Source organism: Mauremys mutica, chromosome 1 (genome assembly GCF_020497125.1).
Source record: "Mauremys mutica isolate MM-2020 ecotype Southern chromosome 1, ASM2049712v1, whole genome shotgun sequence".
Taxonomy (NCBI): Eukaryota; Metazoa; Chordata; order Testudines; family Geoemydidae; genus Mauremys; species Mauremys mutica.
Window position 1 is genome coordinate 81,416,559 of NC_059072.1, and position 72,089 is coordinate 81,488,647.

Below are 72,089 nucleotides of genomic sequence, written 5' to 3' on the forward strand. Positions count from 1 at the left end.
TTTTCTGAGACATGAAGAGGAAATAACTACGGAAAAATAGCTTTCAGCTGTTCATTATTTTCAGTTATTTTTCCTTTTTAAGTTTTAAAAATGTATGCTACTATTAAGGTGACAGAGTTAAAATAGGCTTAGTCCTTTTGTATATGACTAAAAAGAACCAATTTTGTTCTGTTTTTCCTATGTGTAATTAAGTAGATGAACACTTAAAATATCTTGAATACAGCCATGATTTATTTATTTATTATTATTATTATTATTATTATTTTATTACCAGGACCCCTAGTTACAGACCAGGACACTATTGTGCTAGGTATAAACATAGAACAAAAAGATGAACCCTGCCCAAGGAGTTTACAATCTAAGTATAAGACAAGAGAGAACAGATGGAGACAGACAGACAGGGAAATACAAGGAGATGAGACAATATTGGTTAGCATGATAGGCATGGGGGGCTTTCACCTTCCTCTGCACCGTGGAGCACGGGTCACTTGCAGGTTCAAACTAGTGTAAATGGTGGATTCTCTGTAACTTGAAGTCTTTAAATCAGGATTTGAGGACTTCAGTAACTCAGCCATAGGTCAGGGGTCTATTACAGGAGTGGGTGGGCAAGGTTCTGTGGCCTGCAATGTGCAGGAGGTCAGACTAGATCAGGGGTTGGCAACCTGCAGCACGCGTGCCAAAGATGGCACGCGAGCCGATTTTTAATGGCACGCTGGTATCTGCCGCCTGCCATGGTCCCAGCCCCACTCAGCCCCTCCACCCACTGCTCTCTCCTGCGGGGGCAGGAGGCAGAAGCTTGGTCCTGCCAGCAGCCAAGCTCCCCCCCTCCCCCGCTTCTTTCCCCAGGGTAGTGCTTTCCTGCCCCTCCTCCTCTCCTTCCCTGTGCCAATCAGCTGATGACCCTTGCGAGGGGGAGGGGGAGCAAAGCCACAGCATGCTCACTGCTCCGGGGAGGAGGCAGAAAAGAGGTGGGGACAGACTGGGCCCTGGGGACAGGAGGGGAATAGGGGCATATCCCCTCCAGCCCCCTGCCGTGAGCCGCTCATGGCAGGGTGCTGGTAGCACCCCCAAGAGCCGAGCACCCCAGTCCTCTGCCCTGATCCCTGAAACCCACCCACCCATACACAGCCCTCTGTCCTGTTGCACCGCCCCCACATGCCCAGCCCTCTGACCTGACCTCTGCATCCCCCCCCACACCCAGCCTTCTGCCTTACCCCTGCACCCCCCACAACCCCAGCCCTGACTTCTGCACCCCCCACACATACCCACCCATCCCACACCCTGACTCCTGCACCCTCCCACACACCTCCAGACCCCATTCTGACTCCTGCACCTCCCACATATACTCAGCCCCCCACACCTGATGCCCTGACTCTTGCACCCCACATATCCCCACCCCCACCCTCAGCACCAAACGGGAGCTCCTGCACACACCCATTCCCACCTGCACCCCCGGTCTGGGGTCCCGGACACTGGCCCCGCTCAGCCCACTGCCCGTCTGGGGTCCCGTCTGCTGGCCCCTAACCAGCCGTGGTCCCGCAGGCCCCGCTCAGCCTGCTGCCAAACTAGATGAACGGAACCCCAGGCTAGCAGCGGGCTGAGTGGGCCGGTGGCATATGATCAGCATTTTAATTTAATTTTAAATGAAGCTTCTTAAACATTTTGAAAACCTTGTTTACTTTAGATATGACAATATTTTACTTATATAATATAGACTTATAGAGAGAGACCTTCTAAAAAATGTTAAAAATGTATTACCAGCACGCAAAACCTTAAGTTAAAGTGAATAAGTGAAGACTCGGCACAGCACTTCTGAAAGGTTGCCGACCCCTGGACTAGATGATCACAATGGTCCCTTCTGGTCTTATGAATCTATGGTATAAAAGTCAGTTTGTATACTTGTGTGGAGTGGTGTATCTTAACATGGCTCAGATGTCCCAACCAAACATAACTACAGTGCTAGGTTATATGGAAAATAGGTGGTATTAAGGAGAGAAAATTGATTAATTCACTTTAATATGATGGGTGCCTCTGCTTGGTTATGTCCCCACATTGTGTATGTATCCTCTTAAATTTCCTCTTATTACTCAATCCTTCCCTCATTTTGTGCCTCCCGTACTGCCCTAATCTAGCCATATCACATCAGTTAATTGGTTGGGTTTTTCTCCGTGTGACTGCTACTGCTCTGATTTTGTTGTTGTCATAAACAGATAGTTAAGGGTTAATGTCTCTTTTACCTGTAAAAGGTTAAGAAGCTCAGTAAACCTGACCAGAGGACCAATGAAGGGACAAGATACTTTCAAATCTTGTTGGAGGGAAGTTTTTGTTTGTGTTCTTTGTTTGGGGGTTGTTCGCTCTCGGGACATGAGAGGGACCAGACGTCCATCCAGGCTCTCCAAATCTTTCTGAATCAGTCTCATGTTTTAATTTTGTAAGTACCCAGCCAGGAAAGCGTTTAGTCTTATGTTTGTTTTCTCAACCTGTAAATGTTTCTTTTGCTGGAAGGATTTTTTACCTCTGTTTGCTGTAACTTTGAAACTTAGAAGGGGGGAGGGAGTCCCTCTAGGTTATAAGAACTGAATACCCTGTAAACATTTTTCCATCCTGATTTTACAGAGATAAATTTTACTTTTTTCTTTTTCTTTAATTAAAAGCTTTCTTTTTAAGAACCTGATTGATTTTTCTTAGTTTTAAGATCCAGGAAATTGGGTCTGGACTCACCAGGAATTGGTGGGGGGAGGGAGGAAAAATGAGGGGGGATAGTGAATTCCTCTTGGTTTTTTTAAGATCCAAGGAGTTGGGATCAGTGTAGCCTCTCAGGGTAATCAAGGGAGGGAAAGTCTGGGAGGGGAAAGGTGGGGGAATGGTTTATTTCCCCTTGTGTTAAGACCCAAGGGGTTTGGGTCTTGGGTTCCCCAGGGAAGGTTTGGGGGGAATGGAAAGTGTACCAAACACTGTATTTTTGGTTGGTGGCAGCGCTATCAGATCTAAGCTAGGAGTTAAGCTTAGAAGGGTACATGCAGGTCCCCATCTTTTGGATGCTAAAGTTCAGAGTGGGGAACAAACCTATGACAGTTGTGGTCCACAGATTTAATCACAATCAAATGTGCATCAAACATCTGACAAAGAAAGACAGGGAGCATCTGTCCAGGGACCCAGATTCTCTTCCTTTGTTCGTGCCAAGTTGTACTGCTTAGGCAATGCAAAGCGTCAGACTCTGGTCCTAACTGACATCTGAGAATTATCCTACTTCAGGGGAGTTTTCAACTGACATAAGGTGGCATAGCTGGCTCCTTTACTAACTGCCTCCCACATGGTAGCATAGAGGGTGGGAGAGGGCATAGAGAGGAGATAACGCAGAGTGCATTGGTGAACTCCAATGCACAATTGTCATATGATCTCTGAGACCACACACAGTTGTTGTAAATTAGAGCAGCCCCTAATCTGTTCTAATTTATGATGAAGGCTGAAGTCACCGCAATTGCACCATAAGAATGAGGGAGGTTTAAACTGCTTCCTAGAACCCCTCCACTCCTCTGCACTCAGTATGTCTCAGTGCAGAAGAGGAACTGAGCCAGAGTGTTCAAGGAGGTCAGTGTGCATCCTTAGTAAAATTCAAGCTAAGCTTCTAGGGTGACTTTGCCTGAAAGTTTCATCCTCTTCTCTTTCATGGTCTGCCTAATTGTTTCCTCTTTTCTGCACCACTGAAGAATGGAAATGGGAGAGCTAACACTTATAAATCAATTGACTTATCTTGGTGTAAGCTAACTTTTGTTCTGATAAGTAAGATGTTTTGCTTTGGGAATATGGATTTTTAGAAGTCCTTCCTCTAGACCATGTATCAAGATCCTATGTGTGTGAATGCCGATATTTATATTTATTGTCACAGTTACATTATGGGAGCTTTCATTGAGTAAGGTACAATTCCACAACAGGGAGGAATATCAGACTCTGGCCCACCGTGTGATAATCATAGTGCTGCAATGTGATATTCTGAAAGTTAAATAGAGTATTTTAAATCTGGCTAAAGGAGAGTGCACACAGTTTGAACAATGGAGGCAATACTGATGTCAATATTCAGGAACAAAAATGGACAAAGAACATGCACAAGTTTTACTGAAATTATATTGACCTGTCTGTCTTGGCCAGCTCCAGATACTTTTATTCGCATTGAAATACCTTTCTCCTCAAGTAATCCCAGTGGGGCTACTCAAGGTATGAATCTCTCTAATGTTCTCAGTATTATTTTTCTTATACTTCTCTACCATCTAACAGCTAATTCATACATCAGACCTTACTCTTCGGGTATGTCTACACTTGGAAATGGAGGTGCAATTCCCAGCTTGAGGAGGCATATTCTTGCTAGTTCTCGTTGAGCTAGCATGCGAAAAATGGAGTATAGCCGCAGCAGTATGAGTACTGGGGTGGGTTAGTCTCTCAGAGTATGATTCCATCCAAGACCCTGGGCCCATACTTGAGGTGGCTAACCCATCCTTCTGGTTGCGCTGCTGAGACCACGCTCCATTTTCGGCATACTAGGTTGGTGAGACCTCTAGTGCGGTGAGACCTCTAGGTTGGTGAGACCTCTAGCCCTCAAAATACTATACACCCCCAGCTTCAAGTGCAGTTGTAACCTTTAGTAAATTCAAAACCAGCTTTTATCGTAGGTACCTGAATAAATCTGCAGAAGATATATAATAGGTCTCCCGACACTACTCCTGTTGAATAGACATATCCAGTGTTCATGGAAAAGGCAGAAAAATCTTTCTAAAGCTGTCTGCTCTGAAACTATAGGCAGTTTTATATTTCTAACTAGGTCAAGTACCGAATAAGACTTCAACCCCTCCTAAATAGTTGCTTTTTATAAAAATAAACACATAAATAACACTTCAGACAATTAAAGATATTTTATGTTTGCTTTAATGGCTAGAAAATGAAGGTTCATTTGTAATTCAAGCTTTTATTCTTGCTCAAGCCACAATTCTTTTATTCTCATCCAACTGGGAGTATTTGGAATGTTGCTTTGTACTTTCAATAATAACAGTCACATACGTTTGCTGTCCATATTCACATTGGATTCTTAGCAGTGAAATGTGTAACAATACAAGTTTGCATAGCCGAATGCTCTCTGAGCATTTTTGTGGTTTCTTGGATAAATATCAGTAATCCAGTTTTTGATGCTCTCGAATTTGTGGAATGTGACATTTGGAATGGTATAAAGCTGAAGGTAATTCTACTCAGAAAAAACAAATGCCTTCTCTCTCTTACCAATGGATGAATGATCTCCCCTCCCCACCAAATGCACTGAAAGAATAATGTGGTCACCTTGAAAATTCCACCTAATAGTATTTGCTGAAAACGAACTATCTCATAATGAAGTAGGGCCATATTTTGCCACTTTAGGTATTCAGCTTACATTTAAATCAACAGGAAGTCTGTGTTCATATTGAAGTACAGCATTTAGCCCTCTAAATGAGACAAGCTCAGCAGAGCTCCTATTTGCTCAGCTCAAAGGTATGCTGGTGTTAGTCATGCAGAACTGACTATCCAGTTCTCCTAGATATCCTCAAGTCCTGTTGCAATATTCCAGGCATAAAAGGAATCTCTGGTCTCCTGGCCTATCATCCTAATAATGGCTAAGTGCTTTGCGCATTGGCCTGCCAGATCCAGGATTGTGAGTTCAATCCCTGAGGGGGCCATTTAGGGAACTGGGGTAAAAAAAACTTGTCTGGGGATTGGTCCTGCTTTGAGCAGGGGATTGGACTAGATGACCTCCTGCAGTCCCTTCTAACCCTGGTATTCTATGAAACTAAGACATGACTACAATACTTATTATAGATCTAAAGTATTAAGGGAAAGATCAATAAAAAGATCTGGAACAAGCCTTAATTACTTTAGATTCGGTTATTGTATCTGATGTCACATGGCGTGTGTTCAGGAATGAACCACAACTGATGAAAACAACATCTGGGATCAGTACATACAGTAACTGAGAGATTCTGGAAGCAGAGTTTCTTCTGTCAGATGATGATTGTCATATAAGACCCGGGAACAGTTGTCAGTTGAAAAGCTTTCATATTGCTATAAAATATGGAGAGTCACTTGCAATTTGGTACTTTTTAAAGTCTCCTGTATCCTCCAGTTCATCTAAACCTCAGAAGTTATTCTTTTGGTATCTTGTCCACTCAGGTGCTATAAATCCATGTAACTACTGATATGGTTGTTCATAAGCTTTTAGTTTGTCCTAAAGAGCCTAGATCTGGCCTACCTGAGGGATTACTGCTTTCCCCATGCCATGCTGCCACAGCTGTAGTCAGCAGGGCACTTGAGCTGGATGCACCTTGTTACAAAAGTGAGGGGGCAGGTAGCAGGGTGTTCTTTGTGAGGGCTCCAGGACTCTGGAACTTATTCTCCTTTGATGACTATCCTGACACACTACAAAAGGCATCTATTTGATAGGGTTTTCGGAGACAGCTGAGGGTTTGCTTTCCACAATAAAGGGGTAGGAAGAAGTGTCTGGAGGTGACTGGCTGAGTCACTGATGTAATGATTAATGCTGCTGGGATTTTATTTATTGTCTTATTAATGATGTGAGGGCACTTAGAGCCTTGGATAGGTGTCTTATTTTTAAAAAATCTAAATAAACACATAATTTTGTTGAGGTGATTGTCCCTCCCTTTACAGCTCCCTCTGCTAATTTTAGTTACTGTCATGTGTCTTCAGTGTACTGTATTGAGGTTATAATGAGGGATATGCAAAACAGCTAGTCAATTGAAGCTCACTTGAACTGTGGCAAACTTAAGTAGAAAGGCTGATTTACAGGGGTTGAGAATTCCTTTTTTTTTCTCAAGTTTCATTAGCAAGTTAAAATTCAAGCCAAAACTGTAACACTCTGTTAACCAGTCGCGTTCCATTGGTTGCATGATGCAAATGGCCAGATGCATCCAGATCCTCCTACTCAAAAGACCCCTCTCCCCTTGAACGGACATTGAGCTGTTGCATTATCTTAAATATCTTCCAGGGGAAAGCAGAAGGTTGGTGGACTTCCACTCCTTTTTGCCAGGCTCTTAGTGAGGTGATTGATGCCCCTACTTACTCACCCTACCCGTCCAAGTTAATCCTACTTCGTGTCCAAGTCCCAAATAAGGAGGCACTTCATCAGAAGGGAATTCCCTTAGCCCTAGTACACTCTGAAACTGTCAGCTGTATAGCTAATGGGCAGTTGCTTGCAGCAGCAGGAGAGGGAGCATTGCCGGTCTTGCTGTTGCAAAATTGGGTGGTGGATAGTCCACCCTTCATATGCAAAACATTCCTTATTTTGGATGTAAGCAGTGGGCCTCACATGGCCATGCTGCCCCCTTGAAGAAGTAGAATGGGGGGAAATGGCCATTCATCCAATCCCATAAATGGCTAGTGGGTGTGGGAGGGTGATGATCCATTTGAAAGCTGCTGAGCCTCCCTTTCCAGAAAATATATCAAGTAAAGTTGATGTGATTTGAGGAAGGTGGGCATCTAGGCCTGTTGGGAGGAGGCTGGGATTAAGTGGATGTAAAAACAAAACCCATAATGGTTCTAATGAAATTCTGAGGTGACTGAGTAAACTTTGATGTGTTCAAGAACCTTTTAGCAATTAACATTTATATCGTAGCAAGCTCTAGATGTCAATCCTCTTTTTGCTTCAATAAACAATGAAAAATATAATTGCTGCAGGAGGTTGAAGTGGCATCTTGGTGCAGAGTTTAAGCAAATTACATTAGTTTACATTAATGTATTGATGCCCAGTAGTTAGATTACCTGAATGACGTGTGGAAGAAAAAGTTGTGTTTTCTAGTTCCTGGAGTTATAGAATCCTAGAAATGTACAGTTGGAAGGACTCCCATGTTGAGGCAGGACCAAGTAAACGTGCACCATCCCTGACAGGTGATTGTCTAAGCTGTTCATAAAAACCTCCAATGAATGGGATTCCACAACCTCTCCTGATAACTTTAGCTTTCTAATTATAAACACAATTTTTCTGAATATCTAACCTAAATCTCCCTTGTTGCACATTAAATGGATTACTTCTTGTCCAACCTTCAGTGGACATGGAGAACAACTGATCACCGTCCTCATTATAACTGCCCTTAACATATTTGAAGACTGTTATCAAGTCCCTCCTTAGCTTTCTTTTCTGACAACTAAACAGAGCCAGGGTGTCAAACATATGGCCCACTGGCTGGATCCAGCCCATCTGAAGTATTTATGGGTTCCAAATGACATATTCAGATTGGGCAGAATCTTACCATTTATTTTGGTGGGGAGGGGGCAGTAAATGTAAGTTTTAGCCCTCGTGGTTGCAAAAGAAAGCTTCCAAATGCAAACTGTGTGTAAACTGATGTGGTGTTGCCTTCCTGTGTCTACAGACAGCCTGCAGCAATGTCTCTGAAAGGCATAAGGAAGGAAGAGAAACAAAAGGAAGAAAGAGCAGTGGCCTGAAATTGGGCCTGTAGGTTTCTACTGAATGATTCTGAATGTGACAATAACATTCTGAATAAATAATAGTTGCTAAGAGTTCAGTCATTTTTTTTAAAGCTGGATTCTACCCTTAATCTTTGTGCAATGCCCTCATTACATCACTGGGTGCTCTAATATAGACCAGCGGGGGGCAGAGGAGCTATGGAGTATTAAATGTATGTCTTAGATCAGGGATGATAACTGTTGGCTCGCTCCTCAAAATAACTGAATGGGTTTCAAACCCTGGGATTTGAGGGTTGATCAGACTGTAGGGTGGCCAGGTGAGAGATGGAAGAAAAATGAAGAAAGAGAGAAAAAAAGAAAGAGTCAACCAACCTTCTATTAACCCATAAAATAAGGTTCAAGTGTGGTAGACAATTAGAGATGCTTCTCATTTTATCTTGCATCATTTCCTTTATTCCCAGTTTACATTCTGCTAAGCAGCTGGCAATGCTACAAAGTGTAAATGCAAACAAATAAAAAGCCAACATATTCCTTTCCCTTCATTTTGTGTAAAAGAGATTTTAATTGTCTGCAAATGGAGGGTCCTATTGTATGAACTGCTGAGTGTCTTCAACTCTCACCAACTTCAGTTAGAGTTGTGGGTGCCCAGCACCTTGCAATGGCTAAGTTAATTGCTTTTCACTAAAACAGCTAACATATATCCTTGCCACTTCTGCCTGCTAGAGGCTACTGGCAAACTAGCTAGCTACAGAGTAATATATTCATAAACCAGCGGTGAGTTATTACAAAACCTAACAGTCAGTTAGTACTTATAAATAGTTCAAAACAACCTGAAACAATGGAGGCTCTTTGTATGTGGTAGAGCTCAAGGATTTATGGTGGGAATTTTTTTCAGGAAACAAAAAGAAAACCTGAGCCCACCTAGTTGCATGGATCATTGTAATTATAATCTTGAAACAATTTTATATGCAAAACCCCATTCACAAACATCAAAGATTAAAAATATGTATCTGGCAGATGGTAAAACCTGGCATATGGTCAATTTATAGCTGTAAAAAGCGTGAGGAGACAGAATTATGAGCAGAGGAGAGATGCGGGGAAGGATTTTTGTTTGTTTGTTTGTTTTTTGAATTTTGAACAAAGTTTGGTTTCAGGTGTAGAGGAACTTCTGCATGGAGGAGATTTTATCTGCACTGAACTACTAAGCACTCACCAAAGGAAAAAGGGAAGCTTTTAGAAATTCATCATTTAGAGTCAACATTGGAACCAAAGTTTTCCTCTTTATTTTATTTGCTCTCCTCTTGTCGTGCTCATTATTTTTCCCAGTTTTCTTTCTTTCTTCCTTTCTTTCTTAGAGTGATACACAGGAAGACAGCCAGGAGAGTAACTGAAATTCAACAAGCCTGAAATTGTAATTATTTTTTTTTTAAAAAGAAGCATTTGTCTGGTATATAGCCATGTACACTCCTGGGGCTAGCTAAATAATAAAGAATAGAATAGAAGCAATGGGGGGGGCAGTGACTGACAAGTACAATTAATTTCCATGTTCTACCTTCCATTTGCTACACTCTCATATTATGTTAGCACAGTTATGCTAAATAAAAGAAAAATCCCAAATTCAAACTTTGACCTCTCTACCAAAAGTCACCAGTGTACTTTTCATATGAGAGTTCAACCATTCGTGTGCTTTAACCCTATGGCGGTCAGACTGTGGCAGACACTATACAGTCGGTTTCAGATATAGTCTTAAAATTTAGTACAGTCATTCATTGTAGCTCTGATTTCTAGGGAGGGGAAGTAAATATGAAGTTATTCTCATAGGTTACACAAAGGCATCAGTCTAGCAGCTAGCAAAAATTGTGTGTTATTTGCATGAGGCAGGTATACTGGGTGGTCTCCAATTTGGAGAATTTAAGGTCATCTGGTGTCATCGGTTCTATGTGAAGGGTTTTAGCTACAAAAAGGTGAGTGGGTAACCACTGGAGGGTTGACTGTGATCAGCTGGAAACCACATCTACCTGTGAGTTGTACATTCCTTCATTGAAAGCCTGATCCTAATTGGAGTCTCTGGATGCTACTGCAGTACAAATAGTGAGCCTAATTTTTCCATTTCACTGCACTAATTTTAAACCACAGTAACTTCACTAAGGTCAATAGAGTTATGGTCAGTGTAAGTGTAGAGAATCAGTCTCCAAAGCAGAAATAATGATAATATACAGGGGGAGGGGGTGGTGGTTAAAATGTATGCATCAGAACTATGACTGCACTGAATAAATATAGCTTGTGACTATATTTTACTATTCAAACCTGACTCTCTTTTATATTGACATATCTCTTATTTGAATAGTAGTCCTAGTCTGAAAAGTATCATACTTTATCAGTTCAATTTTGTGTGTATGTGTGCTTGTAAGAGAGCAGAGGAGAGTTTTGTTCTGAAGTGGACACCTGGGGAATATCTGTTTTGTGCCATCTCACTGTGTCACTGCATCGAAGAATAGTGGAGCAAACAGTGTCTCTTCCAACTAGAAATAAGTGAATATCGCTCTAAATTTTCAGTAGGATTGCAGATGTGAATCATTAGGCCACACTGTGCTATTATGTTGCATCGCTTTTTAGGGACATGTCTAAATGAGGATAAGCTAACTCCTAACTGGAAATGTATCTGATGCTTTTCAGACAGGACAGTGAGTAACTCTTAAAGGGCCTAATCCCACCAGCTACTGAGAATTTTCCAAGAGGTACTCCATGCGCTCAATTCCCATTATATTAAGAAGGTTTCTCAGGACCAGGGCCGGTGCAAGGATGTTTCGCGCCCTAGGTGAAACTTCCACCCTGCGCCCACCACGCCCCCGCTCTGAGGCACCCCCCCACGGCAGCTCCCCCCCTCTGCCCTGAGGCGCCCCCCTTGCAGCAGCTCCCCACCCCCCACCCTCTGCCCCGAGGCACCCTCCTGCCCTCACCCCTGCTCCACGCATGAGCACCCTGAGCACGCCATGGCTGCTTCACTTCTCCCACCTCCCAGGCCTAAGCTGATTGGCGCCGCAAGCCTGGGAGGCGGGAGAAGTGAAGCAGCTCACTCCTGCCCCGCCTCCTCCCTAAGCACGCCGGTGAGGGGGAGGAGGCGGAGGTGAGCTGGGGCGGGGAGTTCCCCTGTGTGCCACCCCCCCTCCCTTACTTGCTGCCGGTGGCCCTCCCCGTGCTCCCCTGCCCCAGCTCCCTCTGCCTAAATGCCGGCGGTGACCGGGGTGGCCGAATATCTGGCCGCCGCAGTTGCTGCAGAAGAAAATGGCACCCCCCAAATCCCAGCACCCTAGGCGACCGCCTAGGTCGCCTAAATGGTTGCACTGGCCCTGCTCAGGACATGCTCAGTTCTGTAGTGGAATTCCAGCTAAAAGAAATATTTCAGGAAACAGGCATGCTATAAAGATTAGTGTCTATGAAATGTTTAGGCCTTCATCACGAAGTATATTACAACAAACCAAATGATCCATGTTTCACTTCCACAATAGATCGCACAATCACTGGTATCTCATTTACAACATGGAATCGTATTTTGCACTTTAAGGTGCATCACAAATACAAACAAAAGAACACACCACTAATGACCTTTGTGAGTTTTGTGGTTTTTGGAATGGCGGGGGGGGGACTTTATTCTATATGTATAAAGAGGCGTGTGATTCATTTCCCAGTCCTCACAAATGAAAAGTATCCTTGGAGAACGACTTGCACTTTTGTTCTGTTCTTTAAAATATCTCCTGTAAAAAATCTGTCACCAGAGGACATGGAACAGACAGTAAAATAAATACACATTGATCTGATTGTTATCAAAGATGACCAGGCTATCATGTAAAAGTGAAAACTCTTGTTTTTTCCCCCCTGCCTTTCAAAGATTAGGGGCATGATTCTATGTTCCTCAATAACACAAAACTCCTTTGAAATGAATGAGCACTTTGCCTTAGTCAGAAGCTTAGGATCAGGCCCTAAGGAAAGCAAAGTGATTGATCTCTAAAAGGGCTAATGAATCCTGCAAAGGAGATAGAAGACATTCAGGGTCCCTGGTGAATCCAGTGCCTTTCAAAAATGGTACATACTGTTTCAGTGATAAACTGCACTCTGGTGCACTCGTTTCTGAAATCTTGTTCTAGCTCTGAAGGGGGATAAGGGGGAAAGCAATTGGGCCCTTCCTGAAAGACAGTGTGTGGCCAGCCTATTGTCGAGGTGATCAAGGCAAGCATGAATGTTTCTCTGTCATGAGGAGTCACTGCTGACTTATTTCTTCCTCTCTTATTGATGTTAGACATAAATCCAACTGTGCAGGGATGAGGTCTGGGGGGTGGGGAGAGAACATTCCTGCTGAACGACTTACAGAACAGTGTAATACTATCCAGCCCTGCTACAGGAAAGAAAAAGGGCCTTGGAAGTCATTACAATGCGGGAAGGGGGCATGAGGTTAGAGGCGCAGCATGTGGAAACTAGCAGTAACTCGTACTCAAAAGCATGACAGTCACACTGTAGTTGGCAGGGGCTAGGGTAAGCAAATAGTCTCTCCCCAGCAATATGTTCTGATGTACTGGATGCAGGGGTGATAGTGTTATTATTTATGGTTTGTGCTGCCCTAGACGTGGCTCAGGGTCCCATTGTGCTACGCACCATACACACACGTCACACACACAGAGTCCCTGCCCTCAGCGTTTACAATCCCAGTTCAGTAGATGGTTGCGACAAACACATGTGGGGAGCACAAGTTATGGTTAGATTAATAGGCAGTGGTCTCAGAGCACCAGTGGACTGTCCATTGTTGAGTATTTTATAGGGAGAGATGAGAAGAGAGGGTGACATGTTTGGAGCGGTGAGCCAGGAAGATAATCTTCGCAGCAGTATTTTGGATAGATATAATGGATACAATGTTTTACTCAAGCTATGTTTATGAGACCAGGAACCATGAAATAATGAAATGTCCATGGAGAGTAGTTTTTGTCCAATGCAAGAGCCCTTTTGCCCCTCGGTCGCTCCTCTAACCCATTGGCTACAGAGCTATATCATTCCCTTCTGCACATTTCATCTCATATATACTTCTGAAGTTCAGAAATGGATCATAACTCAATTTTATTAACTATATTGAAAGCAGCTCTTTAAAGAGTTAACATAAGAGACCACATTTCTCTGTGCTCCCCGCCCCGCATGTCTGGTGGTACTGTGTGCCATTGGCAGCTACACATTGGAGGTGTAGCTATGCGTGCCTGGGTTGATTTACTACGTTATCCAATGTCATAAATAGTATTTGATCCTCCTTTTGATGCTAGCCAGCCTTCTTGGGTTGGATGAACACAGTTTTGGTAAATCCAAGTGAATGAAGTTTTCAGTGTACCAGAGAAGATCCCACCTTCTCCTACTACAACTGGTACCCAGCTTATTTTCCTCCATGGTTATTTCTCTGACCATTCTTTTAAAACATGAAGTGCAAATTTTGCAAGTGACTAGTTACTCAAAGGGCATAGAGTACCTGTAGCTTCCTGATGGCCAGGGAACTCCTGAGTATTTTTCTTTGCAGATCTTTCCCTGGTCATTATTGTTTCTACCTCTGTCAGCTTGTAGTGAGAGCAGGGGATTTCTTTCATATATAGCAACTCTTTGTCTCCAGATCCATCCCACCACATCCCATTAACAGACCACACAGTATTATAACCATAATCATAGAATCATAGAATCTCAGGGTTGGAAGGGACCTCAAGAGGTCATCTAGTCCAACACCCTGCTCAAAGCAGGACCAAACCCAACTAAATCAACCCAGCCAGGGCTTTGTCAAGCCTGACCTTAAAAACCTCTAAGGAAGGAGATTCCACCACCTCCCTAGGTAACCCATTCCAGTGCTTCACCACCCTACTAGTGAAAAAGTTTTTCCTAATGTCCAACCTAAACCTCCCCCTCTGCAACTTGAGACCATTACTCCTTGTTCTGTCATCTTCTACCACTGAGAACAGTCTAGATCCATCCTCTTTGGAACCCCCTTTCAGGTAGTTGAAAGCAGCTATCAAATCCCCCCTCATTCTTCTCTTCTGCAGGCTAAACAATCTCAGTTCCCTCATCCTCTCCTCATAAGTCATGTGCTCCAGCCCCCTAATCATTTTTGTTGCACTCCGCTGGACTCTCTCCAATTTATCCACAACCTTCTTGTAGTATGGGGCCCAAAACTGGACACAGTACTCCAAATGAGGCCTCACCAGTGCTGAGTAGAGGGGAATGATCACATCCCTCGATCTGCTGGAAATGCCCCTACTTATACAACCCAAAATGCCATTAGCCTTCTTGGCAACAAGGGCACACTGTTGACTCATATTCAGCTTTTCATCCACCATAACCCCTAGGTCCTTTTCTGCAGAACTGCTGCCCAGCCATTCGGTCCCTAGTCTGTAGCAGTGCATGGGATTCTTCCGTCCTAAGTGCAGGACTCTGCACTTGTCCTTGTTGAACCTCATCATATTTCTTTTGGCCCAATCCTCTAATTTGTCTAGGTCCCTCTGTATCCTATCCCTACCCCCCAGCGTATCAACCACTCCTCCCAGTTTAGTGTCATCTGCAAACTTGCTAAGGGTGCAGTCCACACAGGGCCGGCTCCAGACCCCAGCGCGCCAAGCAGGCGCGTGGGGCGGCATTGTCCTGGCAGGGCTGCATTTGGCTTCGGCGGACCTTCCGCAGTCATGCCTGCGGGAGGTCCACCGGAGCCCTGGGAAGAGCGGACCTGCCGCAGGCATGACTGCAGAGGGTCCCCTATTCCCGCGGCTCCGCTTGAGCTCCCGCAGGCATGACTGCGGCGGGTGCGCTGGTCCCGCGGCTCGGACGGAGCTCCCGCAGGCATGCCTGCAGATGCTCCACCGGAGCCACGGGACCACGGGACCGTCCGCAGGCACTTCTGCCCTGGCCGCGGGACCGGGGAAGGGCGGCGCAAGCGGCGCGGTGCGCCGCCCTGCTTGGGGCGGTGGAATTTCTAGAGCCGCCCCTGAGTCCACACCATCCTCCAGATCGTTAATGAAGATATTGAACAAAACCGGCCCCAGCACCGACCCTTGGGGCACTCCACTTGATACCGGCTGCCAACTAGACATGGAACCATTGATCACTACCTGTTGAGCCCGACCATCTAGCCAGTTTTCTAATATATGTTTCTATGTCCTCTGGATGAGCATCAGTGTCCAGATGTGATATTGGCAAATTATTTTCTGCATTTGTTCTCTTGAGCTGTGGGTGTGGGAGAGGAAAGCAAGATAGAGCACATCTGACCTTTGTCATCAAGTGATGTCTCTGGATATCATAGTTTGCAACGAGAGGTACCTTCTCAAAATCCTGAAGACTGAGTACTTAGGTGGAGACAATGCACTAAGGGACCAATCCAAAACCCACTGAGGTCAATGGGTGGCTTTCCACGGATTTTAATGGGCTTTGGATGGCCCCAATACAGCCTGAGCACCTAGAGTGTCAGAACTCTGTCCCTACCTATTCTGATCTTTGATCATTGCAAACAAACATCTGAAAGCTGGCCAATAAAAAGCCGTCATCTTCCCTATTACATGCTCAGCATACCCCTTGCTGCTCAGCCATCACCAGTCTGGTCCTTTTTGTCTATGAGATCCTGTTCTCTGTAACTTCCCAGATGCCCTCATGTTTAATTGTGCAGAGTTCCATGACATTTGTTACCATAGCCACTCATTCACATGCAGAACTCCCCAAACTGGATATTCTTTTTTAAAATGTGCATCCAAAACTTCTGAGTTGTGACAAAAGTCCATCTGAAGGTGAAACACGACTGCCCCTTGGCTTCCAACTACAGCTGGTAAAAATATAGCATAATTCCCTTGGCAAGCTAAGTGATCGATACTATATTTCCACTCCTCTCCCAGGGGGAAATAAACCAGTGGTGAATGTTAAGTGGTGGATGTGCCAAAATGACCCTTTCATTCACTGCCATCTTTGTATTTCATTTCAGCCACAGTAATGAAAAAGCGGCAGTGTATAAAACTCAAAAGCTAAATGCACAGCGCATTTCAAAATTACTGTATATAGAAAAGCATAATGTATATATCACAAAGTTACATGACAGGCAATGGTTATCAGAAACCTTTCCCTGTCATTTCACAGGGAATCATTTAAGACTTTTCTATGTGGTATTGCAGGGGTTCTCAAACTTCATCGCACCGCGACCCCCTTCTGACAACAAAAATTACTACATGACTCTAGGAGGGGGAACTGAAGCCTGAGCCTGCCCGGGCCCAGCTGCCTTGGGTGTAGGGGCCAAAGCCTGAGCTCCGCCACTCCTGGACGGAGGGCCAAAGCCAAAGCCCCTGTAACCTGATCCCCGCCACAAAGGGATGAAGTTCTTAGCTTCGTCCCCATACGGTGGGGCTCAGGCTTCAGCTTTGGCCCTAGGCAATGGGGATCAGGCTTGGACCCCTGGCCCCAGCAAGTCTAACGCCAGCCCTGGTGACCTCATTGAAACAGGATTGCAACACACTTTGGGGTCCTGACCCACAGTTTGAGAACCGTTGTGGTATAGTAAAATGTCTTCTAGATCCAGTCTGGGCTATGTAAAGACTTGTTACAAGACACATTGCACATTTGTAGACCTATCTGAGTAACCTTTCACAGGGTTTCTTCTATATGACTGCCCAGATTCAGCTGATGAAAATACATCCCTGTGACTCTATTTTTATATCCTATAAATAGTAATTAATGTTTCTGTACCATGACAGTTAAAATGCTAGAAAATTGTTTTTTTTCTACATGGTGAATTTAGTGCTGGTGAAAGGTAGCAGATTTATCCAAAGACCTCTGTGTAACCATGGAAAAGAAAGGCTATATCGCAAGTAGCAGCAGTGTAAGCTTTCCTCCATTATCCTAGTGGAGCCACCTCTAGGAGTAAGAGAGTAGTTCGGTTTCTGTATCTCTGCTGAGACCGCCAACATGGGTACCAAGTCGTTTCAGAGGATTTTAAGATGTTAGACACATATCTAGTTGGAAACTATTTAGGAAACCACAACTCATTTCATGACCACTGGATAGTCATTGTATGGTTATTGCTTTCAGATGCTTGTGGGATAGTGGCATTTGAACCATTGACCTAGACACTCTGTATCCCATCACCACTCCCTTGGATGATCTTGGCTCCTTCCCATTGAGCATCTGATCCAGAGAGATGTCGCAATTAGTTGGAAAATGTGTGCGTTCTAAAGCACAGACATAAGGAACCGAGCAGTTTTGTCCCATTTGCTTTTATACCCCAACTTTGTCTTTGGGTTTTGATCTGTGCAGGTTTTATCCCTTCCTGCTCCAAGTTTCACTTTGGGATCTGGATTTGTTCAAACCTGAAATTCAAAGAGAGAGCAGCCAAGGTGAAAGAATTTCATCCACTTTCACAATAGCAAATATGTGCATGATTTGTATTAAAAAAACATACACTGGCCCAGGTTTGCTCAAAACTGGGTCGAAGCTCTTTTAAAAGATGTGTGAAACCTGTCAGTGAAGCTGAGGGGTGTGTCTACATTCCACAAAAAATTGCAGTACAGTCAGTGCAGGAATATATGTGTGGGGTGAGGGGCAAAGGCTTCAGTCCACCTTTGCACATCCTTGTATCCTTGACGCAGACTTGCTATATATTAGAGCAGCTTCAGCATTCTAATCTGTGTTGCAGCAGCCAAGAATAACTTTGAGTTATTGCAGCATTCCCCAGCCATGCCCTTCCCACCCTGACCATGCAGCTGACCCATTTCTACACCAGAGGCTGCTAGTGGGTGTGGCATAGAGCATTGTGACCCACTCACTGCTACCTAGAGAACTCCCTTACACCAGGTAGGACTCCCCAGAGGCAGGTTCCACTAGCTATATAGTCCTTTTACACCATCGGAGTGGCATAAGAATTCAGGCTTTTGGTCCGAGATTCAAGGGTGTAATGAAATGTGAAACAGTTTGGCAGAAGCCACATAACCAGATGTGGGCTGAATTCTAAAATATTTATACATTCAAAACTCCCTTTGATTGCAGTAGGAGTTGCATGAGTAATATCTTAGCAAGGGCATCAGGATTTGGGCCCGTGTATCTAGGCAGGAACCTTCCTTACCCCCATGTTCAGACATGCATAAAATATTGTGATTATATTTGATGACATTTCTGCTTTCTGTAATAGGCCTCCCACTGTCATATTTTATTATTTCATAAGTGTTCTGCCTTTTCCTGCTGAATTCTGATGAGAAAAAGATGATGGGTTTTTTACCCTAGCAAGTCAGCAAAGATTGCACATTGACACAAAACAGACGTGCCCTGCATCCTTTGAAGACTGGGACGAAAGATGGAAGCAAAAGATTGCAGTGAAGCACAGCTGGCTGATAAGCATGTTGAATTTTTGCAATGATTAGTTGTGTGAGAGGGAAGAAGCCTTTTTAATTTTCATGATGAAAAACACGTCCATTCAGATGTATCAAGGAAATTAAAAGAAAACAAGACATGTCAAGTACACAGAGAGAATTTTGTCTTATTAAAACATGAAAGCTCAGTTCCAGGCAAGAAGTAAACAGCACTTTCCATTTTCCAGAGCCATGTACAGTCATACAGGGTTTGACAGTTACTAGCTGTCCCAGCTGATATTTGCTGCTGAACTCTGGGCTGTGTAAATCTACATAGTCTGACTATGGGTCCGTCTGGCTCCCCTGGCTCTGAGACAGAGCGAGATAGACACAGACTACACAAGCGCCACCTCACTTACAAATGAGTAACAGCAGCATATAAGAGACTTTCATTTCTATCATGAGTTGGATCACTATTATTATTTATTAGTAACATTACAAAATATCATATAAATGCAAATCACTAGGGACCCAATCCCCCACTGACTGAAATCAATTAAAATTTATTATTGATTTCTTTAGAAGTAGGACCAGACCCTGGAAGAGCAAAGTATTATTAAAAGAAAAACAAAAATCTCCCAAAGGTACCTTACTGTTCCTGCTCCCACAGCAGTGAATGGGAATTTTGCCACTGCAATTCTGTGAGATGAGAATCAGGCCTTAGGTAGGATCTAAATTATATTTTATAACAAAAATGGTGAGTTATATTGTCCTTTATTGGGTTATGGCATCCTAAAGGCATGTCCTTAAACCTGAAGCTATCCTTCAGTCTGCTAAGAGTGCACAGAGGGCCTAATATGCAACTTTTTGGGTGCAAACTGCTAGGTTTGAGTGGATCCCCACTGATGTGAAAGAAGTTGCAGAATCAGGGCTACAGTGTTTCATTTTTCCTCTCCTTTTTGACCTACAAGACAGATGGGATATCTTGTTTTGTTGTGGATTGTGAAATTCATTCAAAATCCTTTAAGGAGAAACCCCTTCTTAGCTCTCCCCTTCCCTTCCAGCCTTGACTTCCATAAGAATAATGATAATGAAGAGACTAGGGGCAGATTCACAAGCATGCATAAGAACGGCCATACTGGGTCAGAACAAAGGTCCATCTAGCCCATTATCCTGTTGTCCGACGGTGGCCAATGCCAGGTGTCCCAGAGGGAATGAACAGAGCAGGTAATCATCAATGATCCATTCCTTGTCCCCCCCATTCCCAGCTTCTGGCAAACAGAAGCTAGGGACACCATCCCTTCACTGACTCCTGTGCACTACTCTGGCATTACAAAGCAGCCATAAACTCATTATGCTGGGTTTACATCAGCTTTGTATGACTGGAGCAGTGGAAAGCAAACAGCAAATGTGGCCCTTCATTTTCAACAACAGTTCAGGCATTCAGAGTATTTTTATTAGAAGTCCCTGGTTCAGGTCTTTTGGACTTGGGTCATCACATGTCAGTCAGGGCTGAAGGCTAGTTTACAAAGCCAAAAGTGAATTTCTTTATATCAAACATGAAAAAAAATTTCCCTTTATTGAGTGCAACCAGTTTAACATCAAAACCAAAATGGAGTTATTGAGTTCAGATGTGCCCATTCGCAGCTGCTACTCAGAAAAGACTATTTAAACTGACATTTAAGAGGCACTTAGTCTAATACATAGGCAAAAAGAATCTAACAAATATAAACAATGGGATTATTGTGTTTCTAAACAGTGCAGATTGCTCAGATGCACTCTTTTTCTCTTGGGTTACTTCATAAAACTTGTTTGCACAAGGTCTCAGTGCAAGTGTACAGCAGCCAGCTGTTAAGGTTTCTAAGTATTCCTTCACAAGAGAGACTGCAGCGAGTTCTGCGTGGTCATTACGACATTTCCTGTCTTTCTGCCTGCTCTGCACTGGCAGACCCTTTGGCCCATGCAGAGCCACAGTGAGTTTGAAAGGACTCTGCACTAGCATAGGAGTCCACATATGAGGATCTGACTGCAGAATCAGGGTTAGTACTATTATTGTTGTTCATTTGTATTGGTGTAGCACCTGAAGGCATCAGTCAGGACTGTGGCCCCACTATAGCAGGCACTTTACAAACCCATAGTAAAATATAGTTCCTGCCCTTAAATGCTTACAGTGTAATTATACAAAATAGGTCAGAATTCAGCTTCTTAAACAGTTTTTCAATGTAGATGAACATCTACACTGAAGACAATTATGTCAATGAAATATATTTTAATAAGTGTTTTACTTTAAATATGTTTTGGGGATTCAAAATGCCTTGTGTGCATGTACATGCAAGACATTATATATGTGTGGGTCTTCAGTCAGATCATGCTCAGATAAGCTCTGGAAGTACAAATAAATAGACAGTATAAATATTGTTGGAAGATTTGCTTATTTCTTAGACATTTTTCCTGTTTGGATTTGTAAACAAAAAATATTTGAAAGCTACATTAACTTTACAGGGGAAAAAAGTGTTCAAATGACAAGACTCTCAGATCAGCCAATAAGCCATTCAGAAGCAAGGCAGTAACTCCATTCTTACCTCACCACATTTTGTAAATTGCGCAGCTGTTCTGATCATCTTCCAGGGTGCCTTAAACTAGAGATTGATGGAGTATCTCATTCACAGGGACTGTCATATCTGGCAAAGAGAGTGAATTAATGATAGGTACTCTCCTAAAGTGAAAATAGCTCCAAGAGGCTCTCATTTTGCCCCCTCTTATGCAGGTTGATCTGAGTAGGACATTTGTGGAATGAACTACTACTGAACTCAAGTAAGGGTTGCAGTATCAGGCCCTAAAGTATTATCTGCATGCATTATATACATATATACACTAATTTGTGTGACATGATCTATTTTTCTTAGTGCAGTGTGAAAATAAAAGATTTTGTGGTCCACGTTGAATTCAGGACCCCCTACAGCAGAGCCTCTGTGGAAAAGAGCGACATCACTGACCAAAGGGGTGCTGATTATAGGTAGCTGCTGAGGGGTAAAATGTGTGTATTTATATAGAAGAATAAGTCTTGATAGTATCATTTTATAATGGCTGACATGGAAATTGATTTATGCTTAACTATTAAAATAGCTAGTCCCCAAAACAGGTTTAAATAGTAATAGCAACACAGAAATTCACCACCACAATGTAATCAGTTATAGATAAATAATTGGCCCAGAAAGCTAGTCAGACACAGCGCACCTAATAACTGCATTTTTCTCCTCTCTTTTTAAACAGGTCACAGCTTTCCTTTCTCTGACTGAATCAGATTTTCCACTGTGCTGAAGGCTAGGAATGTGAGTCTTACACTGTAGCTGTCTTGTACTTGTAAAAGAGAGAGCAGCAGCAGACCCTTGGGGTATGTAGATATTACAGCAGCCACACAGGACACTTTCTGCATTTCAGAAAGCTCCTTAATATTGGGTTAGGCAACAGTCACAGGGGCATCTGATTTTGTTTTTTCCAGATTGTCAGAAGAAAATGTGGAACTGATAAGAAACACCTGTGGAAATGGAAATCCTTTGGAAACCAGGTTTTGTTTAGATGATGAAGAGATAACATCTAAAGGCGTGTGTGGTCGGGCCAGATGCTCTTGAACAGAGTGTCTGTTTTATAAAAAAAAAAGTAGTAGTAAGTTTCAGGTAATCAGCTCTCTGTGCAAGGAAGGGCCCGAGAGGATCATAAGGCTACATTGGTGCAGTATGTAAAACTGCACGGAACTGTATAGACTTAGTTTGTTCATCACTTATTATTTGGTTCCTAGAAAACATGATTCCATTCACATTTATATTGCATCTTGTAAATATTTTCTTGGAACTATTGCAGGACATTGCAAAACACCAAAGCACATATTACCAGTTGAACATATGTAGCCAAAATTTTCTCTCTCTGCTTGCAGCTCAGCATATCCCTTGTGTTCTGTATAGATAAACTGTACTGCACTTTATATGTTGGGATTTTATTGTTTTGTTTTAACTTTTACAAGTAAAACAAAATATTTCAAGCAATTCTGTCATACCATTTTTGTCTTATTTACTTAATCCGTTTTTTTTTTATTTCTTTGTCCTGCACTAAGTATAAAAAACAAAAAGTAAATTATGCTTAAGTATTCCTTTGTGCAGCCTGGAATGGGAACAGTAATTAAATGATAAGTACTGGAAAATGTATAGTATTATGTGGATTCAGTGGAAAAACATTATAATAACTCTGTACCATAACGTTCTGGCAGGAAATCAGCTGGAAAGCTGTGGAAGACAGTGTGTGTTTGTTGGGGGGGGGAAGGAAATGGTGCGGGGGGAGGAATAAGGGGTTCCTCTAATAATTTTGCCTGATTTTAAGCATGAGTAGTGACATTGACTTCAGTGGGACCATTCATATGCTTAAAGATAAGCAGGTGCTTAAATTATTTTGCTGAATCATGTCTTTAATTAATACTGAGGGATTGTCACAAAATAAATACTGTCATGTACACACATTATAATGCTGTTTAATATTAAAAGATGTATTATCTAGGTGAAACATTTGATGAGCCCTACTTTAACCTAATTTATAAAGTAAGATACTGAGAGAGAGTTGTGTGAAAATTTGTTTGTGCCAAGGTTTCCTTTGGTTTCAATCCGTGTTGATTTGCACCTCCCTGTTTAACTTTGAGATTGATTCTCAACTAAAAGACCTTGCAGTCAAAACGACTGAATCATGCTCATTTGATAATCAAAATAATGGGAACTTGAAAATCTCCACTGTTTTTGACACAAAAATATAATCAGTCCCAGGTGTGCACAAAGGTTTCATGAATCTTTGTAATCTTTTTAAAATCCAAGTCTGAGTTCCAAGTTCACAATTTATCCTTCTGTCTATCTAGATATTTATATGGTTCCAATCACTGTGCTGAGTGCTGCACAGACTTTAATGAATTAATCCTTTTCAACTTGGGAAGTTGAGAAGAATTACTAGCCACATTTTACAGATAGAGAATTAAGACCTAAAGAACTTCAGCTGGGAAAACCACTGTAGCTCAGTTGACTTCAGTGGAGCTACATCAATTGATACCATCTGACCATATGGACCAAAGAGATTAAGTAGCGTGCTTGAGAAGTCTGTGGTACACCTGGGGAAAGAACCAAGAGATCCTAACATATAATCCAGTGTCTTAATTACAAGATCATCCTTCCTCTCCCAAACATTTGTGAGTACTGTCAGATTGGGCTAATGCTATTTTACTAACCTCTTATCAAAGCAATCAGGTAGTTATTTGGAATGAGTGAACTCAAAGAAGTTTGAGATTGATTTGTACTGTTGACAAAATGGTCTCTCTACAATTATATTGTACTTCATCTTAAATTAAGCAGGTAGGCCGAAAATGTTATAAAATGCAACAAAACTACTGTATTTGTAATCATGTTCTAAACAGAGACAAGATAAGAGGACGCAGTGGTTAATATGATACAAGAGAAATAAAAAAGTTGCCAAGAGGGTGAATTAGGGACAAATTTTCAAAGGCTTCTCAATTCAACTTCTAAGTCCCCTAAAATGAGCTATGTCTGGAGAGCTCTGTGCTCCGGTAAACAGCCAATTAAGTCATTAAAGTGGTGTACATTTTACTCAAATATGTCTTCATAAATGTACATATATGTGCTTCAGTGGCCAGTTTGGGAAGGAAAAAAGGTGAATCTGAGCATGCTCAGTGTTGCTGGATCTGTTAGCTATTTTGTGATATTCCAGACAACAGTGCAGAATTACAATGGTAATATGACACAATGGTATCAGTCAGAAGCAGAATTGCAGCAATCAGTAGGAAAAACTGGAAATATATTTAAAACTCATTTTAGCAGTTGTTTTGTTTCAATATCACATTACCTTTGCTTAACAAAAGACCTCATTTTGGTGGGATCTGAATTAACACCAACGGCGAAACACTCACTGATGAGTAAGAGACACTGCACAATTACTGCTACCAAAGTGGAAAATATACACTTCAAACTGATTATGCTAAGAAAATTAAGGATCTGATTCTCTGTAACTTGAAGTCTTTCCATCAAGATTTGAGGACTTCAGTAACTCAGCCAGAGATGTCTATTACAGGAGTGGGTGGGTGAGGTTCTGTGACTGCAATGTGCAGGAGGGCAGCCTAGATGATCATCATGGTCCCGTCTGGCCTTAAAGTCTATGAGTCTTTGAGAACAGGAGGGGGAAAAAAATGCTCCATTTTGATATTTCAAATTATTTGAATGATGAATGAAAAATGCCATTCAAAAAATAAAGTTGCAAAGGATAAATTCATGAATGTTTATAAAGTTATATCAACTATCTATTCTATTTCTACAAAAATAAGTCGGTGTGTGTCACGTAAGATATTTGTAGGGGTTTGATGTTATTGTGCTGTGCAGTGATTGCCATTTATTTATTTTCCCAGTATTTCTTTTCAAAACTCACTTTCAAACATGTCTTAATCTTTATTCTACATAGTAAAGGGGAACATTAAATGGCTCTCCAACAGGAAAAAGTGTAGGGAGTGCCCATTTCCAATCTGTTGTTGTACAATGAAGCAACAGCTGCAAGCAGTTTCTTAAATTATCTGCATAACTCAGCACCACCACCTGGTGTTTGTAAAAGAAGGTTCAGTTTCCCATATAAAGCATGTTCAGTCGCTACTGGCACAAATGCAAGGGACAAATACTTCTGTTAATGGATTAAAGCAAACAAACCAAAACAATAAAGGCAAAATCTCACAGAGGAAGCTCTGCCAGTTTCAATTTGCTAATGAATTCTAATGAATTCTGCCTTTGATTTGGGGGAAGAAATTGTTCTGGTTTCCCCTGACAAAGGAAGCTAGGAGTTGGCTCTCTTAGCCCATAGTTCCCATGAGATCTGTATAGATCAGTGGTTCTCAAACTTTTGTATTGGTGACCCCTTTCACATAGCAAACCTCTGAGTGCGACACTTCCCCCCCCCCTTTATAAATTAAAAACATTTAATATATTTAACACCATGATAAATACTAGAGGCAAAGCAGGGTTTGGGGTGGAGGCTGACAGCTCACGACCCCCCATGTAATAACCTCATGACCCCTTGAGAGGTCCTGATCCCCAGTTTGAGAACCCCTGGGGTAGATCTTGGAGAGCCACAGGTAGCAAAGGTCATCTGTGCATACGCTCCTTGCCTCCAATGTGCCACCTGGCCCCATCATCTCCTGCTGGCTCCTGGAAGAATGACTTTCCCCTGAACTGCCTTAGAAGGGAAAGAAGCACAAGTGAAAGCTGCCTCCACAAGGTTAAAAAGTGGGAATATGAAGGCACCCAGAAGGTCTCCCCAAACCTGCCCACTGCCTAAAATCCATAGAGCACCCCTGAAGGGGATCCCACTGCATTAGGAGAAGGGGGAGGATGGCACCAGAGAACATCCCCAGTCCACGGTCTCCCTTCCCCATGCGGATGGAAAAGGGAACATGGGGCCCATTATCTTTAATTAATAAGAGGCCCTGTGCCTTTCAGCACCTTTGCACTCACTGAATCCAAAGAGCTGCCAGAAGCTGGTTCATCTCCCCTTGTAAGTTTGCTCAGCTTCAGGGCTGTGCACTGCGCTAAGTTACAGCCATGGGTAGCTAGCAGTTTCCGGGGAGTCACCTCCTACTCCAGGAGATGTGAACAGTGGTGGTGCAGAAGCTTGCTCTTTTCCACCAAAGTATTCCCCTCTGACAGAGGATGCCCCAGCTGACCATTTGGGTCAGCTTTGTGCCTTTGAAGCCATATGTAGCAACCTTTATGGAGCTAGGGACCTAGTCTGTACAGGACAGAATAACAATTTTAAAATGGGTTACTCTTCAATAAGGGGTAAAACCAGCCTCCACAGAGGTTGCCACAGCAAGAGAAATGATGCAGTTGCATTGCACATGGTGGGAGAGAGTAGACACGAGGAGAGGACCTACAAGAGGGACATATCCCCTGTACAGCACTGAAGACAATTCTATAGAGGTGTCTATGTGACAGTGGGCAGTAGGGCCTGGGCAGGGTGACATACATTTCTATTCAAGGAACACCATCAGTTACAGACCTAAAAGTTGCAATTCTTCAGCAACAAAAAAACTTCAAAACCAGAGTCCAGTGAGAAACTGCAGAACTGGAATTAATTTGCAAACTGGACATCATTAAATTAGGCTTGAATAAAGATTGGGAATGGATGGGTCATTACACAAAGTAAAAACTATTTCCCCATGCTAATTTTTCCCTACTGTTACTCACACCTTCTTGTCAACTGTTTGAAATGGGCCATCCTGATTATCACTGCAAAAGGTTTTTTTTAATCCTGCTGCTTCTAGGGTGATGTACATTTCTATTCAAGGAACACCATCATAGGACCTAGTCACGTCAGCCACACCATCAGAGGCTCGTTCACCTGCACATCTACCAATGTGATATATACCATCATCTGCCAGCAATGCCCCTCTGCCATGTACAGTGGCCAAGCCGGACAGTCTCTACACAAAAGAATAAATGGACACAAATCAAACATCAAGAATTCTAACATTCAAAAACCAGCCTGAAAACATGTATATTTTAATCTGGTTATTTTTCTGTCCAGGATTTTTAAAAAAAATACATTCTTTAATCTGCAAATACATATTACCAACCAGGGTAAATGTGAATGGGATTATTAGTTGGATGGATAATATTTAAAAAAAAATCCAAAATATTATTATTTTTAATTTTAGAAGCCTTACAGACAATATGAACTTGGAAACTATTTTAAAATGTTTTGGCTAAATACTTTTAAATCATTTGGCTGGCTTCTTATGTCCCTGCCTCTGTTATTGCTGTCTTGATTGAATAGGCCAGAAGTCAAAGGTTAATCTCCACTCTGACATTCCTTCTAAAAGAATTCCACTGTCTTCTTCTCACACACATGTAATGTATGTATTTAATAAGAGTGAACCACCCTTCCCAGCACCTGAGTGTGTGCACATCACTATTACTGGGACAGATCTGGTTGGTCTCTAAACAGACAAGACAAAGATGGCTCTCAATGCTGTGACTGCCACAGAAAGAGTCTATCAGTATAGAGTGAATATGATTATGGAAGAGGAAGAGACTATAATGTGATAAGTAGCTGGCAAGGAACCTCTGATAGCCCATTGTGAGTTAAAGCTAAGTGGTGAAGACTGATAGGCCTTTTACTGCTCCAGCAGCTATGTGGATTATTTTATTATTTGAAAGATCAATTCAAATGAGATTTGCTAGTTTTAAAAAATGCCTCTTTCTTCACTAAAGACATGCTGGTTGTGTCAAGCATTAACTCTTTCAGAAATTTGGATAAGCAGCAAAGAATCCTGTGGCACCTTATAGACTAACAGACATTTTGCAGCATGAGCTTTCGTGGGTGAATACCCACTTCTTCAGATGCAAGCAGTGGATAAATCTTTAGATACTGCAGTGAGCAAATTCTTTGCCAGTTTCAGCTTTCCAGTTTAATAATGCCTTTGGACCTAACAGAATGCTGCATTATGAAATCCATTGCCCAACAAAAGAGTGCAGGGGCCAGAATGCAACCCTGCCTAATGTCAGATACCGATTTAAAAGGCGCTGACATCCGGTTTCCCAGATGAACATGGGCAGTGGTTCCATTTTATGCAGCTCTCTAATCACGTCCAGCAGAGTGGTAGGGATACCTATGCCTTTAAGGCCTTCCATAACGTGACATGGTCTACTGAATCAAATGCAGCCTTAAGACCAACATACGCTATGTGCAGGGGCTTCCTGAACTCACGATGTATCTCCCGACAACTGGTGGAGGGCCAAAATGGCATCTAATGTGGACCTGTTCCCAGGAGCGGCACCAGAGTTCCTGGGAACAGGCCCACATTAGACGGGGGGCGGCATTTTGTGCGCTCCCCACGGGGCACACGGGAGCTTCCGGTTCCGCTCCCGTCGCGCTGCCAAAGAAGGACCTTCCGCTGAAATGCCGCAGGCGACAGCGGCAGTCATTGAGCTGTTCAATTGCCTGCCGCTGTTTTCCGCAGCACGTCGGCAAAAAGTCCTTCTTCGGCGGTGCGACGGGAGCGGAACTGGAAGCTCCCGTGTGCCCCATGGGGAGCACACAAAATGCCGCCCCCCCGAATCCTGGTGCCCTAGGCGACTGCCTAGGGTCGCCTAATGGAAGCGCCGGCCCTGCCTGTTCCTCATAAAGCCTGACTGTGGGGGACAACACTTCTGATGTAGCAAAGGCTCCGGGCGTGCCAGAAAAATATGTGCAAACACCTTCTCTGGAACAGAGAGCAAGGTGATCGGCCTGTAGATCTTAGCTCTTTGCTTGACAAAGCTGGAGGCTTTCCACACAAAATGTCAATGTCATATATTGGGCATAAAGTGGAATGACTTCATCTGTAATGCAGATGTTTATGGTCGCTCGGGTCTAAACACTACTGGGGCCATTGTCCGAAGGCAGTGCCTTATGCTTTTCGGTCATGTCGCAAGGATGCCACAAGGCGTTCCAGCGAATGCTGTTCTCTGGGTGGCTTGTAACATCTAGGATAAAATTCCACCAACCAAGGGGTGGAGGCGGCCCAGAGACAGGCTCCCTATTATATGGGTTCATCAAGTCTGTTCTGATGTTGGACTCTCAGGCCATCAAACCTTTTCAGTTGTGCAGGAATGGACCAAATGGCAAACGATTGCTATGGCCAACTGTCTGGCTAAGCGTTGAAGAAGAAGAAGAAAAGTTTAATCATGTTACAAAAAGTCTTTTTCTTAATGCCCTTATTAGTAATCTGATTGTGGCTGAAATCAAGCTTTTCCAGCTCCAATAGTTCAGTGAAGACATCATAGGAATCACTGATATTTTATTGGCTTCCAAGTATCATTCCTTAAGGGTGTGATGAGATTTGCAGAAACATTGCTCACTTGATTGAAGCTCATCTCGATTATGCACAAAGGTTTTGAAGAGTGTAATGCCCCGGGAATGGATTTGCTGATTAGTTTGTTACTATCTAGGATAAGTATCTTCAAGTTGTTGCACCTAGCCAAAGTTTGCTCTGACATTTGTCTGATTCTGCTGTTGTTTACCCTTAGTTTTACAAGGATAATTGGCAGATCGGTAGTGATGCTGCAAAGATTATTCTAATCAGTGTAAAGACGTGAGCTTTTTGCATACTTTCAAAGGTTCCTTCTATTGTTCCATGATTGAGCTTGTTGTTATTCAGTACCAAGAACTCCAGTGACAAATATTCACTCAGTTAGTCCAAATGGATAAAATCTGTCATGTTATTTATGAAATATATCTCATTAAAGGAGAGTCCATATAGGATTTTAGAGAATCCTTTCTCTGAGCATGGGGCCACTCTGAAAAAGTAATACAGCCAAATGAGAGAGTATGTCAAAAGTTGTAGTGAAGAAAGTCTTTCAAAAAATATCAGTGGCCACATTGTAAACCTCTCATTCTCATTGGCGAACAGCTGCTCGCTTTGGCTTGAATTGTTTCTATTTATTAAAGTAATTGCTTACCATTGGGAGTACGGAGGTCACAATCTAGCCCTCATTTGCTATATTATAATGTTAGTTTAGATTTAATATACAAATTATTTTCAAAAGCAAATGTTCTACTTTTTACACAGCCTCTCTTCTATGTAGTTCATAATTTCTTTTTATTTTTAAGTTTCTTCTCTCTGTGTGAATCTATGTAATATATGCTGATACCTAACAGTGTAGTATTTGATCATCTGTACATCACAAATGAAAAATTATTATTACATCCTTTTGTGTATGTTGAAAAAATCATTATTCATTATTTGTTTTTGGTAACCCCATGAGGGTATCACATAATTACATAGGAATTCTATTATAACATGGCATTAATTTATGTTCACTTGTTATCAAGTACCCATTAGTTGCTCATAAATTTCCATTGTACTGAAGTAATAGGTATCCTTACATAATATATGAAAATTATTTTTAAACTGTTTATTTAAGGGATGTACTAGATGTATCTGACTGCTTTATCTGCTGTATGCTGTTTCAGAACTGTTGTTTTCTCCTGCAAACTGGTGTCTTCCCTTGTGTAGCAAGCACATTCCAGGGGGCAATAATGATCTTCAAAAAATAGGTTAATAAGCTGATTAGGAGTCTTTGTTTCCATTTGGTGATTCCTAGAGCTGTCCTCACTGCTGAGCAAGTCAAGAGGTTAAGCCTTAGACCTTGTGTGGGAAAAGTGAAAGGCAGCACAGAAGCTGCAGTAGTAGTGAGGTTTCCCATACCTGCTGAAATCACTGAGAGTTAGGTTAAGTGGTAGAACCTCATAGCAGAGGGACGGCGGTACCAGAGAGCAGTGATGGAGAGACAGTGGTAGCAGAGAGTGGCAGCAGCAGAATGGTGGACAGTGATGGCGGAAAGACAGCGGCAGCTGTCAGCCAGTTGCAGAGGCAGCAGCAGCAGAGACATTGCTCAGTGCTCTGCCCAATGGGTAGAAGGTGAACGCTGAGAAAGCCCCTCTGAACTCTGCACTAACCAAGAACAGTCAATGGTGAGTGCGGTGCAGCAGATGATGTGTTAAAGGGACATTCATTTGTCAGACTTTCCCACCGCTATTTGGGAAACTGAGGCAAAGGACACTGCCCAGTGTGCTGTGGAGTTGGGTTTACTTATGTTTGCATGCTTTTGAATGTGGTTGTGGTGTTTTCCCAAACTAATACTTGGTTCCCTTTTCCTTTTAGTGAAAGTTCTTATTTGTTATAAATAGCCTCCGTGCTTATGAGAGGGGAAATATTGCCTCTTAGAGGCACCTGGGGTGGTGTTAAATTTTCCCAGATTACGGTGGAGGGGCTCAATCCAGTTTTGTTTTGTATTGTTAAGAGGAACCACTAGATATTGAACCTAGTCCTTGTTGCTGCCAACTCCACCAGGCAGAAGGGTTACATTTAAAAAGAAAATGTTAGAAACCCAAGATATTGAAAGGTTAAACTTACAAGGGACAAACTTTTTGGAAGTATAGAAATTCATATCCTCCTTATCCATACATAAAAATGAGCTTCATTTTATTAGTGACCATAATGGCTCAGCCCCCTCCCCCGCCACGCACACACACTCTGTATGCCAACACCCTGATCCTGCAAGTCAAGGAGAGCTTTGCTCGGGCTCCTATTAGCAGGATTTTGTTTTTCATCTCCACTGCAGGAATGAATGCAGGGGATGATCAGGCCCAAGTATGCATCGCAAAGCAAGTCTTCACTGAAGATATGAAAAACAGACCTGCCTTTTTAAAAAAAACTAAACAAAAAGCAGAGTTAATTTACACTAACGATGAAGAAGTAGACAGGCATACCCTTATTATGTCTGGAGGACTTTGGGTTGCCTTTTATGTGCAATTTTATGTCAGGGAGTTTCCCACTGATATTCAACAGAATCTAGATGTTTATGTTAAGAGGGGGAGGATGGTGTTGTGGCTAAAGCACAGGAGTAGGAGTCAGATGGTCTGCATTCTGTTCCCAGCTCTGACAGGGGCTGTCTGTGTGACCTTGTACTAATTGCCCAAGCTGCAGTCCTGCAGCTGGATCCACACAAGTGGATCCTGATGCCAGCCCAGTCACACTAATATCATTGGGACTGCACAGGTGCAAGAGTCACTAGTGTTCCAGCTGGATCCAACTGCTGGATCAAACCCCATGTCAGTTGGTGACTTGGTTTCCCTGTCTGTAAAACTGAGATAGGATAACAACTTGCCTAATTCACAGGGTGTGTGGAGAATTAATTAATATTGATAAAACTGTTTTGAGATACTGGAATGGAAGGTGTTATTGAAGTGCAAAGTATTATGATTATTATCTGCAGGTATGTTGCAATTTCATAACCATCTTTAGACAAATTGTCATTGCCATGTCTCTGCAAAAATAAAGATTTTGACTGATTGAGTGAATGAAATAATTGAAAAATAATTATATGTTCTGCTTAAATTGTTTTGATTTCAGTCAGTTAAACTTAAAATTATCTTACTGAATGCTTAAAATACAAAGGATTGCCTCTAGGGTTTATATTATTATTATTTTGCTGTGTATTACTTTTATAGTCATTCCTACACTGGCTGCTGCTGTTTACACATTATAAGTTTCAGCATGTTCCTCAGCTTTGACTCCATTATACACTGCAGGCTAAATTTTTGTGTTATTACTGCTATTATTTTTTGGATGTCTGCCAAAAATGTCCACCTGGAAAAGATAATCGCTCTGGGATATCATTAAATACTTTGTGAGGATTAAAATGGAATTAACAGAGATCAGTAAAGAGGCACCTCTCAGTCAGTTTGAATAGTTTAACACTACACCGCAATTATTCTGTATGCCTCAACAGCCATCTGTCCCCCACAAAATATTCCTAATAATATACACAAAGGTTAGCAGAAATAAATACTTAGCTATTATAAGCTAACTAAATAATTTAAAAATAAGTCTCATATCAGTCTTGTATTTTATCAGCACAGTATAGTGAAACAACTGAGTAAAGTAGTCTCAGACCTCAGATATGGACTATGGTAATAAACTGGTAATTGAAAAGAGTATCTATAGACATTGGTTACCATTAAAAAGTCCATATTTACCATGCGATTTCTCCATATACAACAGAGGTGAGTTAGCAGCAGTTCTTAAGCAGTGATCTGCAAACTATTGTTGAACTGTGCAGCATGTTCTGGTCAGATGATGCTGATTCCACTTCTTTCCTCACAGATGTTGCTGCAAGGACCCACTCCCTTGTTTCAGTAAAGAGCCTGTAACTTTGCAGAAGCTGGTGTTGAAGAGGAGTATGCTTGGAAACCATAAGGGTCCCCTGCAAACGTAAGAACAGACCATAGCCACAAGTGAGACCTCGTGACTCTAGTTCTTCTGGATGCTGTAGTGTTTCAACAAGATACTTCAGCAGAGAGTGGTGGAGAAAAGAAGTGCAGTGGAGAGAAAGAAGAGTCAATGGGAAGAAAAGGAATTCTGCAGATGTAGAATTAAAGGCCATTTCCCTCTTGTGAAGTTCCTAGTGGGCCACATGTGCATGGGATCTTGAGATGAAGAAATCAAAGGAAACTGGTGAAAAGAAAACTAATTAAATTTAAACTTAATATTATCAACTATACCTATATTAAATTCATTCAGGATGTTGTAGTTGTCACAAACATAGTTAGGGGTTGTGTTGGGGACACTGCAATGGGAAGTGGTCGACAACATCTTCCCCCCTCATTAGAAGTGTGGCCCACACTGAAAGTATGAACCACTGATACAATGGCTTTTCTCAGGGCTGGTTGATATTTTTCTGACCAAACTGTTTTTCAGCAAAAAATTGGATTTTTGACAGAGCACTTTTTTTTTTTTTTTTTTTGGTTCATGGAAAAAAATTTTTCTTTTGTTCAAAAATCAAATGCCTAAAAGCCTAGATATTCTGAATGAAAAATTTCCTAACTTTTGAGTGCTTGACTTTGCATCCTTAATAATCTTTTAATGTAGTTTTTTGAATGTACTTATGTAGTATGGTAGGACAGTTGCTGCACGTTCTGAGGAAGATCTGTGGCCCCTGCAGTGGCACCAAGGGGATTTAAAGATGCCTCAAGGAAGCAGCTGATGATTGCCTTAAGGTAGATCTACTCTGGTCCTGTAGGTGTAATTTCCAGTTCGGGTAGATGTACCTACACGAGCTCTGAGCCAGTTAGCCTGCTAAAAATAGACGTGTAGCTGCAGCAGCTCGAGTGTGATCCTATCTGAAATGCTAGATAGGTACCTGAGTGGCTAGCCCCTCCAGACCCTTGCACAGCCGCAGCCACACTTCTATTTTTAGAACACTATTTGATCAGAGCTAGCACAGCTGTGTTTACCTGAGCTGGAAATTACAACTCCAGCTCCAGTGTAGAAATACCCTAAAAGTAGGGGTGTAGCCAGCCCTACAGCTCCCTCTTCTGGCTCCATTTCCCTAGCGTAGGGGGCATTACAGGACAGGCTTTGGGTATGACAGGGAGCAATGCGTTCCATCAGTATTGCCAGTTATATTATTTCTGTATTTGGCAATGGTGTGATTATTGCTGGACTTCTGTTGGTGAGAGAGACAAGCTTTCAAGCATACTCAGAGCTCTTCTTCAGGTCTGTGAAACTTACTTATGGAAGTAAGTTGGGCTGTCATGTCTTGGGTGATTGGAAGGCAGCAGTATGGGTAGAAGTAGAACTTAAGTAAGTTTTCCCAGACCTGAAGAAGAGCTCGGTGTAAGCTCAAAAGCTTATCTCTCTCACCAACAGAAGCTGGTCCAGTAACAGATATTACCTCACTTCCCTTGTCTCTCTGTTATTTGGATCTGGCACTAGGACTCCCAAGGAACTTAAAGCTAGAGCAAATATTTGAGGGACATTGGTTAGATGAATAGGTTGGATACGGCTTATACTAAGGCAGAGTTCTCAAACTGGGGGGCAGAACACGGGATGTATTGGGGGGGGGGTGAGCTACTTTAGGAAAAAAAAAATCTTACTGTGCACATTTTATCCACAGCAATGGGTAGCTACCAAACAAGCAAGGCTGATTCCTCCAGACATACCAGGTCTTCAGAGGGCGCGGTGCATTTTGACAGATTTCTGTTAAGCTTGCATAGCATTATACAAAGTGATTGCCATCTGTATGCTAATCCATGTGCTCCGTCGCAGTGTGCACGTTTAATTGTAAGCATTGACCACAATTCCAATTCTGCTTTTGCTCTTATTACAATGGACGATTGGCTCATTCGTGCAACAGGGAAAAAAAAAACTCAAGTGAAAAACAAAGAAGCCAAAACTGATTCAAGTGAAGCACATGCCACATATATCAGTACAACTACTTCTGTGATGGGGCAGGGAGGGGGCATAAATTACTACAGACACAAAGAAGGGGGTCATGAGATCAAATAAGTTTGAGAACCACTGTACGAAGGTGTATGGAGTTCCCAGTGCCCATGGTAAAACATCAGCCTATGAAAAATATTTATTGTGGTTATAAACCTATTCTGTAGTGCCAATTGCATGTTAAATCTTAGGACTCAGAGTAACTTATCATTAATATTTAGTGTGTGTACTGTAACAGTTACTGTGCAGGCTGGCTCTGTGTGGCACATCCACAGACAAGCCCTATTGGGGGAGGAGAGGGTCTCCCAGAAAGAAAGGATCCTACTCTCAAGAAGTTGTGGGTGCAGTGGGTGTGCTTCCTGCCTGGAAAGAAATCAAAACTGTTCTAGTCAGCCATAGCAGCAGCAAGTGGGCAGCTGCCTTTATACCCTCTTCCAATAATAAATTATAATAAACACATGTTGTATTGTTGACTGAACTCGTACCTATGTCATCATTCTAGGAACTCTGCCTGGTGTGCTCACCCACCAGTAAAAAGACTGTGAGATCACACAACACTATCATTGCCTTCCACTAAAATGTCAGAACAACTCAGGTGTGTGGGATGATGTCACTGTGCAGCGGGTGGCCTACCACAACTGAGAGAGAGTCCCCGGTAGGTCAAATGGTAGAGCAGGCAGGGTTATGTTTTCAGGATAGAAGATTATTATTTCTGTCCCGTGCTAATATCTGTGAAGTCCGTGCAGCCACAGAATTGTTACAAGAGGAACATGCTTACCTTCAGAATCCAAATCTCAGTGTATTCAAAACAACCCAGTTCTCCACCTCTCTCATGATCCCTCCCTCTTGCCACCCAACAGCAGTCTCTAGCAACTCTCCCAGGGGTAACCAGACTAGCCCTACATTCCCCAAAGATGGGCCATGTGTCAACTGGTAGTGTATGTCTGGGGGATCAAGGAAGGATTCAGTTAGTTGGGGAACAGAGACTGATCCCAAGCCCCAGACTGCCTGTCCTTATAAAACCCATTTTCCAAACCCTTAGTATACAACTTCTAGTATTGTCATTTAATGAAAAGTTCTCTATGTTCTAAGGGTTAATACAAATGCAATGGCACAGTAACACTGAAAAGAAATGCTTTTCTTTTTAAAAGTGGATTCAAAATTTCCATCCTGCCTGCCAACAAGACAGAATTGTATTGTAATTTGTAATTGCTGTAAGATTCCCTAAACTATGAACAAATTCAAGTTTCCAAAAAGGACATGCTGTTTCCATATATGGGGTGAGTTTTCAAACATGGGGCTATACCTTCTTGAGGTTATATCTGAAGTCCCAGAAAAATAAAGTCTCAGCAAATATCTATCTTCCCGGTGGGGGGGAGGGTTCTCTTCATATGTCTTGTTACCAGTTTTTACTATATACACAGTAAAGACTTCTGTTTTCCTCAACATATTTTTACAGTTTCAAGGTCTTCACTCCCATCCCAAAGGATGTGCACAATAATGAGTCTCATGATCTCCACCCAAGCCTGCATACCATTACAAAACTGTCTTTCCAACATATCATTTTTGGATAGCCTGTTGCCAGCTGAAGTTCATCTTGGGGTACATCTACACTACGGGATTATTCCAAATTTACATAAACCGGTTTAGCAAAACAGATTGTATAAAATCGAGTGCGCGCGGCCACACTAAACACATTAAATCGGTGGTGTGCGTCCATGGTCCAAGGCTAGCGTCGATTTCTGGAGCGTTGCACTGTGGGTAGCTATCCTGTAGCTATCCCATAGTTCCCGCAGCCTCCCCCGCCCCTTGGAATTTCCGGGTTGAGATCCCAGTGCCTGATGGGGCAAAAATCATTGTCGCGGGTGGTTCTGGGTACAGCCTCACCCCTCCCTCCCTGAAAGCAGCAGACAAGCGTTTCGCGCCTTTTTTGCTTGGTGAACTGTGCAGACGCCATAGCACAGCAAGCATGGACCCTGCTCAGCTCAATACCGCAATCGTGGATGTTTTAAACACCTCGCGCACTCTCGTGCAGTATATGGTGAACCAGGACCTTCACACCGAGGCGAGGAGGAGGCGGATACGGCAGCGCGGCGATGACAGTGATGAGGACGTAGACACAGAATTCTCTCAAACCGCGGGCCCCTGCGCTTTGGAGATCCTGATGGTAATGGGGCAGATTCTATCCATTGAACGGCGATTTTGGGCCCGTGAAACAAGCACTGACTGGTGGGACCGCATTGTGTTGCAGGTGTGGGACGATTCCCAGTGGCTGCGAAACTTTCGCATGCGTAAGGGCACTTTCATGGAACTTTGTGACTTGCTTGCCCCTGCCCTGAAACGCCATAATACCAAGATGAGAGCAGCCCTCACAGTAGAGAAGTGAGTGGCGATAGCCCTGTGGAAGCTTGCAACGCCAAACAGCTACCGGTCAGTCGGGAATCAATTTGGAGTTGGAAAATCTACTGTGGGGGCTGCTGTGATGCAAGTAGCCAAAGCAATCACTAAGCTGCTGCTACGAAAGGTTGTGACTCTGGGAAACGTGCAGGCCATAGTGGATGGCTTTGCTGCACTGGGATTCCCTAACTGTGGTGGGGCGATAGATGGAACCCATATCCCTATCTTGGCATCGCAGCACCAGGGCACCCAGTACATAAACCGGAAGGGGTACTTTTCAATGGTGCTGCAAGCACTGGTGGATCACAAGGGACGTTTCACAAACATCCATGTGGGATGGCCAGGGAGGGTTCATGACGCTCGCATATTCAGAAGCACTACGGCTGCAGCAAGGGAATTACTTCCCAGACCAGAAAATAACAGTTGGGGATATTGAAATGCCTGTCGTTATCCTGGGGGACCGAGCATACCCCTTGATGCCATGGCTCATGAAGCCATACACAGGCAGCCTGGACAGTGGTCAGGATCTGTTCAATTACAGGCTGAGCAAGTGCAGAATGGTGGTGGAATGTGCATTTGGCCGTTTAAAGGCGCGCTGGCGCACATTACTGATTCGCTCAGACCTCAGCCAAACCAATGTCCCCTATGTTATTGCTGCTTGCTGTATTCTCCACAATCTCTGTGAGAGTAAGGAGGAGACCTTTATGGCGGGGTGGGAGGCTGAGGCAAATCACCTGGCCGCTGATTACGCGCAGCCAGACACCAGGGAGATTAGAAGAGCACACCAGGAAGCGGTGCGCATCTGAGAAGCTTTGAAAACGAGCTTCATCAATGGCCAGGGTACAGTGTGACTGCTGTGTTTGTTGATGAACTCCCACCCCCCCTTGATTGACTCATTCCCTGTAAGCAACTCACCCTCCCCCTTCGAGTACAGCTTACTTATGCAAATAAAGTCACTCTCGTTTAAAAATCATATATTCTTTATTAATTCATTATAAAAAGAGGGAGAGAAGTAAGGGTGTGGTTTGTGAGGAGGATAGGAGGGATGGAGAAGGCCATTAAAAAAATTTCACAGTAATGACAGCCTTCTGGTTGGGCTGTCCACGGGGGTGGAGTGGGCGGGTGCACGGAGCCTCCCCCCACGTGTTCTTACACGTCTGGGTGAGGAGGATGTGGAACATGGTGAGGGTTGAGGGTGGTTATACAGGGGCTGCAGCGGCACTCTGTGATCCTGCTGCCATTCCTGAAGCTCCACCAGACGCCGGAGCATGTCAGTTTGATCACGCAGCAGCCCCAGAGTTGCATCCCGCCACCGCTGATTTTCCTGCCGGTCTTCCTGCCGCCACCTCTTATCTCGGGTGTCCCTCCTGTCCTCATGTTCACTGGCCTCTTTCCTGTAATTTGATACCACGTCCTTCCACTCATTCAGATGAGCTCTTTCATTGCATGTAACTTCTATAATATCTGAGAACATTTCATCTCGCGTCTTCTTTTTCCTCCGCCTTATCTGTGCTAGCCTTTGGGATGGAGGAGGGACGCTTGAAAAATGTGCAGCTGCATGAGGGAGAGAAATATTTAAAAAGATACATTTTACAGAACAATGGTTATACTCTTTCACAGTGAACAGCACTATTCACCTTACATAGCACATGTGATTTCCCTACAAGGTCGCATTTTTCATCTTAATACTGAGTGCCTGCAGCTCTGGAGTTACAGATCTCACAGACACAGGTCCGGGCATCAGAATTCAGCTTGCATGTGGCCATAGTAAGCCACTGTCTTTCGGCTTCTGTAGTGATTTACCCCTCCCCCCAACGCATGGCTAATACCACGCTAGCTCCCTGCTAATCAACACCCTTCCCACCCCCCCACCCACTGCGTGGCTGGTAGCTTGGGGAAGCCCCGCTGACCAAACACAAAAAAGATCATCGGCATTTCACTCCTCCCCTCCCCCCGCTTGGCTACGTGCAGGAAAGGATTTTTTTTTAAGCTGCTGCAGTCCATGAACCCAGTAGGAAAATGGCCATCCCTCTTACTTAAATTCCTGATTTTTAACCAGGTTATCCTGAACGATATCACTTTGCTGAGGATAACACAGCGAGATAAAGAACGGATGCTTCTTGAATGCCAGCAATCACCGGGACCAAACGCTGCTATGCTTTGCCATGCAATGATACCTGATTACTTGCTACATGCATGGCGTGGTAAAGTGTCCTACCATGGTGGGCGGAACAAGGCTGCCTTGCCCAGAAACCTTCTGAAAAGGCTTCTGGAGTACCTACAGGAGCGCTTCATCGAGATGTCCCTGGAGGATTTCCTCTCAATCCCCGGACATGTTAACAAACTTTTCTAAGTGACTATACTATCTGCGAATGCATCCCAAGTCCTCAGGGCAAATCAATCATTAAAAAACTCTTGCTTAAAAAAAAAGTTTGCTATTTGCAAAGGTACACTCACCAGAGGTCCCTTCCATGGCGTCATTGTCTGGGATAGTTGCTTGGGAGGGCTGGGAGGAGGGTAATTCCGTCAGGGTGATAAAAAGTTCCTGGCTGCTGGGGCTCACGGAGTGCTGTGTGCTCTCTGCTAGGTCGTCCTCCTCTTCTTCATCTTCCCCATCTGCATAATCCTCAGCCATGGCAGAGATTACAACCCCCACCTCGGAATCCACGGTCAGGGGTGGGGTACTTGTGGCGCAGCCCCCTAAAATTGCATGCAGCTCAGCATAGAAGCGGCATGTTTTTCGACCTGCCCCGGACCTTCCGTTTGCTTCTTTGGTTTTCTGGTAGGCTTGTCTGAGTTCCTTAACTTTCACTCTGCACTGCACTGAGTCCCTGCTGTGGCCTTTATCCGTCATAGCCTTAGAAATTCTTTCAAATACTTTTTCATTTCGTCTTTTGGAACGCAGTTCTGTTAGCACTGAATCCTCTCCCCATATAGTGATCAGATCCAGTACCTCCCATGCAGTCCATGCTGGGGCTCTTTTTCGATTCTCAGGAGACTGCATTGTTACCTGTGCAGATGAGCTGTGCGTGGTCACCTGTGCTGATGAGCTCTCCACGCTGGGGAAGCAGGAAATGAATTTCAAAAGTTCGCGGGGCTTTTCCTGTCTACCTGGCCAGTGCATCAGAGTTCAGAATGCTGTCCAGAGCGGTCACAGTGGTGCACTGTGGGATACCGCCCGGAGGCCAATACCGTCGATTTGCGGCCACACTAACCCTATTCTGATATGTTAATCCCGATATTAGCGCTACTCCTCTCGTCGGGGAGGAGTACAGAAACCGATTTAAAGAGCCATTAAAATCGATATAAGGTGCCTCCTAGTGTGGACAGGTGTGGCGTTAAATCGGTTTTACGCTCCTAAAACCGATTTAAACGCCTAGTGTAGACCAGGCAGACACACTGAGTGCCTTATTTTCCTTTTAAATCATAGAATCACTGAAATGTAGGGCTGGAGGGGAGCTCGAGAGGTCAGCTAGTCCAGCCTCCTGCTCTGAGGCAGGATCAACTATAACTAGATCTATCCTTGCGTGCCCTCTTCTTATTCTTTGCCACTGCTGCTGACAGCCACACCCTCTTTCCCATCTCTGACTCTCATGCTGAGTATAATCTTTGACTCCACTTCTCCCATGCATCCAGTGGGTCGACAAATATTATTGCTTCTCTCTCTCTCTCCAGTTCAAAGATCTGACTCTTACTCTAAGTCTTAGCAGGCAGAATACTCATCCACATTCTGACATCTCTGACGTTACCAATTGTAACTTCCTTTCTGGTTTCCATGGTACCTAGAGCTGAGTGGGAAATGTTTTGGGTTTTTTTTTCCAATCCTGTGAGAAATTTTGAGATTTATAAACTTGTTCCTATCCCAAATCAGGACTAAAAACAAAATCTAGGATTTTTTCACAAAATAATAATGATAAAAAACTTTGGATTTGCCAGTGTGAATGTTCTGATGATTTTGAACAGTTTCCTTTCAATTTTTTATTTTTTCTAACTTTTTATAACCATAAATTAACTTACATTTCTAGAAAGTCATTCTGAATTGAAAAATATCGCAATGGGATATTTTGACAATTTCAGTTTTTTCCCCCTCAAACGTGTTCACATGGCAAATTAGTCAAAAACAACTTGCATAGTTTCAGCTCTGACAAATTGGCAATTTCTGGCAAAAATGGTTCACTGAAAAATTCCTGATCAGTTCCACTTTTAGCATAGTGTTGCCTTCCAATCACCCAAACACTAAAGCCCAAATCATTATCTTTGCCTGCTAAACAGCCCATGTCACCGCACCACTGCTACTACTACCACCACCACCATTCTGTCATTCTATTGGCTTCACCTTGCTCACTCGCTGTACTAAGCTAAACTTCTTGTCCTCACATTCAAGGCCTGCATGCCTCAGCCCTGGCCCACATCTCAGATCTTGTTCCATCAGTCACCTTTGCTCCATTATTGATGCTAGCCTCAAAGTCGAGTCAAGTGAATGATTGGGTTGGGGTTTTTGTTTTTGGTTTGGTTTTGTTTTGTTTTTTTTGGTTCAGTGGATGATCCAACCCTGCCAGTCCTCAAGAATCAAAACTGAATTCTCAATGAAACAAAAAAGTGAACAAAATTTCATTTAGGCCAAAAAAAAAAGTGATCATTTAAAAATGACATTTTCTAAACAATATGTTCTGAACTAACAATGTTGTCAAAAATGTAAGTTCAAAATGACATTGCTTTTTTAAAATGTTGTTGAGAAATGTTAAGGAAGTTTGGACATCCCCCTCTCCTCCCGTGCACCGTTTCCCCCGCCCCCCTACAAATAGTTGTGATGCCCTGAAAAATGTGAATTTACTATTTTCCAAAAAAAGCTCCTTTCAGTTTCTTCTCCCACTCCCCTTTCATGCCCTTTTCCATTCTTCCCTTATACATGGAGCAACAGCTCAATAAAAGCACATAGCACAGAAATTAAAAATGTCTGCTTTGGAGAAGGGACTGTGTGTGACATATGCTAGTTTCATGGTTTAACACATTGTTAATAGATGTTCAGATCTCATTGTACTGGGCAGGTCTTAATGAACTGAATAGACCTCGTATGTCTGTGTCCTAGAGTGTAGGGTCTGTCTTTCTATCTCAATCTCAAAGCCCAGAAGATACTGCCGGCATCTAACAAATAATAACCATGACTATCTGCTCAACGTAGTCCCCAGTTTGTTTATCAGTCACAAATCAAACACAGTTTCGTATGATTGTCAATTTGAGTGTCATTTTGTCAGTGCCAGTTTGAGTGTCTACTCAAGAGGAAGAGAAGTCTGTTGGAATGCTGGCATCAAGTGTATTGTGGGTCATATGTCAGGTGCACAGGGGCAATGCTGTTCGGATGTTTGCACAGAGGCCTGCTCACATGCTGCCTGTGGTCACTTAGGGCTAAAGTCACAAGGGCTAGAGTCACCAAAATGTAGGTGCCATGGAGACTTTACTAGTGGAAACTTAGGGTGTGCCTACACCACATCTGGGAGCAAGCCTCCAGCCCGGGTTAACATCCTGATGCTAGTGGGACTTGTACTAATGCACTAAAAATAGTTGTGTAGGTGCTGCAACTCATGTTGGAGCTTAGGCTCACTTGCTCAGGGTGGGGTGTGGGGGCAGGACTTGAAAGGCCAAGCTCCAGCCCAAGTTGCAGCCATCTACACAGTTCTTTTTAGCATGCTAGTGCGAGCCCCACTAACAAGTCTGTCAACCCAGGCATGGAGGTTCCCCTCCCTGATGCAGTGTAGACATACCCATAAGTGCCTAGAGACGTTAGGCACCTACAGGGTTAGGCAGCAGCTGAGTGGTGCTTTTGTGAATGCCAGTAGCACCTAAATCATGGACTATGCCACCTAAAGTGGCAGTTAGGTACCCAAGTACCTTTTGTGAATCTAGCCCTTACTTTTCCATTTTCATGGGCATAAGATTCATACATCTGTGCACATGAATATACAGCACTCAGAAAAGCCCATTATAGGTCTACTCCAGATCTCTCTCTCTCTCTTTTTCTTCTGTTTTTTGCGTGGGATATTACCTGATATAGGGCAGAATGTTAGATTCATATCCAAATGAGTTGTTAGTGACAGCACAGATTGGGAGGAAAGTCAGGTGGAGAATAATAGCCACGCTACATGGCTTTTCCACATGCTTGCTGGTTGCTCTGCTGAGTTGGTTTTCAATTCAAAATCTGAAATACCTTGGAAAGCTCAAAGTGGTGTCTGCAGAATTTTCCCACAGTTGTGCAGCAGCTGTCAGTATGTTACACGCGCATGTGCACACTCATGCCAGGGGAGGATTGTGCCAGGTGTGTGTGAGTGAGCTTAATGGGAGGCATGTGGGGAAGGTTTGCTAATCTTTTCCAGGTTGGATGGAAACTATGTAGGAATCAGATTAGGAGTGAGAGATCTGTGCTTGGTGGGGAAAGCGGTCAGAGGAGTAAGTGACCTCTCAAAAGAGTCCCTTTTTGTTGGCTTATATGGAGGAAAATTAGGGTCTACTTCAGCACATTTTTTATTGATTTCTGGCACTAGAGAGACTTGTTTCTTCTTTTTAAGGAAATAATTATAGTGTAGAGTTTAGGTCCAGAAGATCATTTGGGTACTTTTGGGAAGGAAGGATTAATTTGGGGCATATGTGTGCTACAGCAATAGGTGACTCAAATAAGAAGGTAGGCATTTCCAAATGGCAACTGAAAGTATTAGCCTCTTGAATAGACAGCTGTCTGTGTGTGTGAGACTGATGTCTGTATACCAAGACAAGCTTATGGACATAGGGAAGTTGTGGAATCATTGGAGGTTTTTAAGAACAGGTTAGACAAACACCTGTCAGTGATGGTGTAGGTATACTTGGTCCTGCACCAGTGCAGGGGACTGGACTAGATGACCTCTTGAAGTCGCTTCCAGATCTGTATTTCCATGTTTAATTTAAACTGTCAAGTCAGCTGACACTTGATTAGTTTAGCCCTGTGTGGGGGTGGTGCTTGGAGAGAGATGCTATAAGCCCAGTAACTAGGTTGTTACAAAATTTAATGGCTTTCTCCCTGCTTATGCCCTCCCAAGGCTGCCCGGGGGGTGGGAGGGAAAGTGGGGCAATTTGCCCCAGGCCCCCACGAGAGTTTTTCGGGGTCCCTGGAGCGGGGTCCTTCACTCGCTCCGGGACCCGCCACCGAAGTGCCCCGAAGACCTGTGGTGGGGGGGGTCCTTCCGCCCCGGGACCCGGCGCCAAAGTGCCGGGTCATCGGTGGCAATTTGTTGGCGGGGGGATCCTTACGCTCTGGGATCTGCCGCCAAAGTGCCCTGAAGACCCGCGGCGGGAGGTCCTTCCACCCCAGGACCCGCCGCCGAAGACCCCAGGCCCCCTGAATCCTCTGGGTTTCCCCGTGCCATCCCTCCCCCCTTGTAAATGCACAGACTCATAAAACCACTCCAGAGAGAGTGCTAGGTTCAATGTCTCTGCAGCAGACTTCCGTGCCGGTACACAGAGTGTGGAGGAGGGGCATAAGGAAGGGCTCAGCAAGTATGCAGATTGCATCCAGCACAATATAATGCTCTATCTGAGCCTGTGCAACCAGTGCTGCAGTGAAGGTGCTGTCCGAAAGCTCCGCGGTAAAATTCCCATAATGTCCCATCAAGAAATATCAGTCACTAGCTAACTACAGGCATCCAGTATTCTATATACAACTTAAGTCTTTAGCTGTAGTAATGATAGTTATATCCTCTATAAGCCAACCATTAGAAAGTGAAAGTCATCTTTGCTTGAGAAGCTTCCATGTTCCCAGTTGGCGTTCTATTTCCATAGAGGAAACTACATTGCATGCGTACTTATTAATACTATGTTACATGACCTAAGCTTGGCTGCCACAGTTGTGTGTTGCTGGGTTTAATTTTAAAGTTATTTTCTACACTTGAGAGATTGAGCCTGATATTATTGAGATTCAGGTTAGAGATGGAGGGACCTAATTTAAGTTCCACTAGCAAGCAAACTGAAAATAGGTTACAATGTTAATGTAATGTAATTTTGAGGACTAGCTTAGGCAACTGTGCATATTTCATTTTGAGCTAGAAAAACCTTGCTGAAAACAAACAAACAAAATCAGGGGGTTGTGCATTCCTCGGTAATCTTATAGCAGGTGCAGGGCAGGAGCAGACATTTTTCTCGGTTTCTGAGATGACCACTAATAGTCCATTAAAAAACTCTTCAACTCCTAACATCACTGGCAGTAGTGCCTCACACACTGTAAGGGAAATTAGCCAAAATGAGGTGTAGGGGGAGATAAATAGACTTGTAAAGGAAACATACTAATATGGTAACATGGGTTATTGTCAATGAGGAATAGGTGAAGGTTGGGGATGGGCAGAAGGTTAAGTACAAAGAGCTTGTGGGGGAAGAAATTAAGAGGAAAGAGAGGGATAAAGAGAGAGAAAAAGTGAAAGAACCAAATAAAAATGTAAATACCCATGTGACTTCCTATAGTACCCTCATCCTTCCACCTCCATTTCCTCTCCAACCCTTTTCCATGGTACATACTTGTAAACTGTAAGGACATTGTGAAGGGAATGTATTTTCCTTTTGATGCACATTTTGGTCACTATTTTAATGATACATGTAAAATATTGGGGGTTACTATAGTAGGGCATTATTTTTGTCTTTGAGGAGAAGAATCCACCAGCAAATAGTGCGAAGGGAACACCAGCCAGTTACCCTTTCACCTTGTTTTTCCTTTTCCTCCCTGACTCCACACCCCCACAAGTTAATAGTAGTATGGATAGCAAATGTGAGGACCCGTCCCTAAGTGCTGTTGCTGCCATTAACAGAGGAAGGAATAGACAGGACAAGCAATAATGAACAGTAGCTGTTGCACCTACAGAAGGGCAACATGGCAGCAAAGAGACCCATTGAACTAACAGCAAATTCAAAAAACCCAGTGCCACATATCTGTGATGTACCACCATGTGGAGCATGGCTGAGAGCTACAAGCCATCCGTGCAGCGAGGCAGCAATTAGAAGGCAATTCAGCCAATAGAATATATATAGTTATATCAAAGTTTTCTTAGCCAGGAAGGACTAGCCTGAAAAGCTACCATAGTAGCATCACAATGAAAAATTCTCTTTTCCAAGGCTGAAGTCAAAGGGTTTTTTTTTTGTTTTTGTTTTTTTTCTGTTTCAGGTCAATTTATTCTCCAGAGCAAGAAGGAGGAAAACTTCAAAAAGTCCAGTTCTTTGATTTCACCATTGTAATGCAATAAGGGCCAGGCTTACTATCCTCACTCGCTCTCAGTACTTAGTGAGCTGCCCCTTTAAAAACCAAAGGACTACACCCCGTGAATAAGAGTGGAAAGGATGAGCTCTAAAATAAATATATTGGCCTGCAAAGATTGTTTTAATCTTTCTTCCTTTCTTTGTATTTCAGCCAAACATTTTTATTTTTGAGCTGTCAGTGTGCCGGGGCAAAGGCTGGTGGGTTGCCACGCATTGTATGCCACATATAAGGTCCTTGCTGAGTACCTCAGAAAGGAACCTAGACAAGATTCATGACACTCGAGGGAGGGATACACAGAGACCTGGCTCCAGATTTAATACAAATTGCCTCTATTAGTCATATATTATAAAAGGGCTAAATCCTGAAGTCCTCACTTGGTCTTCATTCAGTCATGGCTCCCACTCACTTCAATAGGAGTTTTGCCTGAGTAATAAGGCCTGTTCCTGTAGCTTCCTTCACTAGGACTCCTTGCATGAACAAGGTTAGGAGGATTGGCCCCTGAGTGAGTGACAAACTAGGACTATTTGTTCCTGCCTAATTAATCCTTGTCCACCCATGTCCTTATTGCACAAGTCAGGGAAAGACTTCTGTCCTTGGCATCTTCCTCTCTCCAACAGCTGAAGATGACTCCCAAGTTGGTGGAAGGGGACATTTACAAAAACCAGTTCCATTAATCCATATTCTTTAGTCAGTTTAGACCTCACAACTGGCAAGCTTTTCTTTGCCCATCCTGTAACTGTTCTGTGACTAAATGGAGAACGTAATTTGCAAGCACTATCAAAGTGGTGCCTTTCATGAGCACTGGTGTTACTGCTGGCAGGTGTGTTTTACAATCTCAGAATGTTCAGATGCACATCTCCCCACATCTTTTGAAACTGGAGTTGCGAAACTCATCTCAAGCCATAGGAAAGACTATATAATTCTTTATATTTTACCATGGCTCACTGGTGTTTAACATGCCTTTTTCACACACCCCACCCCTGAATATCTCACTATGGTTGTTAATATTCTTAGCCACAAATAATACATTCATAAAGGGAAAAAAAAACATTCAGCAGGACTTGACATCTGCAAAATTTAGCTCCATTCTCCTTTTTTTCTTTCCCATTCCATAATATTGGTACCCAAAAAGAATTCTTTTGTGAGTGATGAGTTCTTTGCCAGATAATGCAACACTCTAAACATTTTTTTATTTGGCCAGTGTCTGGCCAAATACCTCTGCCAATAATAGTTTAGGGGATGGAAGGTGATTCTATTTTCCTTGTTTCAGGTACAATAAAACTTCGCTTCACCAAGAAGAGTCAATCAGTTTCACACGAGTGAGTCACTGAGACCCCAAGTTTCTTCACTAGAGGGCAGCAACAGTGAGTGAAAGAAGAAAAGGGTCTGTTAATTTAGGTGTTACCCAGTGCTTCAAAGATATTTCTGCTTCTTTAAAAAAAAATCTTTGCTTACCCTGTGTAGCACTCCTAAGAACTGAGGCTATGACACAGTGAATTGGGCTAAAAGTAAACGCCTGAGGTTCTGGAGCTTTAGCTTTATAAGGCGTAACAGTGCTGTAACTAAAAAAATAAAAGTATATCTGATGGGACTTGTAATCAGCAGAGTCAGTACACTCATACACCATGTGTTTAATGCTGCTCTAGCCCAGAGGTTCTCAATCTTTTTCTTTCTGAGCCCCCTCCTCCCCCCAACATGATATTAAAAACTCCATGGCCCAGCTGTGCCACAGAAACTAGTTTTCTGCATATAAAAGCCAAGTCCGGTGTTATGGGGTAGCAAGCTGGGCAATTATCTGGGCCCCCATGCCACAGGGGCCCCTATAAAGCTACATTGCTCAGGCTTCAGCCTCTGGGTGGTGGGGCACAGGGCCCTCAGCTTCAACCCCATGCGGTGGGGCTTCAGCTTTCTACCCTGGGCCTCAGCGAGTCTAATGTTGGCCCTGCTTGGCGGCCCCTCCTGAAACCTGCTCACAGCTCCTCAGAGGGCCCCGGACCCCTGGTTGAGAACCACTGCTCTAGACAACATGCAAGCAAGAGCCAGAGCTCCTCTGTCTGTTGATACTTAAAAAACCCCTATAATGGATTATCTTATACCTGTTAAGTTCACAGCCCAAAACTATACATTACAGGTAAATTCATCTGTTAACATCAACTTAAAAATCAACTGGTTTAATAGAAGTGAAAATAGGTTGCAGAGATCACACACCAAACATATTGTTTAAACTAGAAACACTTGTGCGTCAAGCAGAGCAGTTTTTGATCTATGATAAAACAATTGGCCATAAAGTGTGTTCTTTTTGTTATCAGATCTCGGCTTTTCAGAGCCATCGTGATATAATCTTTCTTTTGTTTTTTATTAGCTGTGGCCCAAAACCAGAACACCAGTTCCAAACCTTTCGTCCAAGCTTTGGGAAGTTTGGATCCACATCTGAACTTTGCAACTTGAGCCTTTCTCAGCTCATCTTGAGTTTTTTGTTAACTGTTATAATTATTTCAGGTTTCGCTGAAGTTCATTTTCACACGTATTAACCTAGTCAAAGAGTTGTGCTTGAGAAATTCCAATAAACAATTTCATTTTGTATTCTATTTCAAAGTGGTTTTGATCTGATGCACTTTATTCTCATCTTCTCACTATTTATTGATCTGTCACTGTGACATATTTACCTAACATAAGCTTAGTGCTGACATTCTGCAACTTCCCTTCTATTCAGTAATGTGCCACTATTGATGGCTAAAAAATCGTTCTAATTCAGGTCTCTTAATTATGAGAGTTACTGCTGACCTCTCCAACCAAATATATTATCCTATCAAAAACATTCTAGATCAGGGGTAGGCAACCTATGGCATGCATGCCAAAGGTGGCACATGAGCTGATTTTCAGTGGCACTCACACTGCCTGGGTCCTGGCCACTGGTCCGGGGGACTCTGCATTTTAATTTAATTTTAAATGAAGCTTCTTAAACATTTAAAAAGCCTTATTTACTTTACATAGAACAATAGTTTAGTTATATATTATAGACTTATAGAAAGAGACCTTCTAAAAACATTAAAATGTATTACTGGCACGCAAAACTTTAAATTAGAGTGAATAAATGAAGACTCGGCACATCACTTCTGAAAGGTTGCTGACCCCTGCTCTAGTTGCTCGTGCATTTTTAAGATGAAACCTTTTACTAACTCCAGATCACCATATTCTTTAATCCCAATAAATGGCTGCATAATTTTGTAAAGGATAAGTTGCTGATATTTAGGAAATTCAGCTCTTTATTCTGTTCACAATATATCTGTGAACAGAATACCCCTTTCTTACAAACGTGGTTGCAGGCTAAAATTATTCATTGATATTTTGTGTGAACATAGTTCAGCATATGGATTCCTTGTGAACCATTAGCTTAATTTAATCAATAATAAAAATTTGTAGGTTGATCAGGAAATTACTTTTCCTCCACCCACAAAAAATATTGACAAATGGGTTACATCCTGCAGAAAAACTGTGATCATTCAGAGTTGCAGTCTCTCAGTCAAATGTGTCCACTGTCTGTCACCAGCCCAGGACAAACACCATGCATGTTGCTGTCTTGCTGGAGAAGAAAGAGGTCCACCAAAGAAAACTAAAGAAGGGGGAACCTTAATGGCCCTCATCCCTAGGAGTCCACTAGAACCAAGATTCAGTGCTCCAACCACCTCACCCCCCTACTTATTATGGAGAACAATGTGGGAGTTGGACCTGCTGCCAGATAATGTGGGAAGGGTCTAGTTCTCTGGTTCCACTGAACTGGCCTATAAAGGATTTTGTCTGGTCACTGATTCCTCCCACCCCGGCCATCAGACCCCCCACTGCCCCACTCCTTCCTTAGGGGAAGAATGGCCACCAGTTTTAGATTTCTGGAGATGCTCATGTTCTGTAAAGCAGAAAAAAACAATTAGAGCACATAGAAAAGGGGAAAAAATGATAGAAATTGTATTGTGTATCCTATAGTTGGTCCTGTCTCAGCATGGGAGCATGGACTAGATGACCTCTCGCTGACTAGCCCTACATTTCTGTCATTTCTATGATTCTATTGCAATGTAACCTAAAGTAACAAAGGCTCTAGGATAAATTTGTGCAGCATGTTTGGAAGTAATTTTAATATGTAGAAAAAACAAATCAAGGGAAATTTTATTATTGCCAAATGTGATGCAATGCAACATTTCTTCCCAGAAGATAAAAAGTTATTGTGTATGTTGAATATAGTTACAGATGGCAGAAACAAGTCAGGCTACCTATCACCATACAGATGCAGTGACCAGAAAGGGTAATCTCTGAATCAATCTGGATACTATAGAAAATGGTACTCTGAGTTGTTCTGTGTTTGTACTTTGCTTTAACTTTGCATTCTGTCTTTCATCAGCCTTCTCATCAATTTAAATGTCATCCATATAAACCGTCAGACTTTGCAGACTCTCACTCACTTCTCCATAAGACAACTTAGAGGTGTTTGCAGTGCCAAACAGAAGGTGATGAAAGGAACACCTCCCAAATGGCTTTGTAAAAGTTATATGCTTGGCACTGGAGTGGAGCAGAGTTTGCCAAAATCCGCTAGTGAGAATAGTATCATTCAATCAGTTAACTTGGAGGCTAGCTCTTTCATGGTGGGTGGAAGATACTGTTCCTTCTTTACTGCTTCAATGAACTTCTTTAAGATCTATAGACATGGTGGTGTGTTTCTTTGTTTTTCCTATAACGGGTATTGCAGGGCACAACATTACTGGTGGACCAATAATTAGTCCTCCATTCTTCTGTCAGGTTCTTTCACATCATTCTTTTCCATTCTGTCCAGCTTGTGAAACAGCAGGACTGGCACTTTCCAGGACTTGCTGAGCACATAGGGCATGGTCATCTCATCCAATGGGATCAGCACTAGCTTTCATTTAGCAGCCCATATTTTCCCAGACACCATCTCGATTTCCTGTCTGCACTTTATGAGGCCAATTTCAATGTCTATGGTTCAGCCTAGGAGGTTATTTGCAGTATCAAACATATAAACCTGGTCTTTATATTTGGTGAAGGCTTTGAATGAATTTAGGAAACATACCTGTCTCCCTGGGCTATCTTGTATTCTCCTGGGAGCGCATCAGCTTACAGCTCATCTCATCAAAAGTCTCTTTACAAATCAGTCGCCGCTGCTCCTGAGCCAATTTTAAATTTAACAGTATTGTGCATCTTGAGATTAACTGTCCCAACCTGGGCATGAATGTTTTTGGCCCCAGAGCTCAGAAAACAGTCCAAGAAAAGGTAAGTGATGCCATGCTCCCAGGTTCTTTTGGGGAGCAGGCATAGCATTTCCTTCACATGGCTCCACTTGATGGGATCTCTTATTTGTCCACCATTCCTTCAGCTCCAATAGTGGTAACAATGGTGGGAACGCTAATGTAGATAAGAAGCTAAGATGCTGGCATTTTAACCATTCTTATGAAGGCCTGGTCTAAGTGGAGTTTAATGTCAGAGTGCTTTAAATGCTGGTAGCTGCCTGGAGCCCTGTCTACATTAGTGCTCCCACCATTGTTCCCAGTGCTGAAGCTTTAATCAATTGTAGCAATCACAGGACATTTTGAGGAAGTAATTTAGACATATAAGTGAATACTTGTGTAAAATTTTGCCCTGTATTTGCCCAGCTCTGTTACAAAGAGAACTCAACAGCCCATCTTTATACAAAATCCACTAGCAAGCCGCTTTGTGAACTGGGGACATCCAATGTAAGCAGATGGAAAATAACTGAATAGCTATGTAAATAGATTAGTGATGTCTTAAAGTATCTCCAGTGCAAAAAAGAACCACCCAGGAGTAGACTCTTAATTCTTCTTTTTTTGTGTGTAAGCAGCCTGAGGCTATAAATCAAAGATAAGTTTCCAATTTGTACCACTTAAAATTTTAAAGCTAGTTTGATTCAGACTCTGTTTGTAATAATTTTAAGCTTGCTCTGACTTTTGGGCCAAAATTTTGGTACTTATATCCTTATACATGTTTCTAACTGTGCATGCTGGGACTTTGATTGCTTGGCTAGTGCTGTCATAGCTGAAGTTTAAAGAACTTGTGTGCTACTCCAGAAAGAAGTTTATAAAAACTTTGTTCAGGAACTCCACGATCAGTGTTGCTTTTCCAATGGGAAATTTCATCTTGGATGGGTTCCTTCCTCTTAATCTCATCTCAGAATAAATCATGCTAAAATTTCTGAGCATAATACAATCACTATAGAACCAAATTGCTGTTCAGATCACATTAATAATGAAAAAAAATAATTCTAAAAGGATCGGCTGAAAATCATTCTGAAATAGACAAAGTAATTATTTTGCATGTGATCAACTCTTTAAAATATCATTCATGTTTTTAGCCAAGTAACAGATGCATCTTTATTGAGCTTTAAGGATAAAAGAACCTAGGTAGGAATTAAAAGAATATTTATGTTACCTTGATTAAAATCCTTACTCTTGTCAAAACAACATTCTAACTTTTCTTTAAAAACAGAGAATCATGTGTTCCCATGGTCTGCATATTGAAAAAGCTAACAACTTGCAATATTACACAATCTGCCTCAATATTATACACAAACCAAAAGTCTCCTGCTTGATATAGTCCCAGGCTGAAGTAAAACACAACAATTGCCACATTTGAGGAAACACGAAAATTCAGCAAACTCCATCAGAGAGGCAAAGCGAATACTATCAGGACAGAGAAACCAATAAACATCATAATATGTCCTGACAAATAAATCAGAAACCCTCTGTGTTTCAAGAGGGATAGATCAAAGGAAAGTGAGAAGAGATGGCTAAGACAAAGCGCTATATATGCTGACAGTGGTGCTGGAACTATTTGTATAGTGGGGATGCAGAGAGCCATTGAACCAAACTGCAAACCCTGTATATGATGGAAACCATTTTGAGCCAGAGAGTGCGGCAGCACCCCCAGCAACCCTAGTTCCAGTGCCTATGTATGCTGAACTGAAGAAACAAAGCTGCATCATCCTTCCCATTTTTAGGTGTGAAGGAGATACAAGAAACACAAATAGTAGCCTGGTTTGCATACATGGAAATGTAAAACAGACAAAACAGCACAATCCTCCCTTTCTCCAAAGCCCTGGGATTCATCTCAATGTGGAAACAGCATGGATGGGGCCCATGAATTTTTTGTAAGGAAGTAACCAGGTGAAGGATGGATTTATCTAGGAGACAGCTTATTGGCATCCTTTCCTTTTTCCCCTTGACTTTTTCACTCCCCTTCCGAGTCCTGCAGAATAGCCACAGGAAATTCACTGGGAGTTAATTACATTGTTAATTACAGCTCCATTCCTTTAGCTGTGCACCCCCCCTCACACACACACATACCACCCTTAGAAAGGTGGTAATTAACAGGGGCGGCTCCAGGCACCAGCACGCCAAGCGCGTGCCTAGGGCGGCAAGCCACAGGGGGCACTCTGCCGGTTGCTGCAAGGGCGGCAGGCAGGTTGCCTTCGGCGGCATGCCTGCGGAGGGTCCGCTGGTCCCGGGGCTTCGGCGGACCTCCCGCAGGTGTGCTGCCGAATCCGTGGGACCGGGGACCTCCCGCAGGCAAGCCGCCGAAGGCAGCCTGCCTGCCGTGCTTGGGGCAGCAAAATACCTAGAGCTGCCCCTGGTAATTAAGATTGGATAGCCAGCTCATGGAAGCACACGTGAGCCTGCTGTAAGGGGAAGGAAGAATCTAGGGAGTAGTGCAGAGTGCACAGCTGCACTATGATTATGGGATTTCCCAGTGAGTCTCTAAATATCCATGTGGATGTAAAGGGCCATGCATACCCTTCCCCTACCTCCACAGACCTGCTTACTTTGCTCCTCCCTGTAGTAAAGTGGTTATGAAAGGGTTAACTGGGTTACCTAAACTATTATGGTTTAGGGGCATGCTCCACCTCTCCCTTACTCCCTGTAGTCAGTAGGATTTCCCCCCTTCACACTCTTTGTATGATGCAGTTAAATAAAGCAGCAGGTTCCCAGCCTGCAATCCTGGGAATAGATTTGTTTTTGTTGCATGGAGAGGTCTCATTACAAAACTTTCCCCAGCCTCCTGAGGAGATAATGATTCAGGACCTCTACATGGGGCACTATGATTTCTGATGAAATTTTTCCCGCTGGCTATATGACTTGAAACTGTGATTCCAGCTCCTGGCATTTGCTGGTATATATCACAGAGTCATTAGACCTATTATAATCAGAACCTAATGTAGTCATTCACAATCTCAGTTTTCCAAACCCAGAGGAGCCTGGCCAGTGGAGTCTTCCTGAGATATGCACTGATTCAGCATATTTTCTGGGTCCTCTGACACTACCCCTCCCAGGTGGAGCAGGACTTAATTGTATTTGTAGATCTCCCATCACGTGAGCGATTTTGGGAGGACCGTCCTTTTTGTTTACAAGAAACAGTAACATAATAAATCATCCCTATTCATCTGATGATTTGGAGCCATCTCTGGTGACCTAGTCAGTACTGGTACAGCCAGGTGTTTCACTTCACATCCAAAATCAGTCTGGTCCTGGTGATGTCCCAGATCACCCCAACTCTATCATCATTTGACCTCCATCAGTACTGGATTTACAATGGTGCCACACTCAGAAGGGACCCCAGCACCCACACCATGGCCCTGGCCCCTGCTCCACCTGCACTCCGCCCCTGCTCAGCCTCTGCCCCCCAAGGGCCTGCCCACTTCTCGATCCTCTCTGCCCCTTCCTCCCCAGCCGCTGCTCACTCTTCTCTGGCCTCTCACTCCCACCCACAGCTCAGTCCTCTCTGCCCCCTCCATCATGCGGGTGGAGGGGTACGGGGCCTCGTGTGGAGCATGTGTGGCGTGGTAGTGAGGCCTCAGTGTGGAGCAGGAGGCAGGGCCACAGTCTGGGCACCAGGTCCCACAAAAGGTTAATTCGGCCCTGACTGCCATCTACATCCACTCCAGTGCGGGTTTTCTGGAGACAGGCTTAGTGGCTTTAATGGATGACCTCCCACTGCCCAAGGACAGAGGTGAAAGGCCAAGCGTGCAGCCCCCATTGTGCTAAGCACTATACAAACACATAGTCTAATCATCTCTTGTTAAAGGGTGCTTGTTAAAACACATAGAAATAGGCTATTCTCAACATCTAGTGGAAAAATGAGCAGACGTTTATATCCTTAGTGCTCTTGTTATCCATGCAGCATGCTCAATGGCGCATAGTAACTTAACTATCCCATTTACAAAATAATGAAGCAGATTCCAATCCATAGGCCCTGTATAAGCTGTTATGCTAAAAGGTCTCATGAGTCCACATTAGAGATAGAATATTCTTCTTCCAGCTGTAGAAATAGGAAGCTAAGGGGGTATACATCTATTGTGGATTAAAAATGGGGGTCAGTTTTGAGGAAAAAGTAGTTTTCGGTAACCAAGATAAGATGCAAATCTTGGCACTCTGCTTCACTGTTGTACAGTCCATAACTACAATATTCTTGTAGCATTGTGATTGGCTGAGATCTTTCCAATTCATTTTAATATCTGAGGTGTAATTCAGCTTGCTCACACAAGGATGCTCCTAGAACGACGTCAGTGAAAATATTGGCATTACTGTGAATTTACACTGGTGCAACGGAAAGCACAATGTACTCCTGGATGGCTGTGGCCTAACTAAAATCACAGAAGAGAACACTCCTATAGCTTCAGCAGCTATAAAGAGGAATTTGATTTCATGCTAGTAGTTCCATCTAGTGGACAAAGAAAGAATTGAATGATAAGAATAAATTATTGTGAAAGAAATTGTGCACTCTCGCATTTTTTTTAAACAATTATATTGTGATTTAGGAGCTATACTACAAATATCTATTGTCTGCTCAATACAGCAATGTGCAATAAATATATAATGGACTACAAGCTCAAGATAAGCCTTGGGATGAATCATTTGCTAGATGATGACAAAACCAGTAGTGCATTGTACATACACCAATGTCGCTTCTACCTAGAAATTTGTCAAACTGTGCATTCTAGCCCTGGCAGCTATCTTTTTTTTTTTCCGTATTTTAGCTAACCCCAGGGATTAGTGTAACTTTTTTTTTTTTAGTGCTTTCACATTGCTTCAGTTGAGCACAGCGTCACAGCTCATGGCTAGATAATATGTTAGGCTTAAGAGTACCTCAGTTATACAACAGATAATGCAACTAAAACAATAGGGTGCTGTTTCCAGCTCTTTATCTGTCTCTTCATATCTTTGCTCCTCTGATTCCCCTTCTGTAAAATGAGAATAATTCTGTTTGCACTGGGAATTGGTTAAAGTGGGGGGGCTTATATGGTTTTCACAACAAATATTCCAATTTTTCAACCACTTCTACTTGCATTCCTTTGTAAAATTCTGTGAGATGTATGGATAAAAAGTGCTATATCAAAATAAGCATTATTCATGAGCAGCTTGTGGGTACTAGCAAATGATATAGTTCCCCCACTCCTACTTATGAGATTCAGTTCCCTCCAGGTATCTTTCAAGTGAGTCTTTTATTAAAACTTCTGCGATCTGCCTGATACCCTTCTTTCACTCTAGTTTATCTTTCTGAGGATGCAGAGCCAAGTTAAAGTCATCTCTGTAAGACAATGCGTGAACAGATTGAGGAAAAAACATGGCTCATTCCCATTCAGAGCACAGACCTTGCTTATAATCACGTTACAGACTGTGGAAGACTTATGCATTTAATGATACATCCGAGGATTTCTTAGAGAGGAAAACTCTTGGGGCTAGATCCTCAGCTGGCGTAAATGATTCTAGAGCCACACTTTGGTGGATTTATGGCAGTTTCCAGCAGCTGCGGCTCTACCTCGTAGGGTTTAATACCCTGGTTAGTAGGGGACACTGAGCATACATTTCTGGATTTAATATAGATGCTCATTTTAGCTTTTGCAGTTCATCTCTCATGTAATGATGTATTTGGATACTAATGAAAGTATGCAGAACAACAAGATTAAAAATAGCCAAAAGAGATCTATTATAAAGTTTAAAGATGTTTATTATTGCTATTATATATTATTTGTGTCGGTTAGCACCCACAATGTGCTAGGCACTTCCAAGACATAAGGAAGGAACAGACCGTGCCATAAAGAGCTTACAAACGAACCCACCCTGCCCCAATCACAAACAAACAAACTGTGTGTATATCTAACAAGGAGTCTGGTGGCACCTTAAAGACAAACATATGTGTGTGCGAGGAGGGGTACAGTATATAAATGAAATGGTCAAGGCGGTAATTGACTATGTTGGGTTGTTATTATTATTTGTTCTAGAGTAACGCCTATAGGCCTCACATTGTCCCATTGTGCTACCCACTGCAGAAACATATAGTGAATGATAGTCTCTGCCCCAAAGAATTTACAATCTCAAGCTAGTACAGTTTATTAATAGTGTGATCTATCTATCTATCTATCTATCATACATAGCTTACCCCCAAGTAGCCACATCCTAGCTGTAATCAGCCATTTAGTTTCTTGGAGACATCATAGTGGAAGTGGGTCTCTAAGATTTGCAGACTGCTGCTTTGTGCTTTATTGCTGGATATTTGCAGCTGAGGAGAGCAACGGTGACATCAAGTGGCCAGCACTAGGTTATCTTTATAAATGGACTCAGACTCCAGTGAACTGAATACAACACAGGAATCAGTACAGATGTGAACTAATTCCTATCAAAAGTTAAATGAGGTTTCACGGATTACCCCATCTGGATCATAATTTTCATTTTTAATCAAGCATCTTGGTTCTGCTTTCTAGAGAGCTCACATTATTTCGATGCGTTTGATTCCAGAATATCGCTAGAAAACATCAAGCAGCTACAACTGTATTTTGAAAAATTGGCTTTGATCAGGAGAAATAATAATTTTTCCCACAGTTCAGCAGCTTGAATGGTCTATGTGCCGAAATTTAAACTGCCATCATCTGGTGACATCAATGGATGTGTATTTTATATTGAGGTTTATTCACTATGATGTAATTGGGGAAAAGCTAGGAGGGCAACATGTTAATGTTGCTTCTTTTGCTATATTTCATGCCTTCTTGAGAATATGTGGATATAATGGAGGTATTATACCTGAGGGTGAAAAGGCTGGTGATTGTTCGTTCATGAGTTCACTTTACTGTACAATAGACCATCCACCCAGCCTATTGTATCAAACAACACAGAATCACGTTACATTTATATTCATTCTGTATTAGAGAGGTGCAGTCCATACTGGAACTGGATGCACTTAACTTGGTGGCGATCTGGGGTAAATTTTTCAAAAGTGCTTAAGTCCCATTTTCAGTAGGCTTTAGGCACCTAGGAACCTAAGTTTTATGGAAAGTCAGTGAGACATAGGGTCCTAATAGTGGGATTGTCAGAACTGCATAAGAGCCTAATTCCCAATGGGGGTGACACACCTAGGTGCTGTCTGCAAATCTCAGTCCTAACTGCCTAAGTTACTTGGCTCAGAAATCACCAAGATCCTTTTGAAAAATTTACTGGTGGTGCCTTAAGGTGAAGATACAAAAATCTTCAAATTTTAAAAAATGTGTTTTTTATAAACAATTTAAGGGTGATAGAAAAATAACAGCAAAGAAAAGAAAATGACTGCATTGAGCGAGATCACTCGGTGCTAAGATTTATGGTTATTATGTCCTGTGTGGAACAGTTCTACATTGTCAGGGTTTCATGGTCTGGATGGTTTAATAGGCTTTCTCCATCTCTGACTAATATAAAATCATACATCACCTAATCCATTAACCTTTGACAATGCAGCCACTTTCCCTCAGTAATAATCCAGCCTGCATTCACTTTATTAAAACATTTTCTCTGGGCATATGTGTTTTCTTTCTTTATGAACAATATGGTTGTGATAAAAAGCCATTTATTGTGTTTACATAATTTTGGATGTGAGTGTTGATATGGAAGCACTTTAGTAACTTCTGTAAAGACAATGCTCCTATTAAAAAAAATAGAATGTATACCGTCTCCTATACCATCATTTCTGTCAACTGTCAGCAAGCAGAATAAGGTGACTGGCACTATTCTACTCCTAATTACTGTTCACAATATTTAACAGACTAAGCATAGGTGTATTCTGTCTATTGTAGGTACATCTATCCCTTCATAGCAGAACATAAAGTATGTCACACTCTTTAATGTATCTATCCTCACAACCCCCTATAAGGCAGGGAAGTACGATTGTTTCTATGTACATGTGATCATGTAATTAAAGACTATTAAAATGCATACACTCAAGGGAGTTGAATTAAGGTTGCAGAGACAAGCTTAATTCTTAACGTCAGGTTGCTTGCCTTTGCAACTGTAACATTCTTTTAATAGTGTTTTTTGGCTGTAATTATAGCTATAGATATATATATATAATGACAGCTATGCATTTGTCTTTCAAAGTGACATGATTTGTCTCTTTGAAAAACATAAATAGTTATGAAAATAGGAAAGCAGAGTAAATTGATTAGTGGGCCAAATGACAGGATTTAGGGTCTCTTACACCAATGTCAATACAGGGTCCTGTTTCTTCCGCATCATCCTGACACCCTTTTTGTTTTGGTTTGGTTTCCCAATGTTTCTCCTTTACCCTCATCCAGATTTCCCTTTTCTCCCCTTCAGTCCCTTTTCCTCTAATCCTCCTTTTAGGTTTCCCCGTCCACCTGGATTGCAGCACGGTTCTGCACTTTGGGTGAACTCTGCTCTGGACAGCTCTTAAAGTTCCCTTTTCTCCAGGAGTATATGGGCAAATTAGGAAGTCGATTCATAGCTTTTTAAGGCCAAAAGGGTCCATTACGATCACCTAGTCTGATGTTCTCCATAGAACAGGCCAAGGGACCTCACCCAATAATTTCTGCACACAGACCAATGTACATCTGGTTGGGCAGTAAATGCTGTGGGCAGGGGCGGCTCTAGGAATTTCGCCGCCCCAAGCACGGCGGCATGCCGCGGGGGGCGCTCTGGCGGTCGCCGGTCCCACGGCTCCGGTGGACATCCCGCAGACGTGTCTGCGGGAGGTCCACTGGAGCCGCGGGACCAGCGGACCCTCCACAGGCACGCCTGTGAGAGGTCCACCAGAGCCGCCTGCCGCCCTCCCGGTGACAGGCAGAGCGCCCCACGCGGCATGCCGCCCCAAGCACGCGCTTGGCGCGCTGGGGTCTGGAGCCGGCCCTGGCTGTGGGTAAAGTGAAGGGCACAGCATGTGGGATTGAGTGATTCTAAGCAGCAACATAGTGATACTTTGGAAGAAACTGTCAGGCTAAGCACGACTGTGGCAGACAGCTAGGCTTTTGGGCTAATACCGCTAACACAGTTCGAAAAGTAACATTTATTTGGCGGTGACTTAAATGCTCTAGATATCCAAAAGCAAATTCTGGAGCTGAAAACGAAATTCATCCTGCATGTAGGAAAGATTAGAGTAATCATATAAAAATAAGCCCAAGCAGTTCTTTGTACTTTCAAACTGCATTAAATCCGGTTAGTAAGGAGATGGAGGAGGCATTCGGTGAAGATACTCTGTGGGAAAAGAAATCAGCATATCCATTCTCTTCTATCTGTTGGTGTCATTGGGGTGACACAAGGTGTCACTGAGTTTCAGCTAGCACCATCTGGGGAGTACTGTGCCACCGCCAGAGCCTGAACAAACGAAATGCATGCAACAGAAAAGAAGCTTATTATAGCAGACTGCTTACAGTAACCTGACCCAGCAAGTATCCCTGAAATGTAACAAGCATGTATGGGAAAAGAAAAAGCAGCAAAGATGCTACACTCAAAAAAAGGGGGCAGAATCAAAAAGAAAATAGTTTATGATGATAATAACCTGGTTATAGGGTGTGTGCCTGTAGGTATATTACAGAGGTAGCAGCAGCAACTCCACTGTTGCAATGAAATTTTTATCTAAAGCAGGGTTAAAATCCCTTTGTATTTGTTGAAATGTTCTAGCTAGTTTTATGCCCAACTCTCCAGCTATACGCTGAACATCTAGCTAGTGGACAAAGGCTAGGCACAGCCGGTATGGTGGTAGGCTCTGGGGGAATGAGGTAAATCAGGCTGTGGAGGAGAAGGGGCCTGACATAGCTGGGATGCACAAGGAACTGGGGAAGAGGTTTGTATGCAGGGAGCACGGAGGGTGGCGACTTGGGGTGCAGGACATTCCAGGGTCTTGGCACCAAGGCATAGGCATGTGAAAGGATCCTCAGGCACTGCTGCCTCCTGATCATGTTGCATCAGACACCAATACCTGGGAAGCTAAATACGGCTGACGTGTACATATGAAGGGCTTTCCACTGCTCACGGCTAAGGTTTTGACACAGAGGCTCTGGGCTCCTCCAGCCTCATGCCACCTTCACTGCACTAATTCTGCATTTAGCCAGACCCTTTATTCCTCGCGTCCCACCTCGACACCAAGTAGCACGCCCTCTTACCACCCCAGGAGGGTGCAGGACCCTGGTGAGGCAGGCTGTCTTCCACTCTGGTCCCACAGCCCACCGGGAATATTAGTTAGCTGCTCCTTCACTGAACTGTGAGCATGGACCTGTACCTGGCATGGTTCACAAATCCACTGACACCCACCCCTTCTGCAGCAAGAGCGAGACCCTGGTGTACATTTATATAGAGTGCTTCAGGTTGCAGCCCCTCTTTCGGCTCCTCCAAAACTTTCTCCTTAAGTTCTGGCTCCACTTTTCCTCACACTCCTTGCTCTATGCACACCCTGCCTGTGGCCCCAGGAAGTTGTGAGACCTGCGTGCCAGGAGGGGGAAGCTAGATGTTATGGTGCTCTGCAACTGGGGGGCTTATTTCCGATCCCAAGTCACGTGTCCGGGCAGCGTTCCTCTGGGCTGCATCCACTGGCTCCCTGGACACCTTCGAGGAGCAGTGGGTGTTCTCTGGGGTTCTCTGATTCCTGTCCTGCTCTGGCTCCCTGCTTTTGACCCTGTGACCTTCACTCCCATCCTGTTTTTTTTCCTTTGTTGTCCCTCATCATTAGCTGATGCCAGAGTCCAGTGCGCCCCAGCCCCTTACACTGCAAGGAAGGGCCTTTAGTAATGGAAGGGCCCATTCCCAGTGCCGACCCCCTCACCCTTGCTCTCATCTTCCCCAGTGCACATGCAGTATCTCTATGGGACACAAAGGGGAGCAATCAGACATTGTTTGGGAGTTGAGCAGGAATGTAAGGGCAGGGGGAGCAAGATTGCATTAGGGGATGTGGGGACTATGAGATTGTGAAAGGATGTCAGGGTCATACGCAGGTAAGCAGGGAGCTAGAGTAAAGTGTTTTGTGAGGAGCAGAGCGTAAGTATAGCTTGAGATGGGAGAAGTAGTGGAGAGAGGAGCTGTATGCACTGATGCTCCAACCACATGCGAATTCTGTCTTCCCTTGTTCATCTGTACTGCAGTGCTGCCTCTGCATCCACGGCTTTCCGTGCATGCAGTGGAGTGGGTGTAGTCAGGATAACACCCTTGAATATTTTCCCCCACACAGAATCATAGAAATGTAAGGGACAGTGAGTGGTGATAAAGTACAGCCTCCCCATACTGAGGCTGGAAATATACCTAGACCATCCCTGACAGGTGTTGGTCTAACCTGTTCTTAACTAACTGGTATTATCTAAGCACCTGCTACATTTATTTTTCCTACAGTACATTATTTTAAATGTTTGTAAATATTTCCTATGTCAAGGGAGAGGCAGGTAGTCAAATGTAAATGAAGAAAGCCTCACTTATAGGTTCATTTAAGCAAAAAAACCCTTCCTTCTGCAGGAAATTAATGAGGAAGAGAGAAACACCTAACATTCTATGGTCCACAGTCAGCACAGGCACCTTCCATTAATAACAAAGTCCATTTCAGTTGCCATTATTGTGCAAAGTACCATTCCAAAATACCTAATGAAAGGTAGCCTTGTAGCAATAAAGTGGAACAGTTGAGTCACTTTCAATCATGGTCGCAATTCCAGTAAATGAAAACTACTTAGCTGAGGTGCCACGTAATCAATGAAAGTTGTGAATGGGAAGAAAATAGGTCCCATAGGGTTAACATGACATTTTTAAAGCCCCAAACAATCTTCTAACTTGTAATGCCTTCCATAACACTGAAATTGCTGGCACTATCTTACACATCCTGCTTAGATATCCCGATGTAAGAGATGAATAAATTAATTAGCTGGAGATACATGGGTAGAGCGAGGTAGGGATTTAAGTAAACTGTCTGTAGAAAACAGCCTGCCTCTTCTGAATCTTTGATCTGCTGATAATCTTCAAAAAGGCTGTATGATTTCCACTAGCCAAATATTTTTATCTCTGCTGGGAGTGTTTTTGGCAGGTTTTCCATCAGTAGGAAATGAATTGGAAACATGAGTGAAACTTCAAAGCAATAGCTTAAGGTGATCTTTCATTTCATGAACTGCAGACTGCTGCAGTTTAATAATATGCTCAGTTCTTCCTGTCTAATGTGCTTTTTTAGCCTATGAAGAAGGTGCATTAATGAAAATCATACTTGGGTGTGTGAAATATTCTAGCAGAAATAAATATAGAGTATTTTCCAATTTACAGGTGTAAAGGGAAGTATTTTTGTATTCAGCTTAAATGTTGTCTTTTACCAGTTTGTTCACTTGAATAAGATAAGTGTAAGGGATTTGGATTTCATTCCATCAATTTGTTTTTTCTTTTATTAGAAATTTCCAGTTCTATTAGACTGTTTTCCAGCAGTTTGTTCTGCTGAACAAACAGTTCCCTTGTGGTAGGGAAAGAATAACAATAATAAATATTACATACCTTATCGGTACAAGTGGGAACCATATTAGTGGCTGTGTCTATTAAATCTCTATGTATTTATATGTAAGTAAAAGAACTTCTTTCACTATATTTGAGATTTAAGATACTAATGCTGCAGCTAGCTCAATAGGATTTCAGAACCAGGACTCTGAGATTCATTCATACCTTGCTCTGTTACTGGCTTGCTGTGTGGCCTTGGGAAAGTTACTGTGCCATTCTTTTTTACTGCAGTTTATCTAATTGTAAAGTGGGAACAATACCCATTCGATTTATTTATTTATTTTGCTCAGGAGGAAGTGGGAGTGCTTCTTAAAACTCTTCTGGAAGAAGCAGAAATATGGGAAGGATGGTCTTATGGTTAAGCCACTGGGCTGGGAGACCCAAGCTATATGAATTAAAACCCAGCCCATGCCTTACACTTTCTAGGTGACCTTGGGTAAATCACTTAATTTCTCTGTGTCTCAGTTCTCGCTCTGTAAGGTATGGCTAATACTTCCTTGCCTGCCTTGTCTATTTAGAGTGTAAACTCCTCAGGGCAGGAACTGCTTCTTACCAAGTGTTTGTACAGTACCCAGCACAACAGGGCATTGATCTTATTTGTGGCTTATAGATACTGCAGTAAGAAGAATCCTCCTCTATTAGTTACACTAATATTATACCTCATTTTGTTATTATATGTTAGATATTGAGCCTTTCTAACATAAGTGAATGCTAATTGCCTCCATTCCAGGAATTTCACTGGGTGAAATTCTATGGCCTGTGTTATTTCAGGAGGTAGTCGAGACTCTAGATAATCATGGTGGTCTCTTTTGATCTCAAATCGAATGAGGGACTTGCTATATAACCTCTGCTGTGGTTCCTGGGCACCACATTAGCAGAGTATCGAGGGAGGCTGTATAGGTGCCAAAAATGGCAGGGGAGAATTCTTCTGCTGTAGGAATAATGTAGGGCCCACATAACTGGCCCTCTGGCAAGCCCCGGTATAAGGTCCATGATAAGAGCATGCTCTGTGGTGGGAGAGGGTGTGTCTGGGGTGTTTCTCCATGCTCACTGCTATGGAGATTCTGGGCTGTAATACAGCTGGAGGTGGCCCTCCTGAAGCTCTCACAAATTAGAGCACCTCCCAGAGCTTCTCTCGTTTACACTGTGGGCTACTCCAGTTCAGAATCCAGCGGGCACAAAGGTGGTCCTCTCCTAGAGTTTACAGTCTAATTTAAGACAAGACAAGTGGATGTAACAAGCAAATGGAGAGTGTATGAAGAAGATACAATCTGAGGAACACACAGTCACATAATTTAGCTACTGCACCGTTAAGTGGGGTTGAATCATAAAAAGTTCTCATTTGAATTAGAAGATATAAATAAACAAATCAAACAGATCTCAGTAATCCCTGCTGGCCATCTCCCTAGGCAGGGGATGGTGTCTCAGAAATCTCTGGAACCCATAACTAAATAATGTATGTAGACTTTTCAGCTGCTTTGTCTTGCCTTGGAGAAACTGTGCCAGCAATTAATTAAGGCTATACAAACAGTTTTACACATTAACACAAAACCAGCACATTTTTGACTCCTAGAGCATTCATTCCAATTCCATTTTGCTCTTTCACACTCTCTAATCGTTATTTCCAAGAGACTCAGCTTCCTGCTCAAAAGTAAAAGTGGCAGTTCACAGCAGAAGATGTTAGTGAAAGTCAGAGAGAAGAAGACTGTATTTCCATAATTATTGCTTCAGTATTTGGCTAAATATTTATTGACCTACTTGATTGGCAGGGTTCAAATTAATAATGACCATGAGAGTTTGGAACCATACAATGATATCTCAGGTGAAAATAAAATCCATATAAATGCTTTAAAGATTACCAGTTTAGAAAAAGACAAAATATCCATATTGATGTTCTTAGTGTTTGTTCATTTGATAGTAGAAGTTTTGAGAATGAAGGGGTGAGAGGTGTTGCTGTGTGAGAGCAGAGATTTTTCAGATAGAGATAGGAACATAGGATTTGTCGACCTGGACCAGCAGCCCATAAATGCACCGAGTCCAATGAAACTGCATCTGGCACTAGCTAATAGCTGATGTTTCAGAGGAAGGTTAAACAAAACAAGAACAAGAACCACAAACACAAAACCCCCAGGCCAACTTGCCAATTCATTGGTGGCATCGAGAAAGGATATTCCCCAAGCAGGAGATTTGGTTATGCTTTACTTCAGCATATAAAAGGATAATATATGGAGATATACCTATCTCCTAGAACTGGAAAGGACCCCGAAAGGTCATCAAGTCCAGCCCCCTGCCTTCACTAGCAGGACCAAGTACTGATTTTTGCCTCAGATCCCTCAGTGGCCCCCTCAAGAATTGAACTCACAGCTCCTGGGTTTAGCAGGCCCATGCTCAAACCACCGAGCTATGGACAAAAGCAAATGAGAAGTTAGTGTGTGGGATGAGAGGAATAATAATCACTATCTGATTAAAGGCATATTGTATAGGGAGAGAGAGGCTCTAGATCAGGGGTGGGCAAACTACGGCCCGCGGGCCACATCCGGCCCGCGGGACTGTCCTGCCCGGCCCCCGAGCTCCTGACCCAGCCCGCCCGCGCTGCACGGAGACACGGGAAATCGCAGCGCCTGTCCCGGGCGCAGCGGCCCCGATCGGGACCTGGGCAGCTCGCAGGGCTCGCGAGAAGCAGGACACCGCCCCGCCGCCGCTGGCTGGGCCCCCCGGCTCTGCAATCAGAGATGCAGCGCTCGGCTGCTCCTCTGCCCTAAAATCCAGCCTCCCTCCCGGCACGGGCTTGTCCCTCCTCCGCACACAAAGGCTGGTGCGGGAGGCAAAGTCTCGGGAAAGGGTGGGGCCGGGGAGGCCGCAGGAGCAGGGGGCAGCGAGATCCCACCCGGGGCCGGGAGAGCCCCGCAAAGGAGGCACAGACACCGCCCCCCCCTGCAGCTGCCATAAGCGCCAGTGAACAAACCGGAGCGCTCCCCCCTTGGTGTGGGACACACTCACTGCCGGCCCGAGCCGCTTCCTCCTTCCTCCGCTGCACTCAGGGGCGGGAGGTTTCGGGTTACAGCGCCCCGGACCCACCACAGCTGCCGCCAAGCGAGGGCCCGGAGCAACTGCCCGACCCTCCTCCCTCCATCCCTCCTCCTAACCTTCTCCTTCTAGCCCCCTTTCCATATCTCCTCCTAATCTCCACCATCCATTTCCCTTTCACATTTTTTCCATCCAGCCTCCTTTTCACATCCTACTTTTTCCACCACCTCTATCCATCTCTTTCCATCCCCTTCCTCTTCCCCTGTCAGGGGATGGGGAACTGGGGGGGGGGAGGGTTGGATAAGCATGGGAGTCCCAGGTGGCCTGTCAGGGGGCGGGGGTGTGGATAAGGGTTGGGGGGTAGTCAGGGGACTAGGAGAAGGGGGGTTGAATAGGGGGTGGGGTTTGGGGGGGCAGTTAGGGGTGGGGGTCCTGGGAGGGAGTGGTTAGGGGACAAGGAGCACCGGGGGTTGGATGGGTCAGGGGTCCTGAGGGGGCAGTCAGGAGGCGGGAAGTGAGAGGGGGTGGATGGGGGCAGGGGTCAAGCTGTTTGGGGAGGCACAGCCTTTGCTATCCGGCCCTCCATACAGTTTTGCAACCCCAATGTGGCCCTCAGGTCAAAAAGTTTGCCCACCCCTGCTCTAGATATTAGACATCCAAAGCAAAAGCTTCGTCTGCTCCTCTGAGCAAAGAAGAGCGAGTGCCTATCTGTGAAATTTAATTTTGCATAGATTTATTTTTAAAAATGAATCTGTATTTTATTACAATTTTTAAAAATCTGATTTTTTAATTTTTTAAAAATCATTGTTTTATCTACCTTCATAAATACCTATATAGATAGTGTTACAGGTATTTTACATCTCCAACTTCTATGTGAAATTAAAATAATGGATTTACACATGATACTCATCAAGTTATGTGAAATTATACCAAAACCATGGCAACTTAAATTATCCTTTTTTCCCACAATATTTTTTTCAATCCTGTTAATAACATCATGAAATCCAGAGCAGTACAAAAAGATTTCACGCTTGGCTCTGAATGCACATGCTTCTCTTTGTGCACTCCTACTATTTATTAGTTAAGAGGTAATGGTGTTCTTGACATAGAAATAAACATGGTCCCTTCCCTAGAGAGTTTACGATATAAAGCCTTGGTTAGGAGTCCTTAATCTACACCCACCCAACTTCTATTGGTAATAATGGGATCTCACATAACCCACGGACCATAGTGCTTTACTGTCAGTAAGGCCATTTAGAATACCCTTTATTTATAAAAGGTTGCACAAAGTAAGGAACATCTGAGGGCCACATTGTTTTAAATTTTTATTATAAATTAACTTTCCTCAAAATTGCAGTTCCTTTAAAGGTGGCTCTGAAAAAAAGCAAGTGCCAGAATATTTCAGTACAACATGAGCTCCCATATTCTGAGTCCAAGATGTGAACAATTTTAGCATTTATGGGAGGTGTGGTTCCATTCTCCATATTGCATTGGCCATTAATGAATGACAGTGAACATCTGTGACTTCCTGCTGTGAGAGCTCCAGGCCCAAAGCATCCAGAAAGCTTATGCATTCACATGGCTGGCTGATTGACCATATAGCATGTAAATCAATGTGATGGGTATATTCTGATGTGAGCGGTCCAAACCGTAACATTACATGTCCTATGAAAAATCTGGGCTAGATTCAGAAAGGAACTTGGATGAGGTGACAGACATTCCTCTCATAACTTTTAGCCTAATGGTTAGGGTACTCATCTGGGATCTGGGAGTCACCCTGTTCAAGTCCCCTCTCCACCGGACGGGGAGAATAGATTTGGCCAGGGATCTCAGGTGATTGCCCTAATTACTGTGCTATGGGGTATTCTGATATGGGGCTCCCTCACTCTCTCCTGTTTAAGTTGTTCCACTGTACATAAATAACTAAAGCAGGGGTAGGGAATCTTTTTCCATCAGGGGACATTGACCCACATCATAAATCAGTCAGGAGCCATACACAGCCCCATGGTGGGGAGGGGTGCGGAGGCTCGGGCCATTCCCCTGCAGAGCGGCAAGCCAGTGCTCGTGGCTCCAGCCCTGCAGGGGGAGCGGAGGCTTGGGGATTCCCTAGGCTCTGGGGTGGGGCCAGAAATGGGTTCAGAGTGCAGGAGGGGACTCTGGGCTGGGGCCAAGGGGTTTCGAGTGTGGAAGCAGGGCCGGGGAAGGGGATTGGGGAGTGGGAGCTGGTGCAGCTCTGGCTGGAGCTGGGGCTGGGGGTGTATGGGGGTTGTGGGGTCAGGGAGGGAGCTAAAGTACAGGAGGGGGTTCAGTGGTGCAGGGGGCTGGTGGGGTGCGGGCTCCAGGAGAGAGTTTGGGTGCAGGAGGGGGCTCTGGGCTGGTGTAGGGGGTTGGGTGCAGGAGGGGGTGCGGGGTGCAGGATCCAACCAGGAAGTGCTTACCTCAGGTGGCTCCCGGTCAGTGGCACAGCAGGGTTGAGGCAGGCTCCCTGCCTGCCCTGGCTCTGTGCTGCTCAGCTCCCCGAGGTGGCCGGCATGTCCGGCCCCCAGGTGGAGGGTGCGGTTCCCAGCCAGTGAGAGCTGTGGAGCCAGTGCATGGAGCTTCCCTAATCACCCCTCCGCTTTGGGGCCACAGGGACATGCCGGTGAGCCAGCGCTCATGGCTCAGGCCTTGCAGAGGGGCGCCGAGGCTCAGGGCATTCGGCCCGTGGCGCTGACACTTGCCGCAGGCTGGATGAAAAGAAGCAGTGGGCCAGATCCGGCCTACGGGCTGGAGGTTCCCCACCCCTGAATTAAAGAGTCATTGGAGCAGTGGTCTATTTCATTAACAAAGAGTGAAGCTGAATGCAGGTTAAGCTGAACAAGTGCAACTTTATTAAATCCTATAGACTGCTCTGTTCTTGTGGCTCAGTTGCTTCCGACCTAACTACATGCATTTCCTGTTCCCCACAGTGTCCCATCAAAACACTACCTCCTGGGAGCACTGGCCCTCAGACTCCAGTTCCACTGATATGATAGAGCAAATGAATACTGGGTCGTCCATATGCTCCATGAGTGCTCTAATCAACAGGCTACAATGTCATTCTCATGCTTGCTTTCTCTCAGGCCCAATGATTCTGTCTTCCCCTGGTTTGTAAATCACTCTGCAACTTAGGCACCCAGTTGCCTAGAGTGAAGCTGCAGAGCACAGGTTCAGAAGCAGAAACATAGGTGCCTAGGGAACTTTCACTGCAAAAATGTAAGTACTGAGCAAGTTTAGGCACCTACAGAGTATAGCAGCTGAGCAGGGGTTTTGTGAATCCCAGTGAGGCCTGATTCTGGGATTTAGGCATCGAAAGTGGCAGTTAGGCACATAAGTCTTTTGGGGAATCTAGCCCTTTGAGTTTAATCAGAATAATTCTGGTCTTTTACATGACAATTTTATTTTTAAAGAGACACTTTGGAGGCAGTGGGGTATAAGGCCTATTTTGTGAGACTTGTTGGTAACAATTAGTCATTCAAAATTCCTCTGCCACTGCAAACAGAAAGAGTATTGCTATTCTGGCTTATCTGTAAATAAAACAAGCAAGACTGGGCCTGTATTGTGTACAAGGCACTGTGTAAAAACTTACTAAGAGACAGACCCTGAAAAGATTGCATGCTAAAAAGACAGGACAGAGATTGGGCAGTAGAGAGGAAATATTGTTATACCTATTATAGTTGTTAGCATCCTTTCATCTGCGAGAGATGGTGGGATTTGCAGCCTATGATGGAGATGGTTTGCAATGTCTCATGTGACTGGATATCCATTCTGAGATTTGCATGGTCTTTGACAGTTATTACAAACATGTTTCTTGGTTGGGAACTGCTTGCTTCCTACGGGTTCTTTTCTCTTCAAGCTGTAGGAGCCAGCTCCTGTCATGGACTTTGATGCCCTGCTGGAGATGATGGCGCCACTTATTATGATCACTTGCCAAGATTTCACATCAGTCAGGA

At 43.5% G+C, this 72,089-nt stretch overlaps 1 long non-coding RNA gene across 2 annotated transcripts; it reads left to right on the plus strand.

Annotated features, from left to right (window-relative positions):
- Positions 1-23,862: 23,862 nt before the first annotated feature.
- Positions 23,863-47,330, plus strand: LOC123361933. Of its 2 annotated transcripts, none has more exons than XR_006576281.1 (3): positions 23,863-24,009; positions 33,526-33,876; positions 47,216-47,330. It is a non-coding gene; the product is annotated as an uncharacterized LOC123361933 (long non-coding RNA). The 2 variants fall into 2 exon arrangements; XR_006576280.1 differs by lacking the exon at positions 47,216-47,330 and adding an exon at positions 35,318-35,991.
- The last annotated feature ends 24,759 nt before the right edge of the window (positions 47,331-72,089 follow it).